The 72,089-nt window shown below is 43.6% G+C and overlaps 1 protein-coding gene across 5 annotated transcripts; it reads left to right on the top strand.

Moving 5' to 3' along the window:
* Window positions 1–37,457: 37,457 nt before the first annotated feature.
* TMEM263 (transmembrane protein 263) lies at window positions 37,458–69,750 on the top strand. 5 transcript variants are annotated; one of them, XM_032772116.2, is made up of 5 exons: window positions 37,458–37,548; window positions 44,192–44,241; window positions 52,395–52,519; window positions 53,614–53,683; window positions 67,091–69,750. In XM_032772116.2, the coding sequence occupies exons 4-5, from the start codon at window positions 53,620–53,622 to the stop codon at window positions 67,375–67,377; spliced, it is 351 nt and encodes a 116-aa protein (XP_032628007.1). In that variant the 5' UTR covers window positions 37,458–37,548; window positions 44,192–44,241; window positions 52,395–52,519; window positions 53,614–53,619; the 3' UTR covers window positions 67,378–69,750. The 5 variants fall into 5 exon arrangements, with proteins under 5 accessions (XP_032628007.1, XP_032628009.1, XP_032628010.1 ...); XM_032772118.2 differs by lacking the exon at window positions 52,395–52,519; XM_032772117.2 differs by lacking the exon at window positions 44,192–44,241 and having other exon boundaries at window positions 37,472–37,548.
* Window positions 69,751–72,089: the final 2,339 nt, after the last annotated feature.

The following is a 72,089-nucleotide window of genomic DNA, read 5'->3' as shown; positions in this document are numbered from 1 at the left end:
AGAAGCTGGGAATGGGCAACAGGGAATAGATCACTTGATTATCTGTTCTGTTCATTCCCTCTGGGGCACCTAGCACTGGCCACTCTCAGAAGACAGTATACTGGGCTAGATGGATCTTTGGTGTGACCTAGTATGGCTATTATGTTTTTATGTTCTAGCTGCTGTACAAACACAGAACATCAAAAAGTGGCCCCTGCCTCAGGGAGCTTACAATCTAAGCATAAAACGAGACAACAGATGGATACAGACAGACAGGAGAGTACAAAGCAACAATGAGACAATATTGGTCAGCATGATAGGCTGAGGTCTCAGGACACAAGCAGTGCATAACAGTGGGATCTACACAGACAAATGCATGAAGAAGAACTGTCTATTTAAAAAGAAAAAAACCGAATGAAACAGCCTCTGACACATTTGTCCATGTAAGGGTGTTTGTTTGCCAGCTTTTTCTGTCTGGTCAATTCACAGAAACGAAGTCAGCTTAAGTGTTCAATAACGTAGCTCCATATGCCAGCTCCCTTAGGTACCTCATCTGTTTTGTCTTCCATGGACTCATGGTTCTGGGAACTTCCCTAGTTGGTCAGCAGCCTCCACTGCTAGCAACCTGAAAATGGCACAAAACCGCAGCACTCTAATTCGTTGGATCCAGTGCATGTTTAACTTGGTGACATGTTAACAACTAGGCACTCAGCACTTAGAAGTCTTTAAAAATAGCACATAATTTGTAGACTGGCACCTACCCATCTGCTCCATCACTTCTTTTACCAGATAGCCACAGCCAGGGAAAATGAGCTATGGGAAGCAACTATACCAGTGCTCTACTCTTCAGGCTATTTAATTAACCAAGAAACTAGCCCTTCTTGGAATGGTTGGAAGCCCCTGTTTCTTCAATCTAGCTATCCATGCAGGCATCCTATAACAGGCCCATCACAGTGGTATTTGCTGGCTGGCTGGAAGATCTTGGCAAAAAGCTCTTATTAAATTGTATAATGTCGAATGAATGTATTAAATATTAATATATTGATTAAATTAATTAAATTTAATTAAATTGATGTGTTTATTAAATAATACAGGTGTGTTGTAAACAAGACACGAGAAGTCATTCTTCCGCTCTACTCTGCGCTGGTTAGGCTTCAGCTGGAGTATTGTGTCCAGTTCTGGGCACCACATTTCAAGAAGGATGTGGAGAAATTGGAGAGGGTCCAGAGAAGAGCAACAAGAATGATTAAAGGTCTTGAGAACATGACCTATGAAGGAAGGCTGAAAGAATTGGGTTTTTTTAGTTTGGAAAAGAGTAGACTGAGAGGGGACATGATAGCATTTTTCAGGTATCTAAAAGGGTGTCATCAGGAGGAGGGAGAAAACTTGTTCACCTTAGCCTCTAATGATAGAACAAGAAGCAATGGGCTTAAACTGCAGCAAGGGAGATTTAGGTTGGACATTAGGAAAAATTTCCTAACTGTCAGGGTAGTTAAACACTGGAATAAATTGCCTAGGGAGGTTGTGGAATCTCCATCTCTGGAGATATTTTAAGAGTAGGTGAGATAAATGTCTATCAGGGATGGTCTAGAGAGTATTTGGTCCTGCCACGAGGGCAGGGGACTGGACTCGATGACCTCTCGAAGTCCCTTCCAGTCCTAGAGTCTATGAATCTATAATATGTATTTACATAAATGCTATTTTATATTGCGCTTTTCATCTAAATCTCAGATCACTTTTAAATGTAGGCAGGCATTATTATTTCCATTTTACAGATGGCAAAACTGAGGCATGGCCAAACTAAATCATTTGTGAATTGTCGTACAGTCAGTCAGTACTACCACCATCAAAGCAGTGCTGAACTGTTTTCTAGCTGCTTTCTTAGGCTCAGTCCCAAAAGCTCATGATCTCGGACAGGCCTGCACTCAAAGAAGCCCAGCTGAAGTCAGTGGAGTCTTTTGGTGTATCTCAATGTGCAGGATTGGGGAAATAATTGTAAAAAATGTACACCTTTTCTGCTCTGCATGGTGTATGTATGTTCTCTGATCATTGCTCCTGCGTACCAATATAGCGTCAGCTCTTAAACCGAGGTTCCAAAGTTGAAAATGGCTATATAGAAATGGCATCTTAAGTGATCTGCTTCCTGTGTATGTTCAGTAACGTCTGTTAACTTTAGTGTTACAAATGTTTTCACTCATTTTTACTCCTGTTTGCACAAGACACTGAGCATGCTTATGGGAGAGTGAGCTGGCTACTATTGCTTCTCACGCACTAACAGAATTGTTGACTAAATTCCACTTGCAAGGCGAAATTCTACCTCAACTCTGAAACCCAGCAACTTAAAAAAATTCAGGTGCACTGGGTGCATATTCCTTAAGACTTGCCTACACAACGCTCTAGTCTTTACCAGAGGGGTGTAAATTCTAGTGTGCACTATCTATAATGTGTTAGGCACAAATTGGCCAGCATGGACCTATGGGCATGCACTAAAGGTTCCCTAGTCCATGTTAACTTAGTGCCATTTAAAACTGAACTACATTAATGTGCAGTTAGAAACTTTTAGGGTGCATCAGCAGGGTCCACAAGGGTCAATTAGTGCGCAACATGCTAGTGTGCACTGGAATTTATACCCCTCTGGTGTGGACTAATGCACTGTATAGACAAGCCCTTGCTTAGGAAGTGTTCTTGCTGCTCTCCCTGAGCATATAAATGATCGGACCAACTGAAACACCATTCAGGATCAAGCATTCTCAGACTTTCCACCTGAGAAGGACAGATCTGAGTCAACCTGAATTTACTAGTCCTCCTCCATTAGGTTTGACACCCTGCAGGAAAAAAAAGCATGGCCAGATTTGGGAATAAAATATATGTCTAGTCTGTGCCATGCTGAGAACAGAATTAGACTGTAGACCTACTCTGTAACACAGCCTGAAAGCCATCATCAGTGGAGCTAAAAATCAGAACCAACTTTTCCAAAAACATAGACCTCGGCTACTTGAGCTAAGGGAAAATATTTATAAGCTGTAACAGTACTAGAATGAATGGCTCAGATCTTCAGGGGTGCCCAACAGTGGCATGCCGTGATGTTTTTAGCAAGGCACGCAACGGTTCAGTTCAAACCTTGAATGGCTCAGGTGGTCCAACCCTTTTAGTGACGTTCCACAAAATGGCATTCTCCGTGTGACGTGACCTTGTACATAGGGTGCATACAAGGTAACACTGTGCGGAGGATGCCATTTTGTTCTCTAAAATAGCATCCTCCGTGTGTGTTTGGGGGCTGGATCTGGCCCATGGGCTACCAGTTGGACCATGTTTTTGAATTCTGGGGCATGGAATACCCCACTAATACCCAAGTTCTACTTGATACACCTGAGAGGAAGGTGGACTTCAAAATTAGGTTAAACTCTCCTTATCCTTGTGGCAACCAGCCAGGGGTGGTTTGTCAGCCTCAAAACTTCTGTAACTTGCTCTGGCTTGTATGGGACTGCTAGGTGCTGTAACATATCTGTGGATGCCCAAGCACAGTGCACACTACCTACCTCAGAAATGCCCTTGCGCTGTGGGGGAGAGGAAGAGGTGTATAGCTGATCCTGCTGGCCTCTCTCTCCCAGTTGAAAATGTCACTATGCAAGGGGAATCTCCAGCTCACCTGTTAAGGCAGCTTTCTGGCTCCAGTGCACTGTTGTTTCAGGGGAGTTTTTACTTTCACCACTGACGTCCATTTGAATCTAAAATTAACAGCAAAGTTCAAGGAGGGCAAACGCAGATGAATTGGAGCAACAGAGAAAGTTCACATCAAGCACTGCAAACAGAACCCACCAAGTCTTGCACATCTCCACTTATATCCTCTGGAAACCAGGCATTAGACAATGAATTCTCAGTGAAACATGGTGCATAAATCATAGCTGATTGCAATAATTTTGTCAAAAGGTTTTGTTGATGAAAAATGACTTTTTGGTCAACGTTTTTCCCCTTTTTTATTCAACCAAATTTATTTTTGGTAAAAATGTTTGGGTTTTGGGCAAATGTTTAAGCGTCTGGTTTTTAAAAATTGGGTTTGTTTTTTTTCCAAAACCCACAGTTTTTTAACCAAAAGCAAGTGTTTTGAAAACTTTGGGGAGTTTCATATTTTTCATTGAAAAACAAAAAACTTCACCAGAACTATTGTAAAAAATGAGGGTTATTTCATAATTTCCTGTGGAAAAATTTGGCATTTTTGACCATACCATTTCAAATCCCTTTGACCATAAGAATAAACAAAAGAAAAAATTCTCGTCTTAATCTTCACAATTTTGCCCCTCCCTACATAGCTGCTTGTGTCCTGTCATGTCATGCTCAGACACTCCCTCTCCCTTCCCTCTCCGCACAACCAATGATGCCAGCCTGCATCGTCCTACTTGTTCGCTTCTCACACAACCATCTGTTTTCTTTCTGACTGCTCTTTTGAACTGCTCTGTAAAGCCACTACCCTCCATTGTCTCCCTCTTTCAGCCCCATTTCTGCCACAAAGCCTACAAGAAATCAGCCAACATTTAATAGCTAGGCTGAGGAGTAGTTGAGAAGAGTCAATATTTATGTAATTGCCAGATTACAAAATATAGCCAATGGATCTGTTTGATTGTCTCCCACAGCTCCAGCCTTCATCTGCCACTCCTCTCTTTGGGCAGTAAGCTCTTCAGGGTAGGAACTCTGTCTCCCTCTGTACAGTGCCTGCCATCCAGTCCTCTGTAATATAAATATTAACTAACAATCAAAACTGCCTTCAAATGAATTGAAAATGAGGTGTTTTCTAAAAGAGTTCGTTCATCTTCTACTGAACTCAGTGGGAGTATCTCCATTGGCTTTAGTAATAATAGCTAGCACTTTTACAGCACTTCTCAGCAGCAGCTCTCAAAGCACTTTACCACGGAGGCCAGTATCGTGATTTCCCCATTTTACAGATGAGGGAAAGTGAGGCACAAAGTAGGGCAGTGATTAGCGCAAGGTCACCCAGCAGTCCATGGCAGAGCTAGGAATTAGAACCCAGGTCTCCCAGATCTGCCTTCAATAGGTGTTAGATCGGGCTTCAAATAAGCAAAACTTGCTAAGTGATCCTCCTCCACTGGAGAGCTCCCGGAAAGAGGTCAAACCAAACCAGGCACAGTGTAAGCAACAATTAGAGATGTTTTCTCAGTAGATAACTACTACCTTTCAACCCCTCTTGCAGGCATTATCATACACAAGAATGAGGTATTCATTTCTATTACTGTCAGCTCATTCCTGGGACTTCCTGTGCATGCAACAGTGGAGTTTTCGAAAGATGAGGCTCTGCTAGGATGACCAGACGTCTCGATTAAAATCGGGACTGTCTCAATTCTAAGGAGTTTGTCCCGCGTCCCGACCAGAGTGTGGATGGGATGCCATTTGTCCCGCTATTTTGTTTCCTGGTCTTCAGCGGCAATTTGACAGAGAGTCCTTCAGTCGCTGACGGTCTTCGGCGGTATTTTGGCGGCGGGTGCTTGTGTCTTTGGCAAGGTTTATTACCCACTGCCGAAATACCATCGAAGACCGTCCACGACTGAAGGGCTCTCAGCCAAATTGCTGCCAAACTCCCGGACGGGTGTACCCCCCCCCCCCCCAGCGGTCCTGATATTTTTCTCCTTAACATCCGGTCACCCTATCTGCACTCAGGCCAGATCATCAGCAGGTGTAAACTGGCACAACTCCGATTGCAATGAAACCATGCTGATTTGCACCAGCTGTGGATCTGCCAGTAACACTCCCTAGGAACAGAGTTGGACTGTTCTAATTCTTCACCCTTGTTCTGCGCAATTTTAGTTCTAAAAATAAAACCACCACCCAAAGGGTACATTCAAAAAATGCTGGAACTATTTATACTTATGCTACTTAATTTTAAGCAAGTTAGACAAGCTCTTTGTAATGAGAGCTTCTGGTATTGGTGGCCCTTTCTTGTACATGCTTAAAACTGACTTGCAAAATCGCCTTGTATTTCTTTGAGATCCCTAGGGAAGTTTTAGAAAGTGCTCAGGCTAACACTCCCCCATTTCATTTTAAAGGTCAGGCTTAGAATTGGCAGTTGTATAGGAGCTGTCTTCTGTAAAGAAAGTCTTAACTAGCCAGGCAGAGCCTTAACCCCACCATCGAAAAACTAACATTGTCACTAGGATATGGAGAAACCATGGCGAAGAACTAGCAACAGCTAGACCACGGCAGAATGAGCAGTCGGCATCTACTCGGTGGGCCTTTATCATGCAGTGCTGTATGTACGATTCAAAATTCACAAAACGATTGTTGAAATGATGTAGACAAATTGACTCAAATTAGTTTAGCATGGGCCATGCAAAGTTTAAGCTTGTTGAGCCCAGACACATAGCAACAGACCACAGCACTTTTGGAAGACGGTATACTGGAAGAGCTAAGAAAAAAAAAATTATTTGGACCCAACTTAGTAGGATTTTTTTTAAATTACTGGCTCTAGAAGACCTTTGCAGAAATTATGATCCTTATTAAAGAATAATTAAATTAGAAAAAATAAATGTTATAGAAATACTTGAGTGCTTTAATGTCATTTTATATTCCCTTCTGCTTTTGACTGTTATTTAATGACAAACAAATCCCCAAAGAACTGCAAAAAGATTAAAAGGATTTTGAGATTGTGTTCTCTGCTTTCAGTCAAACTGTCCCAAATCCTGCCAATACATCCTTAGTGCCCCGTGACACCTACGGACCACCACGAATGAGCTTCGTATTGTATTTACAGTAATCTAATTACACCAGCTCTTCAATTCACAGCCAGCTTTGGTATACAGGCTTTAGTGAGAACTTTACTTTCCGAGCAGATTGCAAACTTTAATCTCTTAAACTAACATACTCATGGAAAAACCTCAAAAAAAAAATAAAAAAAGAAGTATTGAAACTCCTTCTGTAACCTTTGAGTTGTCTTCTTCCTCCCTCAAAATTACTCTGAGAACGTTTGGAGCGCGGTTGGGTTTGGGTTTGGGTTTTGGTTTTGTCCTTCCTAACTACCTTAAGGTAATTTTGGAAATCCGGAGAAAGCGTTTCATGTAAGGTTATAAACTGATGATTAACAACTCATGGCCAATGAAAAATACTTCTGAATGAATAGCTTCACACGAACACTTTTGAATGCGTAGCTTCACTTCTGCCATAGAGGAAATAGAAATGTATTGTGGAAGTAAAGACCAGACTAAATATTTTATTTAAAAATTAAATATGAGAATAGAATTTGCTTTCCTCATACTTAGTGGATGCCAAGCTTCAAACTGGGGAACTTCTCATGCAATAAGAACTACATAACAAACACAGATGGATCGCTATATACATATCAGTACTGTACACAGACAGGCAAAACTGAAAATATGGCACGCTAAAAAGAAAATGTCCCATTTTTAATGTATGTAAGAAAAATATAAATCAAAAGCAGAACCATCAATAAATTAACAAATCTAGACATTCTCAGTGTGTCATTACTGCCATCTAGCGGCAGGAAGTGGTATTAGACTGTTCCCATTTCATTTTCCACTTCGGTTTTGCCATTTGAGCCTTCTCAAATTGCACTGTTTACCAGTACAATTCTTGTGCTAGATTAAGAAAGAAATTCTCTTATCCAAGTTGAACTATGACTATTAAAGGATAAATACTGCTAGGCTTCAATGCTTGAAAATCCCAGTGTCATCAGCAGAGGTCTGCTCACAAATGGCCTGATCTAAAATACATTGAAATCAGTGGGATTTTATCCCAGAACATCAGGGTTGATAAATTTGGATCTAGCATTACTATAAATATGTAATACATATCCCTCCATCACTGCACCTTTTATAGCTGTGCACCAATCAGATATAAATAGTTATAAACTCATATTTCACGTGATAGCACTAAACATCCATATGTGGACTTTTAATACTGCATATGATTCACAAATCGTTTTGTATTTTAAATAGAAACACTTGTCTGCCATGTTAAAAATCAGTCAATATTTTTTGCCATTGAGATTTATAGCTATGTAAAATTAGATAGCCAAATCTCATGCTTCATAGTATCAGCTGACAGCCTGGAAAAATCTGGAAATATTCCTCAGAGCTCCTGTCTCACATTTAACCTTGAACCATTCGTTAGGATGCATCTTATATTGTTTTCCTCCAAACAAACCATCCATCCGACTGGATTAATGATCTGATTCAATGTGTTAAATTTTATGTTCCTGTGCAATAGCCTGTGCTATGCAGGAGGTCAGACTAGATGAGCACAGTGGTTGCTTCATTATCCCTGAAGCTATGTGTATGCTGTATTCAGCATGAAATTTTGCAGCATATTAAAATGCCTTCTAAAAGGACATACAAAAAAGTTCCATTGCCGCCTATAAAAAGACTACATTTAATGTTTTAAAATTCAAGTGAGAGCTCACAGAACTAATCTCCGGGGAATTAATTTTAATCCTCAAAGTTAAATCACTTACAGTTTGGTACATCATACTGGAAATATTCCTACTTTTAAAAAAACCACGGCCTACTTTTCTGGAACATGGTCATTTGCAGAGATAGTCAGTCTCAACTAATAAAATGAAAATGTGACTAGGTCCCTGTAAAACATATTAATTGTTTGTCTAGTGAAGGCTAAAGGGTAAGAATGCCATCTGCTGGTTTGTTAAAAATATAACCTCTTAGCAAATATCCCTGCTGTCATTCAGCATGAAGTCAGAGGGCCCAATTCTGATTTTACACACTAATACAAGACAATTAAGTTATTCCAGCTATACACTAGTATTTGGCTAGCTGTGTGAATGATACCTGTGTTTTACTTGTACAACATTCATATTTATATATAAAATAGCTTAGTTTACTTGTTGTTTTATGCCAGCGGGACTCACTTGGTTGCTTCCAGTTTTGCCCTCAAAATGAGAAAAGACAAGGTGAGAGAAAAAGGATTTGCACTTTGAAGTTTGAAAGACTGCTTTTCCTGAATAGTCTCTATATTTGTGTTGGTACCAATGTGGGTCTGTACCCCTTAGTCTATTTGTAGTTGAGACATGCAATGCTATGTAACAATAGCTCTTACTGTTAAATATGCCAATACTACCAGTATAAAGTTTTATATTTTAAAGTGACCCCCTTAAACAAGGAGTGGCTAAGAGTGCCTAAATTATGTGCAGCATTTTTTTTAAACATTACTAGTTTGGAATGTATGTTACCAGATGTGAGGGACCATAAACCCCCCCCTTCCCCGCCCCCGGTCTTGTTACACGAAGCTTTGCAACCATCCATATAGAGCCTTGTCTAGCCACCACTGCCTTTAAGAGTTTGCTGTCACTGTCACGGATACTGCAGTGGGACCCTGTTTGAAATAGTAATCAAATCAGTCCCTGCTGCAGAGCCCTGACATCGATATAAGCCTCTGTGATTTTAACATATAATATTGTAACAATTAAATGCTTTTAGCTTTATTGTTTCACAGGCCCATATATCCAGGCCTCAGGCTTTAGCTGAAATTAATGCAAGCTAAATAATGTAAAATAAAAGCCATGGGTTTATTTCTCAAATAAACTTGTTTATCAGTAACCCAGGCACTGGCTGGGGAGGAACTAGATACAAAGAAATAGGGTATAGAACACTGACAAAAGAGGAACTCACGGGGGACAAAAGGGTCACTTGAGTGCCAAGCCCAGCTTTAAGCAAAATATAGCATGATAATTACTGCTTGTTTAACGGGTAACTGCAAGGTGGGGTTATCAAATAACCAGCTTCAATCACTGCCAGAATGCGTGAATATATGCAATATTCAATAGCTTTGGCAATATGTATTCGCAATCAAGGGGTCATAAGACAGTCAGTATAATTGCAAAAGAAACAATAACTGGAAATAGCCCAAACTGAACTTACAGTAAATAACCTGCTGATTTGCAAAATTGCATTACCAAAAATGGCAAATAACTTGTGTAATCTATATGACGTTTTGCGGTTTTAACCTTTATAAGCTTGGTAAAATTTGTAAGGGACAGAGCAGCTTATCCCTTGCATGGGATTTTCACTGTCTCTCCCTGTGTGCACATTTGTATTTCTTGTTATAACAATAAAGGTGCCTCGGGCCGTCTGATCCAAAATCAACTGGGTGGTGGTCTTTTCCCCCACAATTTGGTGCCGTGACTCGGATTCCATGGATGACCCCCCTGGACTGAAGGACCGCGGGCGGTTTCCTCCCACACCCCGGGCCCACCTAAGAGGTAAGAGACCTTTTGAAATCTCTACTGGGGTCTGGAGAGGGGACCGGCTCATAGGCTCCGGCTAGGGGTAAGTCACAAGCTGGAATTGAATTTTTAATCTTCAGACAGGCCTGACGCCCTTTTCTGAGATTTCTTTCCAAGGTTCCTAAGGTCTTAAAGTATCTTAAAGTCTTTGAGGTTTCTGAAGGTTTCCAAGATTCCTAAGGTCTTAAAGTATCTTAAAGTATCTTATAAGGTTGCCGGCAACCCACGGACCGCGCTTCTTTCGGTCCAGAGAGACCTGATCCGCTCTTGGGCTGATCCGCCCTGGGAGTTGATCGGGGGTCCCTTTCCTACCAGGACTGATAGGGACCCAGGTTTGAGGTTTCTTGCCTTGACAACTATGTCAAGAACGTGCCTGTATGTGTGAGGGCCAAGCGGCCAGTTTGAGTGACAGCTGTGGGAAGACGCCTCGAGCCTCCTGCAAAGCGAAACTTGTGACCGGGAGTGTCTCGAAAGCAAGCCCCACAGCTGAGCTTGGAGAGATTGTGAAGCTTCCCAGCTGGCAGGCCTTGGTAAGTGGCTAGCCAGCTGAGGTGCATGCATGCTTCCCCGTCCTTTTCCCCTTCCTCTTCCCCTTCCCCTTCCATGACCTATGACCCTGTGACCGCTTTTCGAGTACTGTCTTGTAAAGGACCACAGGGTCCCTATTCTTGCCCTCTGGAGCCATAAGCTCCCTCCCCTTCTTGGAGAAGGAGAGCCCCAGGAAACCGCACCGCTGACTCATTAGCTCAAGAGGCACCGTTGGCTTGAAGGCTGGTGCTCTGGGCAAGGGAGCAGGCGTGCGGGGACCACGGATTTTTTTATAGGTCCGCCCCCCTCTTACCGCTTTCCCTTGTAGGTCTCCAGCTGTGGTTCCGGCCCACAGAAACCTACCCCCTTTCCCTTGCCAAGGGCAGGAACGAGGCCATTGGTGTTAGAACCGTGGCAATCCTATTGCATTCCTTGTGCATGTGGCTGGTGTGAACGTGGGCTGAAACAAGAATGGGGGATGGGGGATCCAAAGGCATCCCAGTTCTGCCTAAAGGCATGCCTGCTGCTTACATGTATGTACATTATACTCCGTCGACGTGTAAATATTTAAAAAAATGAAATTGGTATACTAGGAATGATCCAAAATTCAATTCCCCTTAGAAGGAAGTTTCGACCTTGACTGGATTGTGTACCTGCGGGGTGCACTTCTTGTCAATGCCGTACAGCAAGATCAATTTGAGGCATATTTTGAATGGCATAATGAGATGGGAAAGCGAGATCAAGAATCGCAAGTAAGGGGTCTTAAGGACACTCAGGAGAAGTTAAAAATTCAATTAAAGGAGAGACAGGAAAAATTGGGGCTGGCTCAAAACATGTTAAACCGACCTGAAGCTAGCCCAATTCCACTTCGTCCCTCGAGGCCATGCCCAGCGGCTCCGGCCCCGAAACCTGTGCCTTTGGCTCCCTTTACTAACTTAATTGACTTGTTTGTGGAATGTAGACAATAGCCTACCCCTCCCCCGTATATCCAGCCCGAGAATAACCCGCGGCTGTCCCGAGAACCCTCCCCTGAACATCATACGGGGACCACTGGTCAGTCCCTGTCACAGTCTCACACCCCCACACCAGAAACCTCCCTGGACTTATCCTCAACCCCTGAGTCGTCCAAAATCTCGGACTTAACACCCGAGCAAATAAAAAAAAGAAATTGCTAACCTATCCCTGGAGATAGACAAACTAATATGTGAGGTTACAGGACAGAAAAGCAGTTTAAATACAAGCCCAGAAAAGGAGGAGTCAGAGCTGCGGCGCCTAACCTGCAGGCTGTCCGATTTGAAAGGCATCATAACGTCAACTCCCAAGACAATGATTGATTCGCCTCCTGCCCACCGTACCTGCCTTCAGACTCTCGCAAGGCAAGCACAAGACTTAAGTACAAAACTTGGCTTACCAAATCCCGGGTTATTTCCTTTGCGGGAGTTGCCGGGGCCCCAGGGGTTGGTAACCGTACACGCCCTCTGGTCACCGGCAGACATATATAATTTAGTCGATAAATTCCCAAAAATTAGGGAGGACCCAGTTAAATTTCAAAAACAGTTAAGCATGTTTATTCGGTGTTATAACCCTAACTGGGCTGATACGGATCAGCTCCTGAGGGCGGTGCTGCCCAAGGAAACGCTTAATCGCCTTTTCCAAAAGGCCGACTGGCCAAACACCGAGGCAGGTCTTGCCCCTCTCGGACTACAGCAGCACAGGGAAAATTTGGTCAGGGAAGTCCTTTCGATCTGCCCCAAGAAAACTGATTGGACAAAAATCAATGCTTGTAAACAAGCTAAGGGAGAAAACCCAGCAGATTATATGGAACAGCTAAAGCAAGTGTTTGAACGGTATTCGGGGATAGACGATGCTGAGGCACTGCCAGACAAGTTGTGGTGGCTGCTTTTGTGCAGGGCGTTCTGCCTAAGGTTAGCGAGCAACTAAAAGTTACCCTTGTTAATTGGGAGGGAAAGGACTTAAAAGGTATCCTAGCTGCGGCACAACACTTTCACAAACAATTGGAAAGAAAAAAAAGATGAAACAGAGTCTAAGCTCATGGTCCTGCAAATTCAGACTATGCAGGACACTAGTAAAAGGTTTCCCAAACATAACCTGGTACCAGGGACGGCAGAAGGGAGGCCCCTGCCTGAGATAAGCCCCCCCCAAACCTGGTGCCTGCTTTTCGTGTGGCCAAGAAGGGCACTGGAAGACCGACTGCCCTCATAGGAAGAGCTGCGCCTACTGCAAACAGGAAGGCCACCATGTAAAGAACTGTCCTACACGCCCTCCTAAGCGCTTTCCGCGTCCTGGAGGAGTTCCAACCCAAGCCCCTATCCTTAGCTGTCAGTCAAACCCCAACCCACCCCCGCCTCCATTTGACAACTGACTGAGCCAGGAGACTGCTAACGTCATCGCCCTACTCCTGTCAGTCAATCAAACCGGCCCTACGGTCTCATGCTTAATAAATGGTATTGCTACCCCATGCTTAATAGATACTGAAGCCTCACGTTCCACCCTAAGGGCTCAGGAATTTCTGTCTGTACCCCTCTCTTCGGAGGTTGTAGTTGCGATAGGTGTGGGTAATACCCCTATTCCCCACCCTGTCTTGTCCCCACCTTTTGTCTCTGTTGGTCCCCTTTAGGCTCATTATGAGTTTCTCCTTAGTCCATGTTCTCCTGTCAACCCATCGGGAAAGGATTTGCTGTGTGAATTAAACTGTACCATTTTCTGCTCCCCTGATGCGGTGTTTTTGGATGTGCCTGATCCCGCTCACAGTAAGGTCCTGGCAGTTTTTCAGAAGAACACTCTAAAGAAGAAGACCGACCCCAGTCCTTCCTCGTTGCAACAGGAACTGCCGGTTAAGGTCTCTCCCTCCCTGTGGGCATTGTGAGCCAATCATGCTGACCAGGTTGGACACATTGGGTCTGCCCAGCTGGCTAAAATTGCCTGAACCCAGCAAGACCACTTCCCAAAATATAGTGAAACCCTCTCTCAAACTATACCAAGAAAGAAATTTTATTGTGCTGTGTATGCTGTTCTCCCTATTTTCTTTGTTGTTTGTAGCCCTGTTTTTATTATCTTATAATGCACCAGTGCTAAAGGGTTGTTATTGTAATGTGTGTATGTAAATAGCTGTGTATAAATAGATAAAAGGGGATTTAGTCAAAAGTCCACCCTCCTTGCCAAATTGGTAGTAAAAACAATGCCTGTGTCCAAAAAAAAAAAAAAAAAAAATACAGCAAGAATAAGGATCAGGCCCAACAAACGGCAGCTGCGGTTTAAGGAAGTAAAAGTTAAGTTAACTCTATAGTTATTGGAGGAAATTAAGCAGTAAAACTAAGTACAAATGTTGCAAAGGAGGTGTTATAAAAGTAAAAATAAGTCTGTAAATAAATCGGCACTCTTGGTGTATATAATTTTTTTGTTTTATAATAACTGGTTTGCCAAAACACAAAATTAAACAAAAAATCAATCCAAAGTTGTGGCTGCAACAGGGCAGTCAAGGGAAAAAAAAAATTTTTTTTCGATCATGGCTCAACAATATTGTAATTCTTGCCCCATTTGTCTGGTACACAACAGTAAAAAGCAAGTCCGAACTAAACCGGCAGCTCACCCCACTCTATGGAGACCCTGTGTAAATATTCAGATTGACTTTATAAACATACCAAAATGCTGCTCTTATAAATATGTGTTAGTTTTAGTAATGTATTTCCTTATAAAAAGGCAAAGGCCAAAACTGTTGTAAAACTTTGACACACCTGTGAGTAGCAACAATGAATGTAAACCCAATTTTTCTGGACAATTTATAACTAAGTCATGTGCAGCTTCACAAATCCAGTATGGCCAAATGCCCTTTAAAGGTCACTTCCAATTGAAAAACTGCACTCAACCCTCATAAAATTTCTGCCAGGGCACCCAATGTGACTACCAACAGTGCCCTGCTGGCTTTGACTCAGATGGACATTCATTTAATAAACGACACAGTGCTTAATTATTGCCAGGCACTAACAAAATGTGTTAGGTCTTTTATATACAGTAGGTCTGCCACTCACTGAAACCAGAAGACTGGGTCTAAAGTAAAGGGGTAACTAACGCAATGCTGTTGGGTCAAGCAAGTTGCAATTTCTAACCAAAAGACTGTGCCCAGGTTATGACGACTAGTCCCAAACCAAAAGCATTAAAGGTAAAGGAGGAGCCAAAAAAGAATGCCCCAGTGCTAAGTGACGATAAACTCGTGTCAATGCCCATCTGGGAGCTAAGCCAGCACCTGAGAGGTCTCACAAAAGAAGAGGTCATCCGCCTAAGGCAGCGGAGGCACACGCTCAAGAACCGGGGCTATGCTGCCAGCTGCCACATCAAGCGGGTTGAGCTACAGAAGGAGGTGGAAAGGCTGGCCTGAAAAAACAGCAGCATAAAGCTAAAGCTGGATGCCCTGCGCTCCAAGTACCAGGCATTGCAGACCTTTGCTCGTACCGTTGCACGGGAGCCTATTACCCCAACCAAAGTTGCCACCACTAGTGTCAACACCATTGTAAAATCAGTTAAAATCTACCCAGCAAGCAAGGTGATTGTGCTAGTAACCTTTCCCTTGCTGCCTCACTGCTGGACAGCTAAGTGAATTAAGACTACGAAATCTCAAAGAATAGCTTGCGGAGGCTAGCCAAAACTAACTGAAAATAAAACTTTTAATGTTCCTTAAACCTCTCCTCCTTCATGAACTTGGGGTGGGGATGGGAAAGTAATATTTTTCTAAATCTTAGCTATCAGTAGCCTCACTAGTAAACAACCAAACATATACCCACCGAACTTGCCCGGCCACAGGAATATCTTTCTGCTTAGAGGCTATTCCAGTAACCAACAACATAGCCTGTATCCTGTTTTAGTATTCCCTCTCCCATGTAATGAACCTAAAAGCCTCCCGAAAAAGTATCCAAGTGTACAACCAACAGTTATGGTATGGTTCTTCTAGAAAAGAAAACCCTGGGAGGTTCAGATGGACCAAATTTAATGCCAAACTAGGAACTACCAAATTTATTCTGCCTTTATCCCACTTCCAAATCACTGCTACCTGCCTAATTGCTCCCAAGGGGCTGCCCTTGGGTTAGTACGGCAGCAAACTTGGGGTGCATCCTCCCGCCAAAAAAGGGTCTTAGCTGGCTCCTTATGGGATGGAAAAATAGTGCCGCCTCTGTTTAAAATACTTACAAAAATCAGTAGCATAATAAAATTGGGCCAAATAAAATAGGCCATAGGGCTTATTTCCAGGGCACAGGTAAGCGGTGTCCGGGCTGGTGGGTGAATTGCGTGTTGTCTCCTCTCTTCGGGCCTTTACCCAAGATTTGCTAAAAATTAATCTTAAGTATCGCTGAGGCTGGAAAGGTATTGCAGTGGGACCACGCTTGCTCTGAGATACAGAAATCTCCTTAATGTTCAGCTAGCCTCCATTCAAAAGACCTCAAGCACCAAACCTGGCCCACTGCCCTTACAAATGCCTCAGGCATACCACCTGAGTTATAGCCCTGGAGACCCACTTGGAGATTTTCTGGATAAAAATGCTGGTGCTCACAGTGCTCCTTCCAGGCCTATGGGCCTGTGAAAGGGGTGTGGGCTTCCGCATACTGAATCCTCCCAGATCCTTGGGGAGGTTGTATGTGGGACTGGGTCATCCACCGGGATGTACGGGAAGTAAGACCGCCCAATGACCCTAACCATTTCTTGATTGGTGCCCCAGAAATAACACCTGATATTTGGATAGGATTAGGATAACCTGTGAACTGTTTGACCCCTAGGACCCCCTCAGCTCCAGTGCATTCAACAGCTTATTCCATCAGTTCCTGTTACAAGTAAAGCCATAACCCTTCCACATTTAATACAAACCACTAAAAATACTGAGTTCTAGGGTAGACTAGTTTCTTCAGACTAACTATTTTTCAGAGGCTTTTGTGGCATGTCCAGTTAAACCCTAGGTACAGCTTTTAAAATGGACCTGTGGCTGTAACCTAAAGAACCCCCTTCTTTAAGCTGCGAAACATGTCTCTTACACAGGCTAGCCGATCTCTCTTGCTGTTCAGAGTTTCAGTTTTGTCTCGCACCAGCTGAAATCAGTTATAATGTAGGGGTAAAAGCAACACTAATAAAAACTCAGTTTTTCCCTTCTCCACAAGCACCTATAGTCACATCATGGGGGTTCCAAAATGCTGTCAGCAAAAGTATCACCTTGCTCTGTACATATGTGTATTAATGTAATATTTGTGGTTGTATTCTGTTAAACTGGTAAAAAGAGCTTCAGTGAAGGGTCCTGTGTTTTGGTTCAGTATTTTAAACTTTTTAATAGACATCTGCACCTCCTTGTCCACTGAATAGAAAAAAATCTGATCTACCTTCTTAAAAACTTAAACTGTTTGCAAAATGTTTGTCTTTCAAATCTGAAAAATCGACTTTAATTTAGTTTTTCTTTAAATCAAGCTGGTATTGGCCTCTGGCTCAGGTGCACGCATGTAAAATAGTGCCAGATCGCTTTCATACGTTGTTGTCTCTTTTACCAGAAGTCCAATGAATCTCCCAGTTACAAGGGCAGTTCAACATTCTTGAAAACATGTATCAGGTCGAGCTAAATGCCTTCCAAACTGCCCATAGACTCACTACTCTCTGTGTGGATATAGATGTCCTCTGCCAAAATTACAAAGGTCCTCCAGCCATCCCTTGCTCATAAACATCTTGTATGGGGCCTAATGGGGGGAGGACTATTGTTATCTATTTGTATTTGTTCCTGTTGCTATAAAAGATATTGCCCCAGCCCAATATCTACTCCACACACCTCACCACAATCGTTAGCCCTAGTTTTGCCAATTTACAGAAATAATAACAACCCCTCTTATTTCGAAGCTCAAGACTTGAACACGGAAGTTCTCAACTTACTAAATACCCAGGTTTAAAAGTTTGATGCCATAAAAGGCATCAAAAGGAGGGAATGTGAGGGACCATAAACCCCTCCCCGGTCTTGTTAGATGAAGCTTTGCAACCATCCATATAGAGCCTTGTCTAGCCACCACTGCCTTTGAGAGTTTGCTGTCACTGTCACGGATACTGCAGCGGGACCCTGATTGAAATAGTAATCAAATCAGTCCCTGCTGCAGAGCCCTGACATTGATATAAGCCTCTGTGATTTTAACATATAATATTGTAACAATTAAATGCTTTTAGCTTTATTGTTTCACAGGCCCATATATCCAGGCCTCAGGCTTTAGCTGAAATTAATGCAAGCTAAATAATGTAAAATAAAAGCCATGGGTTTATTTCTCAAATAAACTTGTTTATCAGTACACCAGGCACTGGGTGGGGAGGAAACTAGATACGAAGAAATAGGGTATAGAACACTGACAAAAGAGGAACTAGGAGGGGAACAAGGGATCACCCTGCCCCTCCCCCCCGGCTTGTTAGATATAGCTTTGCCATTATTTTATAGTTAGATAAGCTTTGTAATTGTTTTTACAGGCCCTATGTTCGGACTTTGGGCTCTAACAGACCAGGTGTTAAATAAAACATTTTGTTTATTGGAAACCGAGGACTGCGCATGAAATTATCAGCATATTAAGCACTAGGGCATAAAAAGAACTGGGCTGTAATGAAAACTAGGTATAAAGAAATGAAGTATGAAGCACTACCAAAAGGGGAACTCGGCGGGGGACAAAGGGTCACTTGAGTGCCAGCCCAGCTTTAAGCAAAATATAGCATGATAATTACTGCTCGCTTACGGTAACTGCAAGGTGGGGTTATCAAATAACCAGCTCAATCACGGCCAGAATGCGTGATATATGCAATATTCCAATAGCCTTTGCAATATGTATTTGCAATCAAGGGGTCATAAGACAGTCAGTATAATTGCAAAAGAAACAATAACTGGAAATACCCCAAACTGAACTTAAGTAAATAACCTGCTGATTTGCAAAATTGCATTACCAAAAATGGCAAATAACTTGTGTAATCTATATGACGTTTTGCGGTTTTAACCTTTATAAGCTTGGTAAAATTTGCAAGGGACAGAGCAGCTTATCGCTTGCATGGGATTTTCGCTGTCTCTCCCTGTATGCACATTTGTATTTCTTGTTATAACAATAAAGGTGCCTCGGGCCATCTGATCCAAAATCAACTGGGTGGTGGTCTTTTCCCCCACACAGATGTCACCAGTTTCACATGTGACAATGTTTGTGGACAGGAGTGGGGTCTGATGTTTCAGCTTGAGAGCCAAAAGCATTATTTCAAAAGGGCCGGGGGGGTTACAATCAATACACTGGGGCAGATTCTCTGCTCTCTTCCACACCCTTTGCACAGAGCTGGTGCATATTGGTGCGTCCCCTAGGCTGCTCTAACCTGCTCCAGGGCTGAGCCAGAGAATCAGGGAACCTTATGGTTCTGGTTGTTGGTTCTTATCTTCTCTTTTTCCCATCTTTTGGGCTGCCCTGGATGGCTGCAATGGGAGGGGAGGCATTCTTTTCTCTTGCTCCCCTGTGGTCAGGCAGAGCCAGCTGAACTCTGATCCTGCTCTCTCTGGGCTTCCTGTGGTCCATCAGGAAAACAGGCAATGGAGCAGTGAGAGCTACTTCTTCCTTCCTTGTGATGCAGAAGGGGAGAGACAGCAGCCTGGCATGCTCCCACCTCTCATCAGAGCTGCTCCTGGGGAAGCGGAGGGAGGCAGTTGGGGAGACAAGTCCTCTTCTTCAGTATTGATAATCCCAAACATCCAACATCCTGAGATTGGCTTAAAAATCACAAGGTCTTTTTAAAAAATAATGTCTCTGGTTTCTGAGCGTTTAGGGTGCATGCAGGTCACGTTTTTAAACCTTTCTCCACAACCAGGAAGGTTAAAAATTTACTATGTTAATTTCACATAATGACCTGACCCTAGAAACTGATGATTTACCCCCCCCCCCCAAATTGTGTGAGATAAAGTAGTGAGAGTTGATGACACAGTTACCTCACCCTCTAGAGCTGGGACTTATTCAAACATATCAGTTTAAAAATCGCACAGCGTGGTCCAGGGAGCACACTTACAATTCACAGTCAAATACACAGTTTCTTCTTGACACAGGTGACCTTGAGAGATACAATATAGAGCCCAGCAGACCACCAGTTGGGTGCTCCTGATGTAGAGGAATGGTGAAAAAGCAAAATATTACTGTTATCTTCATGGCCAGCAGTGCTCGCCCTAATATGTACCTCACAAAACGTAATTCAGCTGAACACTGTTCAGACCGTTAAAAGGCCTTATTAGTTCTCTTGAACATTTTCTCTTTTATAATATATGGGCCCCCCTCCTGGAAACAGAGAGATGAAGAAACTTGGGGGGAAATGGAGCTGCTAAGGAGGGGAGCCAGAAGCAGAGAAGGGTGGGGGAGATTTGAAGAACACACAAAACAGCCTCCTTTTCACTCCCTAACTGCGATGATGACTTGAGACTCGCTCAGAATCCTCCTTTCCATCGTCCTCCACCAGCTGAACTCCTGTGAGGGATCCTGCAGTGCCAGTGCAGCTGGATAAGCTATCGACAGCAGAGCAAAGTATATTGATTTTCAAAACTCGGGCAGGTGAAAAATAACCAGATAGTTGGTGGAGCTGTTGAGGAAGCTTGGGTAAATTAAAGAAATTGTGCAAATGTCTGAGATGCTTTGTCAGAGTGTCTTGGGAAAACCTAGGGTTGGTAAATGACTATTTAAATCATGTTTGTACTAAACTTGGGCCAAATTCTTTGTTCTTCCTTTTTTGTGTGAAAACGGCTGGCAAAGGCAGCTTTAAAGGGATCTGTCTGCCTCCTGCATTCTGGTCCTGCCCAGTAACAACCGTAAGTAAGCTTTGATGCTGACTAAAGACTAGCTGCAGTGCAGCATTCACACCACCTCTCATCCCCAGTGTGCCTCTACGCCAGGGGCCACAAGCAACAGCTGAGTACGACTAGGGTCACCATATTTCCCTGTGCTGAATACAGGACACCTGGTAAAATTACTCGCATTCATGCGAGTTCAATGGCAATCAATCAGAACTATGAAGTACAAACGTTCAAATTCACTTTTATTAAAAAGAGATACTGCATTGGATTCTTTTATTTTACCTTCTTATCTTTAAGGCTTTAGGATTCACATGGGGAGAGGTGACACACACACTCCTACCCCCTCCCCACACATACACACGAGGAGGGATGACATAGACACGCTCCCATACACCTCTCTCACATGGCGGGGGTGCCCGAACAACTAATCCTCCATGCCCAGCGCTCTCCACCCTCCATGCCTGGCTGGGCCCTCAAGATGAACTCGCCTCTCCCGCTACCTGGCACTGCATTTTCCCAAGGCAACACAGGTGGGCATGCAGGGTCACAGCCACCTCCCCCCCCCCCCAATTTCTGCCAGTTTTCACACCAGAATGTGGCCAGCAGCAGCCTTCTGGCACTGTGCAGGAGGGAAGGGACAGGAGCTGCTTCCAGCTGCGGGGAGAAGGAGAGAGCATGGAGGAGACCTGGCCCATGTCTTTGCAAAGCTCATTTCTTCTCCCCCCCCCCCACCCCAGGCCTGGAAGCAGCTTGTCCCTTCCTGTCCACACAGTGTCGAAAGGCAGCTAACACCTCCAGGCTGCTGCTGGCCACCAACATAACTCAGCTCCCTCTTGTCCCCCTACTCCAAAGCCAGCACACAGTGGGTTCTGCACTGATGGACTGGCAGGGGGAAAAGGCCTGGTCTGGTGTGCTGCAGCATTGTCCCATTACCAGCCTTGCACACCCATCCCCCTTGTGGGCCATTGGACCACCCCTCTCACCGTTGGCGGGTGGGCATCTTGTGAGCAGGGATCCAGCCAGCTGTGTGACCTGCCAGTACTGACTGGGGGTGGAGGGGAGAAAGGCAAAAAATACGGGACAATTTGCCCATTTTAAAGAAAAAGTCAGGACACCTGCAGCAGGGCTTAAATATGGGACTATCCCATTAAAAATGGGATATCTGGTCACCCTATGTATGACTGTTACACTCAGCTTTATGCAAGCAGAGAAATCCCTCCTAGAAGAGACCTGGGGCTAGTTTTGCACTTTCTAAGACCCTTTTATGCTGCCAGAGTGGCATAAAACAGCTGCGTCACAGGGGAGAATCAGAGCCATAAAATGTAGGTGTGACATTTAAAATAAACAGTTCTGCTCCTTTTTAATTTTGCTGAGGGAAAAAAAGGAAATAATGTAGATGCAGGGCCTGCTGACAGCCCAAAGGAAGTGGGGAGATGAGACGGAAGGGAATCGTTGAATAAATGATCAAGCTGGTAGGTGAGAAGGAAGCCTAACAATTGACCACAGCATATGTTTTAGGACTGGATTCTGCAACTGCTTATTCTCATAACTTCCAGAGGACTACACTCACTAGTATTTTCAGGATTAGGCCCAGGATCTGCAACACTGATAGATTCCCTTTACTTTTCTTGCTCTCAGTGTGTGTCAGCTATTAGTAGGAGGGCCTCTGAGAGGCAAGAGCTCCTAGAAAGCCATACAATCTCCTAGCAATGTTAAGGTTAGTTTAATTTACTTTTAACTATTTTCTTCAACCAAGTCCTCAAGTATGTCCTGGATTTAAAAAAAAATATGAATGTTTTTTCTTTTAAACGCAATACTTTATTATTACAGTTGGATGCTCTAGGGTATTGCAACAATGTGTGTGTGTGTGTTGTTGTAATCATGACACGCCTTGGTGGTTCATGGCAGTCAGCCTTTGGTCTTTTGCCTCAGTGAATATATCATTATTACACCATAATACAAAACCTAGAGTGTCTTATTGTCTAATTATATCTATCTGTCTAAGGTACCTATACAGCACTCTTCGCCTTTGTAGCTAAGCACTGCTCTTTAGGTAGCTGTGACAGGATATGGAGGCACCGATCTAGTTTTCCCCAAGCTTCAACCTCTCAAAGGTTGTGTAATGATGAGGCAGGACTAGGGACTGAACAGCCAATCAAGCTGTCGCGAGTGTAGAAGAAGTTGTATAACAGCTGTTTGGTAGTCAAAAGGAGAAAGGCCTTTGAGAAGGGAGGAAAGGAGAGTGACATTGTTACAGGCCTGAGTTTTGCCTTTGGTTGGTTTCACTTATAACCAACAGACTCTCTAACCTCAAAATGTACAGGGACTTCCCATCTCGTATGTCTGCACACACAGGTGCTAAAAGTAATTTCTCTTTATAATAGGCTGGAGCCCTGGTAGAGGTTTAATCATGGTGTGCTATCACAATGCTGAACACTGCTTTTCCTGGCCTACAGAGGTCAGCTAGCCTGACTTTTCACAATCATGTTTGAACACAACAACGTTTTGTACAGTAGACAAGCCCTCAAAGGGAAAACACAGTAAGAAAAGCTAAAGAGTCTGTAACTCAATCGTTAGGGCTCAGTCCAATAGTGAGGGTGAAATGATAGTCTTCCCCTTGGAGTACCTCAGATGATAGCCCTATCATTATTGTCGTCGCTATTTCTATTGTGGTAGCACTTGCGAGCCTCAGTCCTGGATGAAGACTCCATTACTAATCTCAGCTACCATTAGTGGTGCCTATGGACTGTGGGTATAATAGGTCAAGGAACACCTTGCCTTCTCTAGTGCTGCCGCCAGCCCGCTGCCAGACACCTGGGCCATGGTGGCCCCAGCCCTGCCCCAAGACTCCCACTGCCTCCTCCACTCCACACCCAATTCTGCACCCGCTGATCACCACGTCCCTCCTCCTCGGAACGAGGGAGTGAGAAAGGAAATGGAGAGGCAGCAGCTGGCGATCTGAGCAAGCTCGGCTGGGCACTAGGGCTGGCAGCTTGGTGGGGAGGCAGGGCCTTCAGGGGTGGGAGGAGCTGGCACTAGGGGGATGGTGGCTCGGCCTGGCTCAACTTTGCTGGGGAGGCCAGCAACTCAGCCTGGCAGGCACTCGAGGGCCAGGGGAGGAGGGGTGCGAGAGGCTTGGCCTGGTGCTGTGGAGGGCTGGAGGCTCAGCCCAACTCTGCCTTGCGGGGGGGGGAGGGGCATCTGGGAGAGGGGGCTGGTGGCTCAACCTGGTGCTCAGGGGGCCAGTGGCACCAGCTTGGCCCAATGTGGCTAGGATGGGCGGGCTCGGGCTCCTCCGGTCATGGGGGCCCCTCAGGGTCAGGGCTTCTCCTTTCATAAGATAGGAGGGAGGTTTTGGAGTTCCAGCATGTGGGGCGGCAGGGTCTTGGGCAGAAGGAGTGGGGCCAGCAGGCTTGCCTCCCCATATTGGGGTTCACCCACTGCCCATGGTGGTGCCCCTTGAGGTCCTCCAAACCTCTTTTGGAGAGCAAATATGTCTTTGAGCCTAATATTTCAACAAAGGGTCACACCTTTTAGGGGAGGGAAATTAGAGCCAAAATTGGGGGCCACATTTTCAATATTTAGGTGCTAGGGGTTAAGTGCCTAGGCACTTCTGAAAATCCTACCAGGTGCCTAAATGCCTTTGGTTACTACTGTGTGAAAAATATGCAAATTAGTCATGAAGGTTATTTGTATATTTGCATATACAATTGAGGATAGGTCCATCAATGGCTATTAGCCAAGCTGGGCAAGGATGCAACCCCCATGCTCTGAGTGTCCCTAACCTCTGTTTGCCAGAAGCTGTGAGTGGATGACTGGAGATGGGTAACTCAGTGATTGCCTGTTCTGTTCATTCCCTCGGAAGCAACTGGCATTGGTCACCGTTGGAAGACCGAATACTGGGCTAGATGGGCCATTGATCAGTGTGTCCATTCTTATGTTCTAATAATCAAACTTCAGTTTTTAGAAAGATTGTGCGAAGGCATCTGCTCGACAGCCCCGGTGAACTAAGTCCTCTGATCACAAGCTGGACAAGCGTCAGTCCTGAACCTGAGGCGCATCCTGCAGAAGCAATAGAGTAGTTCATGCTTTGTGGTCTGTGCAGTTCTTGGGCTCCCTGCATAGTCTGCCACTTAATTCAAAGCATAGTAGTGTGTTTGTGATGAGGGAGCTGGAACTGAGGCCACCCCTACTCCCGAAACTTTCATTCAATAGGAAGAGTCCCCAGCTTGATTCAAAGTAGTGACATACAGGTGAAAAACTCTGTTGTCCATTAGCAACCTCCTGAGGCAGCCAGTCCCCCAGTAAGTGCTAATTTAGAGGAGGTCAGATATATATAATAACATACAGAAAGACTACCTTAAGGTTGGAAAGTCAAGTATTCCTACATTAAGAGATGTCAGAATTAATGTTACCCATGCAACCTCACTTTGTCACAGTAATGCTCCTTGTATGTGTGCATTATGATACAGTCTTTGATTAATTACATGAGCACGTACTCATTTTTCTCCTTCACAATTTTAACCCCGGATCTTCAATGTGTCAGTTGCTGTTTTTAGTTTTCAGTCATTTTTGTACGTCTGTTCTTGTGCCAGTAATGTTTTTCAGAAGCTAGAGGCTATGTAAGGGAGCAAAACTAGATCCAGACTTTGAGCTTAGTCAATTTTCTGCCTTAAAAAACCCCAGCAACAAACTAAAAAATAAAACAATTTCATTCCAGTAGACAGTCAGAGAATGGCAGAAATAAGTGCTCAGATAGGACAACAGGAAACCACAACAGCTGCTATATTTTTATGCAGCACACCATACCTTGAAAATTAAACAACATTATCATTCCTCGGTATTTACGAGGAAGGAATCTAATCCTGCAGCTCTTACTTATGTCAGCAGCCCTGGCTCTTTTTAGTCGGCCCGTTGACCACTCACATTAATAACGGTTGTGGGTTTGGGATGCAGAGTGATTGGGTAGCTATCATTTACAAAGGTTGCAATATGTGGTGCAATAATGTCTCCTACTATCATGTCAGTCTATTTTCTCTTAAAGAAGTGAATTTATACTTTACTTCGCTTATTTTGAACATCTTTCTACTGAAGGTCGTAAAAGGGCGAGCCTGTCTTCTAGCACTTCCTGCTGGTCAAGTGTGACTCTGTCTCAGTCTCCCCTTCTCTCAGGGCTCTTAGGAATTCCACGCAGGTTAAAAGGTATCAGACAAAAATCCCCTGCTGGGGTTCTACTTTATGAAGTCCAAATAAACTTGAAATAAAGTGTGTTGCACCCAGACGCAAAATAAAGTCTCCCTGGCCGGTCGTATTTCCCCTCAGGTTCAGACGGTTGCACAGCCCTTCTTCCTGGGACTGTATTTCTGGGCTCTCAGCAGCTCCTCCAGCAGCTTCCCTAAAGCTGCTTTCTTCAGGAACCTTTCCAGAAGCTCTCTATAGAGTTCCTGGGAGTTATCTTCCTGGACTGAGGTTTACGGGTAGGAGAGCAGCAGAGGGAGTAGCCTGATTACTTCTAAGCTGAAGGACCAGCGCTGAGGGCCAGAGAGGTCTGGAGGTGGGGGAGTAGCAGAGGGGTGTACTCCGGTGACAGCTCCATGCTGGAGAGCTGGAGCCAGAGGGCTGGAGAGGGATGAGGGCCAAGGGAACAGTGAAGGGGCCTATCTGATGGTCTGTCTGAGGTAAAAGAGGTTAATGGAACAGGGGAAGTGATGGATGCTCCCCTGATGATGATGAACTTCCAGCACAGAGGCTGGGGCAGTTTCCATTGGGAAGAGGTTGCACACCACTGGAAGGGCTAGAGTGGCTGACCTGGCAGAAGGATAGGAGAGGACTGACAGAGTCCAGGTGTGGTGAAAGACACTGGGGTATGGTATGTGAGGTGTCGAGGGACTAGATGTTGTGGGATTTTAAGAAATACATGCACTAGGGGTGTTTGGGGACTTTTGGTATGGACTATTTACACTGGTTTTTGTACAAAACCGGCTCAAGAGGGAGAATTATTGAAGCAAGAGAGCCTGATGTGGAGTTACTGGAGTCTCTGAAAGAGGAAAATCGAGGCAGGTGTGACTGTTCAACTGCAGCCTGCCATGAGAGGGTACTCTAAGTGAGGTCACCCTATCCCAAAGGTATACTTTGGAACACACAAAATAGCAAAAAACTACTTTTACAAACCAAATAGTATGGGTCTTTTGAGATCTTTCCCACCAATCTTCCCTGATTAGGCTAATTAGGAAATTAATAGTCTTATGAAATAGTATTGTTGAACTCCATTTGTTCCAAACTTACTGCCATTGATTTCCGTGGGAGCTCAGCAGCTAAATACCTTTGAGGACAATGGTGCTGGAACTAGGCGTGCTGGGGGTGCTGCTGCACTCCTCCCTACCAACACCCCCTGTTTGAGATAATAATAACAAACACTAAATACATGGTTTCCATCAGCAGCATCCCCACTATAAAAATTGTCCCAGCACCCTTGTTTGAGGATATGTTTGCTGTGTTGGTGTAGCCGTGTTGGTCCCAGGATATGAGAGAGACAAGGTGGCTGAGTTAATATCTTTTATTGGACCAACTTCTGTTGGTGAGAGAGACAAGCTTTTGAGCCACACAGAGCTCTTCTTCAGGGCCTACGTGTATGGGCAAAAGAAAAGACAGTCCCTGCCCCAAAGAACTTACAATGTAAGTGAGAGTTAAAATCTACTCTCACTACCTTTTGATTTAGACCACAGTAATTCTAAAGTCATTGATTGTGTCAGGAGAATTAGGCCGACCTTATTTCTGGCCTCCAACACAGCAGCAGTACCTCATTGTTCTACCTGTTACTTTGTGCACCATCTTTGGAAATCCTACATAACCTGTCTATCTCCCTTCCCAATGTCCCAACGCAATTTGAAATGATCTCCCAATTCTTATTCCAGCATACGGATAGCTATGTTTGGTATCAATTTCTGTGAAACAAGTTGGATCTGAAGGTAGGAGAGAGGAATAGGATACATATTTCCTTTCATGTGCAGCAAATCAAGATGTTCTGGACATCTGAGTAGCTCTCACCCAGTCTTTCACGCCCAGCTGTTCTCCAGGCTTCTCACTCCAGTGCCTTTTCACTTCTTATTAAAATATTGTTGACCAGTGGTGTCATTAACTAAATTCTTGTAAAAATTGGAAATAAATTTAGCTCTCATCTTCTTGCAGTAAAATATTGGAATATCTGTCCAGGGAACCAACCTCTAGACCCCAAGTGGATGTACATTTTTAACTTGCAAATAGTAATATGAAAATATAGAGTCTAGTCTAATCGTTTTGCAAGTTCCTCAGAGATGTGTATCTACAATGGGACTTTATTCATATTTTGGTGTACTTTATTCACTTAAAGATTTCACTCCATCACAGCCAGAGGTGACTATGGCGATTTATGCAACTGTAACCTCCAGGGTTGATCATGCAAGTGATGTCTAGACATGAAGACGTATGCTCTGAAAAAGCTCCAAGAGTTACAAAACATAGAAGCTAGTCCACTTAATACAGGATTGAGCACATCCCCTCAGTACGTTTCACTGCTCTGATTTCCTGTTCAACAGAGAGTCCAATCAAAGTTATCTGTCCTGACTAATGAACTCCTCTGGGCCTGTCAGCACCAACAAGGTACACCTGCAAGCCTTGCTCTGCCTTGGGGGTGGGGAGGACATAAAATGGAAAACCTGCTGCAGGCAGGGGTGGTGATTTGGAAGAAGGTTGCCCTGCCTCAGACAGCTGGAACAGGCTCATGGAGAGGGAGACAGCGACAAGCCTCATCACCCCCGAAGGTGCAAAACCCAGCCTCAGAGGAGTATGTCTCATGATGAGGGGTTGGAAGTGGACCCCATTTAGGTCCACCCAAAGGGCTGACCCTGGGTTCCACATCACCCTTACCTCTCTCTGTTTTCCCATGGACTCCCTGTGACGCTCTGTACCTCGGGGGAACACCCAAGACCCCCCATGTTCATCTTTATAAAATGACTGAGCAGTATCCAATGCAAAGTTTGTCATGTTGGGTGTCTTCGGAAGGCTCATAATGCACTGAGCATGGTTTTTATAGTGATGTTATTGTAATTGTTACAGCAGTGTTATAGTAAGGTTATAGGTTATAATTTCATGTATATAGTTATGAGACTGAAAATGTATCCTCTTGGCTTAAAGCAAACCCATGCAAAAACTCTCCAAGAACAGAGAGGCAGTTCGTACCTCATCGGGGCACGGATGGGACAAACCCAGCCCAGCCTCACAGGAACAATGGACACTGGCTTAGGCAGCAACAAAAGAATCTGTTAGACCCTCGAGGGAGTCACCCTCTTCCTTTGGACAGTTTGGGACTACGAAGAGGTAATGCTCACCTGACTCTTAAGGGCGGAGCAGGGGGCAAAGCCAGGAGGAAAGAAAGGACATAATAAAAGGGAGAGACATTTTGCCATGCTTTCTCTCATCCAGCTACATCTACAGACACTACTGCCGCCAAGCAACGGAACCACTGATCAAAAGGGAGTGCCTGGCTAAAGAGCCAGCCTGTGGTGAGAAGCATCTAAGTTTGTAAGGGCACTGAAAGTGTTAAGATCAGCTTAGAATGTGTTTTGCTTTTATTTCCTTTGACCAAATCCGACTTATGATTTGACTTATAATCACTTAAAATCAATCTTTATAGTTAATAAATCTGTTTGTTTATTCTACCTGAAGCAGTGCGTTTGGTTTGCAGTGTGTCAGAGGCTCCTCTTGGGATAACAAGCCTGGTACATATCAATTTATTTGATCAATTGATGAACTTATATAAGCTTGCAGTGTCCAGTTTTGTCTGGGACTGGAGATATTAGTCATTTGCTGCAAGTAGCTGGGAGCAGCTTACATGCCAGAGGCTGTGTGTGAACAGCCCAGGAGTAAGGGTTCTCACAGCAGAGCAGGGTAAGGCTGGCTCCCAGAGTCAAGGATTGGAGTGGCCTAGCAGATCACTGGTCCAGACAACACTAGAGGGGAACGTCACACTTCCCTCTCCCAGAAGGGAAAAAAGAAGGACGAGAACTTTTGTTTTGTTTGCTCCGAGAACCCCGTGGGTGTCTGCCAGGAGGTTGGGGTGGGGAGAGAGAAAGACAGACAGGGTAAGGATCTGAAGTGTGGTCTGGAGTGAACCTCTGCCCCCCACAACAGCTACTTTCCACTGGAAAAATGAAACTGTCAGCCAGAAGGGGAAGGCTCGGAGGTCCAAGAGAGGAACTTTCATTGTTGAACTCCATTTATGTAAGGAGAGAAGAATGACCATATTTAGCATAGGCACTGTCTGTTACTCAGTGTTTGTACTGCACCCAGTGCAATGAAGCCCTGATCCTGACTGAAAAGCCTGGAGTGGTACTGTAATATAATTTTTTTTAAAAAAATCACAGAATGTGCTGCTTACAGAACTAATACAAAACTTCTTTCTTTGACTTGGCTTTCCTTCAGTTATTTCTTCACACACAGACTCAAATGACCTCTAAATTAGTCACACTGTACCTCCTACATGCTTAGAAGGGGAAGAGAAAGAGTGTTTCTATTTTTAAATACTTGGCAAGGTGCTCGTATACTACTACAGTGATGGAAGGTCATGCAATAAGCACACAGATTAGATAAATCTTTACTGAAAGGTTTCATCATGGAAGAAGTATGTTTTAAGGAGGCACTTGAAGGTTGGGAGGGAAGCAGAATAGTGCATGAGAAAAAGGAGCTGATTACAATGAGAGAAAATAAGAATCAACTTGCATGTTCACCCAAATTGAAACTTTTTGATGTGCAAAAAAAGTTTGACTACCATTTTAATCCTTCCCCCCCTTTAAAAGTGCTGCATAGAAAGGTTAAAGGGACACTGTCAATTTGTAATCTAGTCAATTTGTAAATGCAGTTACAGTTACTACACCTGTTCCTGAGGCCTACCTGCCAACTTTTGTGGTTTTACAAGCACTTTCCCCCCCCTTTTTGCTGTGTGAAAAAAGAACACAACCATGGGACTCTGACAGTAAGTTTCTTTTTTACAGTGAAACCAGATGTTTAAAAATAACTGAAAAAAAGTGATTTTTTTCCTGTATTGATTTAAATTTATAAAAGCAGCAAAGAGTCCTGTGGCACCTTATAGACTAACAGACGTATTGGAGCATGGGCTTTCATGGATGAATACCCACTTCTTCGGATGCATGTAGTGGAAATTTCTAGGGCAGGTGTGTGTGTCTGTATATATATATATATATATATATATATATATATATATATATATATATATATGCAAGCAAGAATCTTAAAGTGTTATATGTAACAATAGTAGGCAAAACATTTGTAGACAGCCCTTATCCTAAAGCCTATCGACAATTAAAGGCTTCAAGTGGAACACGCTTCTTTTGGCAGCAGCCTGATCATTTGAAGACACAACTCTCTCAGAGCCTCAGGCTTACCTATCCCAGAGAGGCTGAGCAATGTATCTAAAGAATCCATTATATTCACCTCAGTCTAAAGGCTCAGAATGGACAGAAAAAAATTATTTATCTCAAACTGAAAAGGAATTCATCAATAAAGGATGCAGCGGAGCAGTTGAAAAGCAGATTCCTGAAGAGCTGGAGCAGCAATGGATGCAGCCCAGCACACAGTTCTTGGGGGGCACTCCTTCACTGACTCTGGTCAGAGAGGGACTGATGGAGAAGGCTGTAGACTGAGGGAGCTGTAGCAGTTGGAATGGGATACGGGAAGGGGCTTTCTCCCAGTTGCCAACACATGCTAACAACCAGGAGAGTTCCTGACCTGTCTCGCTATAGGGAGGTGAGACTTCAGATTGGGACTCCTGTGTGTTTGGCATCTTTAAAGAATAATAATAGTTTGCAGTCAATGCAGCACAAGTGTAGACACAGAGTTACTCATGTTAACCCTAACAGTTCTCCAGCAACTGTCCCACAATGCCTAACACTGATTGCTCTGGTCACAATTGTGTACAATACTGCATAGGGTTCACAGAGATCAGAAGGCCTCCTTACCCCTTTAAAGCTCCACACATTTGAAATGCTTTTTCCTGATTATCCACCTTGGCAAGCACACCTAGCAGCTCTCCATGTTGTGCACAACTGTCTAGCAGACCATGCCAGCAACATGCTCCAGACATGCTCCAGCTTGGAGTAGTCAGGAGATATTAGATCTTCTGGGCTTGTGAAGAGGAGAGGCTGTGCAGGCAGCACTGGACCAGCCACAGAAACGTGGACGTCTACAAGCAGATTGCAGGGGGGGATGCAGGAGCAGGGATACAACAGGGATCACCAGTTCTGCCACATGAAAATGAAGGAACTGCATCAGGCACACAGAAGGCCAGAGAGGCAAACAACTGATCCTGTGCAGGGCTGCAGAGCAGCTTTTACAAAGAACTGCATGCCATAGAGCTGCAAAGAGTGACATGCACTTCTCCACCACCCTGCACACCACTGTGGATACCTGACTCACAGGCCCTTGCCATGAACAGCAAGAACGTGGAGGAAGAAGATGGGGACATGCAGCCAGCTATGCCACAAGGAGGGACCTGTTTGAGACTCCACCGCAGTCTCAGCTGTCAAGCTCAGGAGAGCGTGATGCAGAGAAAGGAACTCCAGGTAAGTGTGTAATTGTATTTCCCACTACAATAATGCACTGATTGGCACCCCCAACTTAACAGGACACAGCTATTGACTTTTAATTTATTTACTTAGAAGATGTAATGGTACAACAGAGAGAGATAGAGTTGGTAATGTCTTTTCATTCCCCTGTAGAGTCAGGCAGGTTGGGCTATGCAGAGCAGGTTGCATGTGTATTCAGTGGTGTCCCTTGAATCCTTCTGAGAGATCACAATGAAACTTTCATGGAGCTACTCTGCAACTCTCTTGTGAAGGTTTCTAGGATGGCAGCCTTGTTTCTTTCTCCACGGTAGGACACTTTTCCAAGCCAGTCAGCAGTAACTTCAGCAGGCACCATTGCAATACACAGGCTAGTAGCATATGGGCCAGGAAAACTTCAGACACCAGCAGCAGCTGTGCTCTGTGTTTTTGCTACCATCATGAGTGAAATAACAGCTAAAATCACCACTATCAGTGGAAAATGGTGCCCATGTTCAGTGCCGTTGCCTTATACTCAAAGCTTCATGCAACTGAGGAATTCCCTCCTCATCACCTTCCCCCCGGAAGACCATACTCACCATGCCTGGGGCTGTGAGTGGTGCCGTGCACGAGCACTCCAAAACAGAAGTGTCAATGAGTGTGTCTTGTTTAAAACTTTAGGGGGTGCAAGGGAAGAGAGTTCTGAATCTTAACGTTCTCTTTCCATTGTGTCTATACTGACAATGCTTATCTCTGTGTGTTTTATCTGTAGCTGTTGCTGTGCAGCCTTGAGGGGTCTGCGGTCCACATCCATTGAACACCTGAGCCAGGTCAAGAGGAGAAAGAAGAGAACTTGGAATGACAAGTTCAGTGAGATCCTGCAAGCGAGTGCTGCTTCAGGCCTTGAGCAAGGGGCCTGGAGGGTGAAAATTACAAACAGTCTGGAAAAGGAAAGAGAAGACAGGAGTAAGGCCCAAGAGTCCCCACAGGAAAAGGAGAGGGAGCTTCACCAGGACATAATGGGGCTTCTTTGGCAAAAAATGTAGACGGTGCAAACTCTTGTGAACCTACAGGTTCAACAATCATGGGTTCACCTCCCTATGCAGTGCATAGAGAACTCCAGTACAGCAGCTCCCTATATCTCTCCTCAACATTCCATGTGGCATCAGGGGCTGCATGCCTACCCCTACCTCCACCTCCATACTGGGGGACAATAAGGACAACCACAGCTTTGCATACACTGACCTGTGACAGCCATGGTTGCCCTATGTGCAAGTAAAAGGGACATGAATGTTCTTTCTCCTTGCTAAATTCTGTTCCATTAATTTATTAATGTATTTGCTTTTAAATTACACAGATTTTTCTTTGCACTAGTTTTGTTACTGAATAAAATTCTATTATTTGGAAATAATTCATCTTTAATAATTCACAATATATGCTGCAGAACACCTAGCAGCTCTGAGAGCACTCACTTACTTGTTATTGTACAGTGTGTCACAACTCATAGGATCAGTGACACAATGTAATAATTACAACTGTACATTATGCACCACAAAATTAATAGGTGCACTGACAGTGCTATATTCACTGGTGGGCACCAAGCACTACAGATTTCCTAACAGGCCCCAAAACAGCAGGGCCAGATAAAGCACAGTACACCGCAATGCATTACTGTGGGTCACTGTTAAAGTGCTCTTTCAAACCTTCCCTGAGCCGGATAGCTCTGCACTGAGCTCTTCTAATTACCATGTGTTGTGTTGTTCAAATGCAACAAACAGCTGCTTCAGCGCTGCACTCCACCTCATCGGCAACTTTTTTACCCTTTGCTTCACAGATATTTTGCAGGACACAGCAGGCAACTATAATCATTGAGATTTTTTTTTCACTGAGATCCAGTCTTGTGAGTAAACAACACCAGCATCTACTAAAAGCACATCCAACTGTCATTCTGCACCTGCTGAGCCTGTAGCTGGATCTTTTCTTGATGCTGTCAAGGTGGCCAGTGTACAGCTTCATGAGCCAGAGGAGTAAGCGGCATTTCAACATCACCAATGGTAATCCACTGGTTGGGAAAGAAAGACCTTGCTTGCAGATTTCTGAACAACTCTGGGTTCTTAAAGATGTGAGCGTCATGTACCTTCCCTGATCAATCCACACTATTGTCAGCTAAGTGTCCTGGGTGATCCACAATGCTTGCATAGAAAAATTTCTCTTTCTATTCATGTACTTTGTGGCAAAGAGGGTCTGGTGCCAAAATAGGGATATGTGTCCTGTCTATTGCTCCACCACAGTTCAGGAAGCTCACTGCTTCAAATCCGTCCATTATGTCCTGCACATTGCTGAGAGTCACAGTCCTGGGTAACAGGAGACAGTAAAGGACCTGCACATTTGCATGACAACAGCCTCTGCAGTGGATTTTCCAACTCAAAAATGATTTCTCACTAACCAGTAGCAATCCAGCATTGCAAGTTTCCACAGTGTGATTGCCACTCACTTCTTCATTTTCATTACAGCTCTTCTTCTGGTGTCCCTGTGCTGGACTGAGCAAGCTCAGAACACAGATCCAGGAACAACAAAGAGGAATCCTTGTGGCACCTTAGAGACTAACAACTAAACCAGCACTCCACCATCTGCAACTACTCTGTGAATGCCACCTACAGCCTTGAATTTGTTCTCGCTATGTCCCCAGCAATCTGTCCTCCAAGAAATTGTCACGTTCAATGCTGATTTGATTCTTCTTGTGACTTTGCAAATACTGAAGGATAGTGTGTCTTGTGCTTCCAACATTCATGACAATAGTGCAGGGCTGTACAGAGCCATACTTCTGTCAGAAATGGCAGACAGCGAGAAGGACCATGCAGGTTCATGGGATTTTTTAAAAAAGGTGCAAAAATTATGGGATATAGATGATATTATGGAATGGAGATAATTGCACGCTGGAAGTTGACCTCTTGCTACCAGTCACCCTTGCGTAAATTGTTTCTCCCCCACCATGCAGTGCCAAAAGTTCCCATAAGACAGGGTGCTGGACGGTCACAGGTTGCACACTGGAATATCTGCCCATTAACCCATGGTGCACCACACCAGGCATTGACACAAGTATTCCTAGTGAGTATGTGCAGCACCAATGCAAGAAGCCAAGTGTGCACATGCACAAACAATATACTAAGGGCTTGTCTTCATGTAGAGCGCTATAGCACGGCAGCTATGCCACTGTAGTGCTTTAGTAAAGATGCTGCTACTCTGATGAAAGACTTCTCCCATCGACATAGCTGCTGCCTCTCAGGGAGTGGATTAACTATGTCAATGGGAGGCGCTGCCTACACAGGGGATTAGGTCAGTATAACTATGTCACTCAGGGTATGAGAGTTTTTGTACTGCAAGCAGGGCTGGCTCCAGGCACCAGCGGAGGAAGCACGTGCCTGGGGCGGCACATGCTAAGGGGCGGCATTTGGTCTATTCTTGGGGTGGCACAGTCTGAACAGCTTTTTTTGTTTGTTTGTTTCAGCAGTTCGGATGGCAGTCTGAGCTGCTTTTTTTTTTTTTTTTTTTCTGGCTTGGGGTGGCAAAAATGGTAGAGCTGGCCCTGACTGTAAGTTTCACCAGTGAAAGTAAAGTGCTGGTTTACTCACTTCATTCCTCTGGTGTCAGAGAGTGTTTACATTAGCAGCACTTCCATCACAGATGAGAGCAGTGCTCTAGGGCAGCTATCCCCATAGTGCAGCTCTCTCCAGTTTGACCATGGGTCTTGTGGAGGGTGGTGATTGCAGGACATCCTAGGCCCCTGCACAGCCTTCTCTCCCCAAACGCTGACAAGCTCCAGTAGCTCAGCATTGCTCGAAGCAGGGGATCATTGGCTCCATGGAGCAGGCATTGTCACCTGGCCAAATAAGTGAGCATTTGCCAAGAAAACAGGAAGGGGAGTTTCAAAGTTCCCAGGTTTTACAGGGAAAGGGGTGCATATCTGTTTAACTGGCATCAGAGCAGCAGAGCTGCTGGCCAGAGTGGTCACCTAGGCACTGTGAGATATCCTCCAGAGGCTACAACCTGTGTAGACAGGAACAATGTGTTTTCACTTGCACATCACCGTAAAAGCATCACTGGTAAGAGCTGTATGCCGCTCGTGGTGGTGGTTTTCTTTTTGCGGTGAAACTTTCTGAGTTTCACTGCAGAAAGTCATTGGCAAGTGTAAATGCTCCCATGGTTTTTGCGCAAAAAGGGGACTTTTTCCACTTTAAATGGCAAGTGTAGACATGCCCTCAAGGGTGTGGATTTTTCACACCTCTGAGCAACATAGTTATACCGATATAGATCTGGAGCATAGACCTACCCTAACTGTGGTGTCTTTGTGCCAATGTAACTTGCATTGGCAAAAGTTTGTAGTGTACTCATGGCTTATGTCTACACAGTGACATGGCTGAAGTGCTGCAGCTATGCCCTTGCAGTGGGGACACTTACTACAGCAATGGAAGGGGGTTTTCTTTTTCATAAATCTGTGCCATCATGAGGTGGTAGGTAGCATGGTCGACAGAAAAGTTCTTCTGTTCATCGAGCTCTGTCTAGAGTGGGGATTAGGTTGATCTAATTACCTCAGGCAGGGAGTGAAATTCTTAGCAGCCCTGAGTGATGTAGCTAGGGGCACCTACATTTTAAGCTATGTCTATGCTAGAAATGCAACAGCTGCAGCTGTGCCACTGGAACATAGACACCGACTACAGCGGTGGGAGGTGCTCTTTCATCATTCATTACAGTAAATCCACCTCTCCCACAGGAGGTAGCTAGGTGGAGGGAAGAATTCTCCTGTCAACCTAATGCGCTGTTGGACACTGGGGCTTTTCGGTCGACTTAACTCCACCATCAGGGGCATGAAATTTTTCACAGCCCTGAATGCTGTAATTCAGCCTAGAGCAGAGCCCAGCAATCAGGTGTAGCCAGGCCTCAGAAAGTTACTTAGATGGCCACAGGGTGGGGGATTGTGCTGCTTAACCACACCACAGCACTCTAAGAGCAGGAGTTTGGGGGAGGGACGTAGGGAGAGGGGAACAGTCCACCCCCCCGACCTTTCCCCCAGCAGGGCCACGTGAGGCGGGGCTAGGCCCCATAGCCCTGCACAACCAGTCAGCCCCTGAAGGGTGAGGCCCTGAGGGCCGTACCCCAGCCCGGCCCCGGCCGACACACTGAGACTGGGGTGGGAGCCAGCGCCTGCGCGCCCCTCCGGGAGGTGGAGGCCGGGCTAGGGCGGGGTCTGCGGAGCGGACGGGGCGGGCAGCGTAGGGCGCCACGTCGGCAGCGGTAGCAGCAGCAGCAGAGCCTCGGCGCAGGAGAGTAAAGTCTGCGCCGGGCAAGGAGCGGGCTGCAGCCGGCGGGTGAGTAGCGCGGGGCCGGAGCAGCCGGGGAGCGGTGGCGGGGGCTGGGGGTCCCGTTCTCGCGTGGCGCGAGAGGAGCTGGATTCCCATTCGCCCGAGGGGGCTGTGTCGCGACAGCGGGGACGGGTGTCTCTGCTGGACCCTTCCGGGCCCTGCTTGGTGGGAGGGAGCCTGCCGGGGGCAGAGCCGCCAGCCCGGGCGGGGGGTGGGAGAGGGCACAAAGGAAAGTCCTGCCCGGGGCCCCTTCCCTGCGTAACCTGCCCCGGGGCTCCACTTGCTCTGTCTCTCTCTTCCTCGGGCCTTAGGGGGTGACTCTGCTGCCCTCCGTGCTGCAGAAGGGAAGCGGTGGGTGTGATGTGTCTAGCTGTAGTACACGCACATCGCTCTTAACACCCCCCCCCCCGCGAAGTTAGCATCAGCTGCTTTGGGGGCGTTAGTTGCAGCTCGCCCCCCGCCGCTCCCCCAAGTAGAGGCTTGGCCAAGTGTAGCTGAGAGCAGAATTCGGCCTTGTGTGCAAGCTGGCAGGGGAGGGAGGTGTTCACACTTTGTGTCAGGAGCCGGAGGTTGTGTACAACGTGGAAGAGCAGAAGGGGGTGGGGGCAAAGAAGGAGTCCAGGCAGCCTGTCGCAGAGACTCCAGGTTAAATCACTGCCTTTCCTGCCACGTCATTCCTGCTGTCCAAAAAAAGTTCTGGCTCTGGCTTCAGGGTCCCCATTGAAAGGAACTGCAGCCAGGGGTTATCATGTCACTCAAGTGTGTTTCCAGGGCGCACCTGACAGCTGGCTACATTGGGCCAGAAGTGCCCAGAGCTTACTCAAAATAGAGAGGAAATGATAAACTGTCTCCTCACAACTTATGTGGAAATTTGCTTGTATGTTCTTTGTCCTAAAATCTGATTTAGGAGATTTCCAAATATAAAATGGAGGAGGAAAAACACCAGGGGATGGAGCAGAATTTTGCTTCAAAGCAGTACTCCTTGGTTCATTGGAGAGTCTGTTACATTTTAATGTATGAATGAATGTCACAGTGATGTTACCCGTGTTTGCAAGTTGAAAGAAATTGGACTGCATTACAGCCTTGGATTCCTCTACGTCTCAGTTAACTTCAGGATCCAGCTCAAAAGTGCCTGGGTTCTTAATTTCTTGATGGACTTCAGGCTAGCTCAAGGATCTGGCTGGTGCTGACCCTTGCTTCACTCTTTCATAGAATCTTATTTATTGCAACAGTTGGTGTGAAAGCGTTCTCTGCAGCTATTACTCTATTCCTTTAGCTGTCTGCTTCAGCTATTCTCTCACAATTTCATCTGAAAATCTTTTCTTGATCATTTCTCTTTGTTTCTTTCATTCTTTGTTTGCGCTATCCTTTATCAATTCAGAATTGTTTTGGGGTACAGTAGTAATGTAAAATATTAAGCACTTGTCATGGTTTTTACCAGCTGGGAAGTGTCTGAAGTGGAAATGCTGAAGTTTGGGATGTGCTTCCTATGCTAGGGGAAGTATGTAACCAACACACCATCTGGGTGTGGTGGTCTGTCCCATCTTGTGGCACCGAGACCACTTAAAGAGAGAGAGAAAATGAGTTTTTACCAGTGTTCCCCATAGTAAGTTGCATTGTCTCCTAAACAGGCTGTTATGGCAAAATATATGTGAATAAGTTTCTACAAATTGTATGCAAATAATTCTTTACTTAAAGTTGGTCATTATTGACTTAATGCAGCTCCCTGTGTGGTGTAGCCTGAAAATAAACTCATTATTTTATAACCACACCACTAGCTGTGATGGTTGCACTAAGCTAATAGACAATCTCTGTGCAAATATTGTTGGGCAGGTTCCTGCACTTGTTTGTTGATGCTCTCACTTGCAGCCCTATGAATGAAGATATGGTAGATTTCATATAGAAAACAATTGCAGAATGTGTATAGAATTTTGTAGGTGGGAAGGTAATTTAAATGCACAAATTAACATTAGCTTATATAAACACCAACTTCTAAGGCTACCCAGTAAACACTTGTTTACTTGTCTGTCACAAGAACGAGTTCATATTTAAAAAGCCAAAACCCTTTGTTGCCATTAAGTCAAGGTTGCAGGCACTCAGAGTTCATATTGATATAGCGGTAGAGCCTAGGAACTTGTGTCATCAGCCTAGACTCCATTGTACTAGATGCTGTACAAATTCTTAACAAAAAGAAGGTCCCTGCCCCAAAGAGCCTACAATCTAAGTATAAGACAAGAATAGTCAAGTTTTAATTTTTTAGGTATCCTAGCAAAGAAAATGTAATGAGGAATTTGCAAGAGGACAAGGAACTCATCCCAGGCATAAGAGGCAGCACAAAGGTGCTCATTTGGAAAACTTAGTAGGCAACGAAGGCTGACTTCACTGGCAAAGTGGAGATGGGAGATGTTAGATAGTGGAGGACAGGCCACTTTCCTTGCTATGAGTTTAATTTCCAAAATATGTGGGAAAACAAGCAAATGTAGAGTGAAGGTCCCCTTGTATAACCTTAGCTCTGCCCCATTTAATTCAGTACTTTGCACCTATCTAAACCTTTTCCTGCAGTGTGATCTCTGTCTACCAGCAGCAAATACTCTCCAGAGCAGTGATGCTGTCTGTAGCATATTGAGGGTCAATTGGAGTACATAAGTAAGTAGTTCTGATTTCAGATTGTTATGGGTGTAGAGAAAATTTCAAGTTCTGTTAGGGTTAGGTATTGCAGTGTTCCCAGTTCTTCTTGGCATTGCTACAGGGGACAGGGTTAAGGTTGGTACTGTGTGAGAGAAATGTTACCTTGACTCTGCACTTTCAGACTTCTGACATGTTTTGTTTTTTTTTAATGTGATAGATTGCTCGCTAACTGTGCTGGCTCCTGCAAACTTCCTCAATGAGCCTGCTTTTAGTTGGTACTGTTCTTTCTTTGGTGGTGGTCTTGTTCGCAACTGGCACCTCCCCACTTCAGCATTGGTCCAGGAATGGCTCATCTCCAGAACCAAAGAATATCCAGTATTTTTCTTGCTATACTTCTAGAGCTTGAGCCTGTTGCTGGATACTAGATCACAGTTCAGGGATAGATATTTTTTGTTTGATTACTCCTTCCTTTCTTCTCTCTCTTTCTGCACCAAAAAAAAGTTTACAAAAAGATTTACAATTTAAAGCTGCTCATATGGAGGAGGGTCAATATCTCAGGTACACTTTGATCAACTGACCTCAAATTTGCCCTGCAAACTACACCCTGGTCCTGGCCCCAGAAATGGTATGTCAGTTCTCAAGCTGATCTTGCTCTGTGTGTAGATTTTAGAGAAGCTTGAAAACTGGGTTTTAAATAGAAGTCCTGTTTCCCATAATAATACTAACACGGGGCACACTGTTGTGTCCTTAATGCATTTCTGGCTAAGTGTATGATGCTGTTGATGCATTGTCTCTTGTTTCAGAAATCCAACAAACTTCAGACCAGTCACTTAAGTTAACTGAAATAGATTTCTTGAAAGGGGCAGCAAAAACAAGACATGCCCCTTTCCTGGAAAGTAGCATGACCCACAGTATGTCTGGGTGGATGCTGAACTGATAAGAACAGATTTAATTTTTTTTATTAAAGCTGATGTTAAAAAATTATATGATAGGTTGAAAAAAGTGTCTGTGCATCTGGGTATAGTGCTTAGATTATCCACAAATACAAAGTTTGTTTTTAAAACTCATATGATACATACTACATAATCAGCAATAACCCAAATTTAGGTGAATCGATTTAACAGTACAGTTTAGGTATTAGAATCCAAATACTCAGGTACATCACTTACAGAAAGTTGTACAGAGATTTGGTTGTGGAAAGCAAAATATATCAATGAGTAGAGATTGTCCCTCAGTAATTGAGAATTAGATAGGTTGTTCCTTTAGAAAATACAATCCATGAGGAAAGTATTTCGGTTACTTTCCTGACTGCCCTTCTCATCGGAACTCCAGCTCATCTCTTCTGGTATTGCTGATGTCGGGTGATGTGTTCTATGTAGATGTCCCTTGACCATCTGATGGCGTCCGACATCGTGAGTTGCTGCATCAGCCAAGTGTAGCATTGACCGATTCTGCATTCTCTTATTATTCCCTCGTTACCGGGGTCTCATGCGCCCAAAGCTCCGACGATCAGTGTGTGTGTGTCTGAACCTGGTAACCCTTAGCTCTCAAGGTTTCGATCAGAGGGGCGTATTTCTCTACCTTTTGAGCTTGGGCATCGTGGAAGGCTGTGGTCCTGTTCTCAAAGGACACTGTGGCATCCACCATGATGATCTTCTTCCGGTCCTTGTTGGTGGTGATGATGTCTGGTTGCAGTTTGTTGTCATTTCTGGGGATGGCGGAGTTTACAGCGGCTGGATAGCTCTGGCCAGGCGATCTTGGATGGCATTGTGTTGCAGCTGCCAGGCTCTGGAATGGGGCTTGCAGCTGCACAGGACGTGGGGTAGCGTCTCGTTAGCGTAGCCACATTTACTGCATCTCTTGTCCCAATTCCCGTGGCGGACGGCTCCGTTCAGCGGGATGCAGTTGCACCAGACCCTGTCGATGGACCTCCAGTCGGCAAATCAGGTGAAGCTGCCCCCTGGGAGAAAGTGGTTGCTGATGTCCCACTTGCACTTCACCTCGAATGCCTTGCCCTGCTCCAGCTTCTGTTTCCAGTTTTCCACATATTGGCAGCAGATGGCATCCTTCAGGGTCTTATCCAGCATGGTTCTAGCTCTCGGAGTAATAATGGTGTGATCTGTATTCTTCACCTGTGGCACCAGGGCTCCTGGCGTTCCTCGCACCACGTCCAGTGGCAGCCGATACCTCAGTCGTCGTGTAGTGTTGCGGGCCTGAGCCCAGAGCGAAGCAGAGTCTCCTCCCTCTCTTCCAAATTCTTCTTCCAGGGAGCCATTCAGGTACGTGGCGACATCTTGGTTGAAGGAGGTCCTTGTGATTCATTTCTTGACGCCATCCTACATAGCACTTCCTGTGATTTTCCTCGTCATGGCGTCTGGGCAAGGCAGAAGGTGTGAGTGATCACCGCAACATCACACGGATGACCCATTCGTGGGACTTTGGCAACGCCGTGCCTGTGTGAGATGTACACCAGTTCATTGCTTGCCCTCTGGGGAAGAAACATCCATTTCTTCACCAGCTATCTGGTGGTGGTGTTTGCTTTGTTAAGAGGTACCTTTGCCACAGCAGATCCCCTCAGGATGAATGAAATACAGGGGATCAGGAAGGTGTTCGAGGCATTGATCTTCTGCCATGGTACCGGTAGGGAGGTGTCGATCCTGACCGCATCTCATAAGATTTCCACAATGGTATCCTCAGTTGTCTGCTAGACATGGAAACCCATGAGCGTGCCGAGGAAGATTGAGCATTTCTAATCATAACACTTAGCACTAAGGTTTAAATTAGGGAATTAGTATCAGGGTAATCAACATAGCTTTTTTTCCAGTCTCCCTTCTTACCCCACACTTTTATGCTGTAGTAGAAAGTGCTAAGATTCTTTCTAAGGTTCCCTGCATCTTGTTTCAGGGCTTCATCTTTTGTATTAGCCTATGGCTAACAAGTGTCTGATACATTTTGAAGTCTCCTATGTTTGCTGGAAAGGAGGAAGAACTCTTTCCTCATGACCTCAGTCTCCAAGCCTTCTGACCAGTGGTGGGCAACCTGCAGCCTGTGGGCCACACACAGCCCATCAGGGTAAGCCGTTGGTGGGCCGCCAGACCGTTTGTTTATATTTGCATGGCTGCCTGCAGCTCCCAGTGGCCCTGGTTCACTGTTCCCGGCCAATAGGAGCTGCGGGAAGTGGTGGTCTGGCCTGCACCACTTCCTGCAGATCCAATTGGCCAGGAATGGCAAACTGCAGCCACTGGGAGCTGCAGGCAGCCATGCAAATGTAAACAAATGGTCTGGTGGACTCCCCAGCAGCTTGCCCACTATTGCTCCTTACTGTTTGGGAACATATAGAGTGATGGTAGTTCTCCACCCCTTCTTAAGCCTGACATGGTAATTGGTTGGTTTGGAGCACTTTTCCTAGGTAAATAGTTCTAGTGCTTGCTGCAGCCCCATCTCATAATCTTTCCAAGCAGCAGTACCAAAGTAAAATTGACCTGCTTCTTGTCAGTTTCACTCCTTCCCACAGGGTTTTGAATAGTATCATTGAAACACCAGTTAGGTAGATTTTACGCTGCTGCTTGGGACATCTAGCTGTGGAAACACTGGGATTTTTTTGCCTGCAAACTCAGAAGGATAGTGGTGCATTAGTTCATGTTTGGAAGGTAATCTAAACCGTAACAACTAGAAACCAAACTCTTTTAAATGAAAGCTAAAATTCTGCACAAATTGCTCATTTAAGACCCCCTCCCCAGGTTGTTAAGGAAAGTTTCCATCTTGACACCTAGTTCCCAAGTTTTGCACATGACGCATGGAGAAGGTGGACATTATTCCCATTGCCCAAGACCACAGACGTTAGAGGTGAAATAAAACTTGTGAAATGTTGGCTCCTTGCTTTAGTACTTATGATATTGTTGTGGGGAAGAGGGTGTATAGTGAGAGGCCCACAAATGCATGGCAGAATGACACAAGTAAGCAAATCACTTTGGAAACACTGCTCTGTAAGATGTAATGGAAAAATGTTACTTTCTCTTAGGTTTGTATAGAATATTACTGTGGAAACTGCCGAATGAAGTAATATATTTGGTAAGTGATAACCTTTGTTTTATTCAGTGCAATAACTGTATTAATGCACATGAAGGTTAATCAACTAATCTTAGGATTTTCTAACACTTTCTGATTTTGTTCAGGTACCTACAGAAGTGTTAAATTTTATCATTTTGTACATCCTGAGTAGACTCTTGTATTTGGCACCTGTAGTAACTCCTGTGCATAAGTTGCCTACCCATATTCATTTTCTGTTCTAAAGAACTTTTTATTTTTTTCAGTAGTTCTGTCAAACTTACATCTTTTGCCTGAAGCTTTCCATATCTATTGTCTGCGAGAATGAGGGTTTTTGAAAGATTAGTCAAAACCTTTTCAGCCATTTTTTTTGAATATGGAAAGTGATAAATACTTCTGCCTGTATGTTAAAGAAGAAAAACTACAATTCATGTTTTGAATGGCTCTAGTACCTCAACAGTTTAGACAGAAACAGACCCTATGTTGGAGATGTGCCTCTTGGTCAAACCAAAATGGATTTTCACTAAGTTGAGGGTTTGAAAACTAGACTTGACATGTGCACTGGGTTTTAACATACAGGAAGCTTTTAACTAATGATCTCCCTATGTTTTATTAGCATTGTGCGCTTGTGAGAGAAAATAGAAAAATACCACATTGCATGTGCAAGTGTATGTGCACACTCACAGAACATATGCAACGGGGCAGTGCTTCACAGAAACTTTGTCTCATTCTGAATGATCTAGTAATGTGAATTAAATGAGGTAGGGCCTTCAAGGGCTCTTGCCTTATTGAGAGTGTATCTTGTGCATTCTCAACTTGTTTTCCATCCAAAAACTACATTCAATCATGTGAATTTCAAGTATGGTAAGGCTGCAGAGTTACACTGAAAAATCAAGTAGTGCCAAAATTCAGGTTCCTCATACAACTTTAACTTTGCTGCTTGTGTATACGCTTTATGATGTGCCTCTTAGTTACATTAACTCATACTGTCTTATGTTTCTGTCTCGCTTAGTATACAGGTTGGATGGTGCAGGGGGAATGAGGCAAAAATTCACAAAACTCTTTATTTTTGGCTGCATCCTCTCTGCAATTATCCACATAAAGCTGGATTTATATTGTAGATGAGAATACATTTTTAACATTTTTCTATGGACATGTTACTCTATGTAATGAATGAGGCCAGGTTTCAGAGCTCTTTAAATGCCTGTGTTGGTTAGCATACAGTGAATGAGACAGATTCACTCATTGAACAGTGAGGACAAAAATAAATATTCAATAGCTGTCTCACTCACTGTATTTTGTCCAACCTGCACAGTCTGATGCAAGAGTCCTATACAAAATCAACAACTTCTAGCAAGCAGTGTCCTTTAAAAACCAGATGGGCCCACCTTGTCCCTCCAACCACCCTCCAGTTTCTTTCACTAACATAGGAATCCTTAATTTGAGACATGGGGTTCCATATGGGCCATCCTCTCCAAGAACCACTGTTTACTGTGGTAAGTAACTCTCCCCCCGCCCCCCCTGGAGAATAGCCCATATGGATTCCCTACTCTTGGTTAATCAAAAGTGCTGAATATCTGCAATGTAGATGAGTTAACATTGATACAGGAATTCTAATTTACATAGTTCCTGTCTTTCCTGAAATATGCAACTCTGTTTCCATATTGTACATTTCTGTACTTTTTTTTCTGTGAAGACATAAAAAGAGTATCAACAACCTCTAGCTGTGACATCTTAAAGCTGTGTAGTTATCTGCTCTGAAAATACCTACATAATAATATAGTTGCATGGCTTTTTTGCATAACTTCATAGCTCTGCAACTTAAAACAGCAGTTTATTTTGTATTTAAGCAAAACCCCACTTTTTGATTCTTAACTACATAATTTATTGTTTTCATCCTACAGCAGGGGATTGGCAACCTTTGGCACACGGCCCATCAGGGAAAGCTGCTGGCGGGCTGGGTGGGTTTCTTTACCTGCAGCGTCTGCAGTTTCGGTCAATCGCAGTTCCCACTGGCTGCAGTTCACTGTCCCAGGCCAATGGGGGCTGCGGGAAGCGGTATGGGCCGAGGGATGTGCTGGTTTCCATTTTCCACGGCCCCCATTGGCTTGGGACGGTGAACCATGGCCAGTGGCAGCTGTGATCGGCCGAACCTGCAGACGCTGCAGGTAAACTGGCCCGGCCCGCCAGTTGCTTTCTCTGATGGAACAAAGGTTGCCGATCCCTGTCCTACAGTATTTCTTATTGAGATCTACCCATCTTTTAAAGTAGCCATGTATAAATATTTGTGTTTTTTTCTGAAAGAAATTTCCTGACCCAACAACTAAAAAATAACTGAATGGATTTTCTACACATTTGCCAGAAAATAAGTCTGTTAAGAAAATTTCAGTCTAATAATATGTTTAGCAAAATTTCAGCCCACCAAAGACAACTTTTTGGAAAAATTGATAGGAAAATGGAGGCTTTCAATATGTAATTTGCTACTTTAATTATGAATGTTAAGTCATATATCAGGATGGATAAAATTGATTGATAAAATTGATTTTTCTTTTTTAAACCAGATTTTTATTTACATGTTACTAATGCTTTACTTCCAATTTTAGTCTTAATTGTTAAATTGGATTTGTAGATTCCAAAGCCAGAAGGGTCCACCGTGATCTACTCTGACCTCCAGTATTACACAGGCCATAGAATTTGTCCAAAATAATTCCTAAAGTCTTAATTTATAAATTGTCAGTGATGGAGAGTCCACCACAGCCCTTCCAGTGGTTAATTACCCTCACTATTAAAATGTATACCTTGTTTCCAATCTGAATTTGTTTAGCCATTGGATTGTGTTAGACCTTTCTCTGCTACAGTGAAGATTCCATTTATCAAGTAGTTGTTCCCCATGTCGATACTTGTAGACTGTAATCAACTCACCCCTTCACCTTCTCTTTGTTAAACTAAACAGATTTAAGAAGCTCAGTCTATTACCACAAGGCATGTTTTCTAATCCTTTTAATTATTCTTGTGGCTCTTCTTTGAACCCTCTCCAATTTATCAACATCCTTCTTGAACTCTGGACACAATATTTCAGCAACAGTTGGACCAGTGGTAAATACAGAGGTAAAATAAACTCTCTGTTCCCTCTCAGTATTCCTCTTTGTATGTACTCAAAGATCACGTTAGCCCTTTTGACCAGTGTGTTGCACTGGGAACTCGCATTCAGCAGATTATCCACCATGACCCCCAAATCTTCCCAGGATAGCGTTCCCCATCCTGTAAACATGGCCTACATTCTTTATTCCTAGAGGTATACATTTACATGTATCAAAACACATATTGCTTGCTTGAGCCCAGCTTACCAAGCAATCCAGATCACTCTGTATCAGTGACCTGTCCTTTCATTTCCCCCATTTTGTGAATCATCTGCAAATTTGTATCAGTGATTGTGTTTTCTTCCAAGTCATTGATAAAAATGTTATAGCATAGGGCCAATAATTGATCCCAGAGGGACCCCACTAGCAACCCACCCACTCAATGATGAGTTTCTCTTTACAGTTGCATTTTGAGATCTATAGCAGCTTTTAATCCACTTAATCCATGTTAATTAATCTTTTTAGGTTTTTAATCAAATGTCATGTGGTACCAAGTCAAATCCCTTACAGAAGGCTAGGTGTATTATCTCAACACTATTACATTTATCAACCAAACTTGTAGTCTCATCAAAAAAAGATGCCAAGTTAGACAGGATCTGCTTTCCATAAACCCATGTCGATTGGTGTTAATTATGTTACGCTCCTTTAATTAAAGTCCTGCATCAACTACTCCATTATCATGCACAGGATTGATGTCAGACCGACAAGCCTATAATTACTTGGATCATCCTTTTTTTACTTGGGTCATACAGTTTAACCTTTTTGAGTACTGGCACAACATTATCTTTCTTCCAGTCTTTTGGAACTTCCCCAGTGTTCTCAGATTTATTGAAAATCAGCGTTAATGGTCCAGCAAGCTTCTTTGCCAGGCCTTTTAAAACTTGAATGCAGATTAGCTGGACCTGCTGACATAAATGTCTAGCTTTAGTAGCAGCTGTTTAACATGCATCTGAGATACTACTGGAATAGAAAGTGTTATCATGATATAACTACATCCTTGTTTTTTCCCAAAATACAGAACAGAGATGATTTATTGAACACATGTGCCTTTGCTGCATTATTATTGATAACTCTACTATTTCCCTCTAGTAATGGACCAATACCATTCTTTTTGTTCTTAATATACTTAAACTCCTCCTTAACTTTGGCCATAGATTTTCCTCTTGTGTCCCTTTGGTTCCTGAATCGATTTTCTGAAATTCCTAGCTTCAGATTTGTATTCATTACTGTCAACTTCCCCTTTCTTTTTTTAATTGCCGCCTAAACCATGTTGGTTTTTTAACCAGTACAGCCTTCCTTGATTTTTGTTGTTTTTTGTTTTGTTTTGTTTTGGGGCATCTAGTAAAGTGGTCTTAAATAATTCATAAGTAGCATTTACATTTTTCTGATTAATTTCTTCCTTCCAGCTGATATAGGAACATAATTGTTTTCAGTTTTGTGAAATTGGCCCTTTTAAAGGCATGGTGGGTGTGCATTATTCTAACAATAAGGATGTGAACGAGATCTTGGACTTGTTTCTCACAGTAGAGTTGAAGTCTTGAAATCATGATTTGAGGACTTCAGTAACTCAGCCAGAGGTTATGGGTCTATTACAGGAGTGGGTGGGGAGGTTCTGTGGCCTGTGATGTGCAGGAGGTCAGACTAGATGATCGTGACGGTACCTTCTGGTCTTTAAGTCTGTGAGTCTGAGTTAAGCTTTTAAGTGTGGAACTTCTTAGTAGATGGAGAAAAAAATCTATGTAATATCCGAAATCCTACCAACAATTAGGGAACAAAAGAACTAAGTGTAAAACATCCTTCTGTGCCTATCTATAATGCTTAGGAAGAAACGGTGCATGATCATGGGGGACTTTAATTTGAATGACACATGCTGGAGGCCTCATTCAGCCAGCATTAAAACATCCTCCACATTTAAAAATACAGATGACAATTTCCTAACTCAAAAAGTGTATCCACTATGGGGCAATTCTATATTATGAAAATAAATAATAGCTTAGGTACCAGTGATCGTGACTTGATCACATTTATAATGTGCAAACAGACTAAAGTCCAGACCAGTAATATTGTATATAAAGTCCAGGGTCTCATTCACATTCTTGTTATGAGAGCGACACACAATTGTGGAGCACATAGCCTGTTCTTTAGTTAACGACCAACATCATCTTCTGATACACTGAAGTTCCTCAAATCAAGAAAGTTGAAACACCTTGACCAGGCTATACTCCATCAGGGTTTGCAGTTTGAAATCAATGGGACTTTGGTTTCGAAGTCATTTAGGAGCTCTTGAAAAATCCCTCTCAAGTGTGTAATTTTAAGGTCCTATTTTTGAGGATTTTGGCCTGTGATTGAAGAAAACAACCAATAACACTTAATTATGTTAATAATATACTGAAAGATTAAACAACTTTTCATTGTTAGAACCACCTAGTCAATTTTGTTTTGAAGCAATAAACATTTTATGCCAATAGGTTCTTAAAGAATGTTTAGCACGAGGCTGCAGGCACTCATGCATACGTTTAAAATTAAGTATATGAGTAATACCATTGAAGTCAGTAGGATTATTCCTATGAATAAAATTATGTACCTACTTAAGTATTTTCAGGATCAGTGCTTTAATTTTCCTTTTGGCTTTTTGTCTGTAATTGTTTCTTAACTTTCAAACAAGCTATCCTACTAATAGTGGCATTTACAAAAACAAAAGCTTGCCAGCATTTTATATTGTAATTCATCCTGAATTTTAATCTCAAACTGAAATGGCACAGATCTTCAAATTAGTGTTACAAAGTCTCAGTCTGATTTAAATCAGTTCTTAAAAATCAAGTGATTTAATGACTTAAAATAATCATTCCATCCTGCTGCGTATGTGCATAGAACCATCCATTTACCTAGCTCAGATAGTCACTTATGAAGTAGAACACAGCTGCTGTTTTATAGAACATAGCAATATTATTTAAGGTATCACAACAAAATAAAACACAAAAGCTTCGGGGTGGTAGTTTTAAACCTTTATTGTATTTATTTTAAAATGCAAATCTTGCTTTCTAGTACACTTTCTTCAGGAATATGAAAGCTTCTGTTGGTTTTTTTTTTTTGTCACCTTCACCTCATGGTGAGTGTCATTTATTAATGTATAAAATAGCTTTCTAAAAAGTACTTGCGTTACAATGGGCTCAGATCAAGTACCCCAGTAATCTAAAGGGAGATGTAGACCAGTCAATAAGAATTGCCATATCAAATCAGACCATTCGTTCATCTAATCCAGTATCCTGTTTGTCAGTATCAGAAGCTTCAGGGGAATTGACAACAAATCTTGAAGTGGACAATTTATGGAATAATCTGTTCACAGCGGAAGCTTCTTCCAATCCACTAATGGGCAGGGATAGTCTTAAACTCTCATACTTTATGGTGTATATATACCACTAAAATAATATTGTTTTACCCCTCTCTAATGTAGCACTAGATACTCATTATCCATAGAAATATCTGACTTTAAAAAAAAATTCCTATTTGGCTCTTTGGTTCAAAGATTTCTGGTGGTGGGGTGTTCCCTAAGTTAACTATGATTTTCCCCCAAAAAAGCTTTTTCCTTGTCAGTTTTATTTGCGGCCGTTCAGTTTCATTGAACATATTTTTGTTTTTTATTATATGAAGGATAATAAAAGCATCTCTTTTTACCTTTCTTATACCTCTTGTTTGATACAGTGCTGTCCTTTCTTTTATGCTTCATCTTTAGGAATTTCTAGTCTGAAATTCATCTCCCAACTTGCTATCTGTTCACCTACCATTGTCGCATCCATTTGAAGTTCTTACAGTTATCTTCTTGTGCTGACTAACCTAAATTTTGTATAGCTGTTCACTTAGTTACCTCTTTGTCCTACTCCCCTCTCCCCCTCCTAGCTGTCTGTTTTGTCCACCTGTTGTTTCCTGTCTGTCATGTATAGTTTGAGCACTCTGGGGCAGACATGATTGTTTTTATTTCAAGTTTGTACCCATGCCTGGTATAACGGGACTCTGATCCTTTTGGGGGGCTGATAGGTGCTACCATAATACAACAGATTATTTGTGAAACTTATTGCCTCACTGGTCACCTCTTTTTTTTTTCTGTTCATTAGTATGTATATTTAAGCAGGTGGTCCTGACATTAAACCTTGTGGCCTTTGCTACTAATCTTTTTGCCATGTTCAGAACTGTCCATTTATTCCTATTCTCCATTTTGTGTCCCTAGCCAGTTTCTAATACCTGGCAGTATGTTGCTTTTTATCCTGCGTGACTCTGTAATTTCTTTACCAGCCTCTTGTGAGGATTTTTTTACAGAAGTTCTTGAAAGGCCAAACTGTTTCAACTGGTTCTCCTTTTAGACACTATTTAGTTGACACATTCAAAGGATTCTGATAGCTTAGAAAGGCATAATTTTTATAGAAGGTAAGCTGATTAGTCTATCGTACGTTCATCTAGTTGGTCTCTAATTCTGATTTTAATTGCACTTCAGTCAGTTTGCCAGGTACTGAAAGGTCTGCTAGTCAGTAGTTCTCAATATCTGCCTAAGCATCTTTTTTTTTTTTTTTTTTTTTTTTAACTATTTTTCAGTTCTCTCAGGGTAACTGCTCCTAAAGATTGCAATTTGTTACAAAACTTTTTCATTAGCAATTCAGTCACCTTGCTCTTACGTTTGTTATACATCCAAGAGTCCTGAACATCTGGGCCTATTAACTTCTCTCTTAGTTTCTGTGGGTTGCAACACCTTCTCTGTGAATGTTTGAGCCTCTTATATTACCTCATCTTTATTACCTGACAAGAGTAGGTCTGAGGTACTTATCCCGTCAACATAGTCTGTAGTGAAGATTCATGCAAAGAAATAACTTCATTTTTCTGCAGCGTCCTTGTGAGCTTCAGTTGCTTCCTACTGGCATAGCATCTCACAAACTGCATTTCTCTGATCTATATACTTCAACTATTGCGCTACAAATCCCTTTTAGCCCTAATTGCAGTTTTACATTTTATCTGCCATGGCTTATGCTCATTTCTATTGTCTTCCAGGTTTGGATTTCCACTTCCTGAAGGATACCTGTTTTGGCTCAGATAATCTCTTGATCCTTGCTGTTTAGCCAACCATACTGGCGGCTTATTTTTTCTTGCCTTCCTAATTCCTTTTCTCTTTAAAGGTATGTATGTATGTATTCTGAGACTTCTGCTTTAGTAGCCTCCATAAGTCTAAGGACTCTAATTTTACTTTCCAGTTTAGGGTCTTTCTTGACTACATATTGCACTTCCGAAATTCAGTACTCATTAGTGGTACACCTCTACCTCGATATAACGCTGTCCTTGGAAGCCAAAAAAATCTTACTGCGTTATAGGTGAAACTGTGTTATATCAAACTTGCTTTGATCTATTGGAGTGCACAGCCCCGTCGCCCCGGAGCACTGTTCTACTGCATTATATCCAAATTTGTGTTGTATCAGGTAGCATTATATCGAGGTAGCGGTGTATGATGTTTGAGAATATCTAACTCGATGTTGTGATTGCTATTAGGAGGCTCAACTGTGGTTGCGACTTGAACGAAATCCTTACTTAAGACCGAGATGAGAGGTGTCTCCTCTTGTGTGCACTAGCTGGTCCAAGAAGCAGTTGTTTAAGGCATAGAGAAGCAACTTGATGGGTCTCTGTGCAGATGCTTAAAATAGCCCATTATTACTGTTGCTGCCTCTCCCTAATCAGGAAACCAGTAATAGAACCCTACTGGTGTATTTTTATGATTTGGAATTTTTACCCATTCAAATTTTGCTGTATGTTCCCTATCACTTAAATTGTCTCTCTTGGTTCTAAAGAATCTCTTGGGTATAGTATGCTCTCCCGCACCTCTACCATTTAGTCTGTTCTTCTATAATTTATAGCCAGATATTGCAGTATCCTATTGGCTGCTTCACCGTCCACTTTTCTCCAACAACTCTAAGGCAATCCCTCCAAGGCAGGGTTGAGACATGCTAGTGAAGCGAGGAAGCTTACACTGTACCTGCTGACCCTGTCCTATGCTTAAATACTTAATTTTCTAGGACTCTTTACCAGTGTTGAAATTGGGGAGATGAATCTGAACCTGCAAACAGCCAGTGATAAAAATAGTAACTAATATGCTGTCTGCTTATCTCATACAGAAAAGAAGGTCCTTTTGAGGGAACTTTCATGTGCATGTGTTTAAATTTTAAAATTGTTTCGGATTTTGCCAGAAATGATATAAAGTAAATGTGAATTTCTTTTTTAGGCAATAATGAATCAAACGGACAAAAATCAACAGGAAGTTCCTTCATATCTTAATGACGAACCACCAGAAGGTAGATACTAAGTTTCTGTAATCTTTTATTTGATAATAAGAAAATGAGCTGAAGTGCAGTTCGTTCCTGAAAAGAATGACTGAGAATAATTTATTCTTGCACACAAGGATCAAGCTAATTTTTATTTAATGACATTCTTTTACTGCTGCTAGCCCCGAAGAGCTAACACATCTAAGGTAGAATAGAATCCAGCTCACTCAATCTGCACAACAACAGAATTGTTTACTAAGTAACAATTTATTGCCCAGTGCAAACCCATTGAAGGCAGTGAGGTTACACAAGTATTGAAAGGCGTAGTTTTAGACTGAGTTTGCATTATTGTAACTGTAAGCACAATTTGCCAGTTGAACCTTTATTACTAGTGTTAATATGTCAGATGGAAAGAGCTCGGTTTGACTTTCAGATCCCGGGCTGGCAGTTTAAACAAAAAGATCTACACCTCTACCCCGATGTAATGCTGTCCTTGGGAGCCAAAAATCTTACCGCATTATAGGTGAAACTGCATTATATTGAACTTGCTTTGATCTGCTGGAGTGTGCAGCCCGGCCCCCCAGAGCACCGCTTTACCGCGTTATATCCAAATTTGTGTTATATCAGGTTGCGTTATATCAGGATAGAGGTGTAGTTAAAATGCATCTGATTCAGGAATCCTTGAGACAAACATTGAACCTGATGACCAGTTTTGGAATGTGTCTTCAGAATAGAACCACGCTTACTTAAAGTTGCTGGATTATATAAAAGCATCTTAGTCATCAGAAATTGAATTTAACCAAAATCAAATCTGTTAAATTTTTCTGATGAGCTTTTTCTTCTATTAGTGCTGCAGAGAAGAAATATGGCTATGGGCGAATGAGCTGATTTTTTTTATCTAGATTGTGCATCAGCAGAGTTATTAACCAAGTTCTGTTTGCAGAATCCTATCTAGCATGTAATCTCCTAAAACAAACACTCTCTTTCAGCAGCCATGTTGTCACTGTTGTGCTGGAGGGATGTGGTTTCTTTTTCCCCCTCTCTCACAAACTGAGTATACTTGCTATGGAGATCACTGAGTGACAAACACCGAACCCAGGATCCCATGTTCTTTAGTCACACTTCCGAATATAATAGTACTGGAAAGCTATATTTGTGTGCAGTCTTTTTGTAGGTTGGTCCTAAGGCTGTAAGAAAATGGAGTGGCCTTGCAGCCTGGTGCAGGAGGTCTCAGTGCCACTTACATTTGGCTCACCCACCCCTCTATCATAAGTCAGTGGCAGAGGGAGACGAGGAGGATGGGGCTGGCCCTGCTTGCTGGCTTGGTTTTGTGCCAAATGCCACTGCTGGCATTAGCCTCACATTTTGCCTAGGTGCAGTTGTGCCTCTGCTAGATGGTGCAAGCGGGGCCCACCAAGCAGCAGTGGTTCTTCTGAGATCTTCAGGACTTTGCCTTTTGTGGCTGCCCAGTCTCCCCAGGGGATGAGATTGGGGAGGCCCCAGTAAGTAAGGCCAGGTAGGAGCTGGAGCTTGTGCTTGCACAGGGCTGGGATAGGGGAGCTCCAGTGATGCCAGTCTCCACCCCCACAGGACCTCCAAGGCTCCCTGAGGTGGGGCTGGCTCTGGGGTACAGGGGCTTGTCCCCCACCCACCCAGCCTGGGGATTGGAGGAATGGAGGGCAGGATATCTAGCCCCTTTTAGGGGGTAAAGGACCCTGCTGCCAACCAACACCTAGGCAGTTACAGAATAATAGTTCAAGTCCTGCATGCATCTCAAACTGCAACTTTAACAAACTGGCCACAACTTCTGGACCAAAAAAGTCAGTTTTCTTACAGCGTTAGTTACAGATTTAAAATGTAATAAGTTGTTTACTACTTAGTAGTGCCTCCTAATTGTAGAGGAAGGGGGTCCAATGGGTTAATATTGTCCTGTTGGTAACAGTAATGAGGGATAATCAGTACAAAATGCAAGGTTGGCGGGGGAAGTAAAGTGAATTGATTCCCTAGCACAGTGGTTCTCAACCTCTTCCATTCTGCAAACCCATGTTACAGCAGCAAAGTCTTCAGACTTTGTTCCTAGCTATAAGGAAAAGGAAGGTGGCCAGGATGCTCTGAGACCTGTTCACAGTCCCCAGGCTGTCAAGCCTATGCTCTAGCATCTTGTACCCAAGTTTTAGTTTTTTAAAGCAGTAAAATACAACCTCAGTTATGAACACCTCGGGGAAAAACATTATGGTGGGTCTTTCAAAAGTTTACAACTGAACATTAACTTAGTACAGCTTTGAAACTTTACTGTGCAAATGAAAAATGCTGCTTTTAGCTATCTTTAATTTAAATGAAACAAGCACAGAAACAGTTTCCTTACCTTGTCCAATCTATATTTTAACTTACCCTGTATTTTTTTAGTAGTTTACTTTTAATACAGTATTATACTGTATTTGAATTTTTTGATGTCATTCACACACACACATCCCATTCCCCGCCCCCAATTTCTGCCTGATTGCGTACTTCCGGTTCCAAATGAGTTGTGTGATAGACGGTCAGTTTGTAACTCTGTTCTACTGTACTGTTATTTTTAAGTCCATAGAGAATGGGTTGTATTTAAATGTCTTGCTCAAACTGTGTACATGGCATAGCTCAAGTTAACTTTCAGTCTTTGTGGAAGACAAATAAGACAACTGTTTTTCTCAGCTTCCTACATTCATTATCTTGAGCAAGTCATACTGATTCCCAATTTAGCAGTGGTATTTTGATCTTTCTCCAAAAATTCTTGAATTACTTAAAGGGATGAAGAGATAAGTTTACCTTATGTCATAAACTGATGTCTCTTAATCTGGCAACACTCGGTTAGAGGACATCATCTGAGTAGAGAGATGGAAGTGGAGGAGGGGAGGGGAAGGGAAGAGAGAGAGAGGAGGAAATTAAGGCACTGCCAAACCTGGATAAGAGTGAAGGGGAAAGAGTAGAAGATGAACTGACAGAACAGAGAGAGAGAGAGAGAGAGAGAAGGGGATAAAAACACTATGGAGGAGCTACTGCTCGTTTGTTAACAAAAAGATGTCTGAGGAGGAGGATTGCGGAGGGGCATGCACTCTCTCTTCCTCCTTCCCCCCCTTCCCCCCCCCCCCAAAAAATAGACTACGAAGGGGAAAGATGTTCAGACTGAATGTAAGTAAGAGAATAAACACTTGAAGGGTGTGGTGGTTTTTTCCTGTTTAACCTTGTATTTGGGTTAAAGAACTGGTCAGAGGGGAGAAAATGTATGAAATAGTAAATAAAAATATTTCAGGTATTTTAGGGAATTAATTTTTTTTACATGTCTGACTTGAAAAAATGTTAATTTCAACTAGCTATAAACACTCCAATTAGTTGAGTAAAATATTTATTACATATTGTTTCCCAATCAAATCAATTCAGTCTTAATCATGAAAGCATGATATTACTTACTCTCTCCTCTATTATTATGAAATTGAAATCCATTGGATTCAGTGGACTTTTGTTTTACGATGTCAAATTCTCATTTGTATCTTAAATCTCAGTGGTCTACGTTCTGTTGTTCTGCGAGTGTTACCATTGACTTCAGTAGGACTGTCTGTGAGGAAAGGAATTTCTTAACCTATGCATGGGTGTTAGAATTGGGCCCTAAACTAGTCTTCACATGGCAGACGTTAATTGGAGTGGGAGCGGAAATGGAATAGAACTCCTAAGGAGGGCAAAAGTTCTGAGGGTGACGTTTCAGTTTCCACTGCAGACTTCATATTTTGTGCTTAGTTATACAACTTCTGTAATTAAATGTTTGTTGTCTTGAAGAACTTTTCCGGCCTTACATGTCATATGGGTCCTTCATATCTGATGCAATTCTAAAAATTAATCACTTTAAAGAGATGGCCAAACATGGATGCGTGCCAATTTCAGTCTTGGCATGAAGATCAGTTCTCCAAGAATTTCTTAGCAGGCTTCTCTTTTGAGGAAAGGCTTAGTTCTAAGTGATGGCATAAAGAGCTTCCAAATTCTACAGAGGTGACACCTGGCTAGTCCCAGGACGTTCAACCAAAAAAAAAAAAACCAAACGCTTACTCACCTTCTCGTAACTGTTGTTCTTTGAGATGTGTTGTTCATGTCCATTCCAATCAGGTGTGCATGCACGCGCATGCATGCACGCACATGCACAATAGCTGGGAGATTTTTCCCCTAGCAGCGTCCATGGGGTCGGTCTGGGCGTTCCCTTGAATCATGCCTTCATGGCTCCCAATAAAGGGCCCAGCCGACCCGCCATCCCCTCAGTTCCTTCTTGCTGGCTACTCTGACGGAGGGGTAGGAGGGTGGGTATTGGAATGGACATGAACAACACATTTCAGAGAACAACAGTTGCAAGAATGTGAGTAACCTTTTTTCTTCTTCAAGTGCTTGTTCATATCAATTCCAGTCAGGTGACTCTCAAGCCCAATTCAGGAGGTGAGGTTGGAGTTGTCCACTGATTGGAGCACTGTTCTTCCAAATGCCGCGTCGTCTCTGACCTGCTGGGTAATCGCATAGTGCTTGGTGAAAGTATGAATGGTGGACCAAGTCATCGCTCTGCAGATTTCCTGAGTGGGAACCTGCGCCAGGAAATCTGTTGATGAAGCCTGTGCACTCCCCCAGGGCGCAGGCTTCAGTGATTGGAGGTGCAGGAACCACCGCCACGTTGTAGCACTCACGAATGCAGGATGTGATCCATGATGAAATGCGTTATGATGACACAGGCAGACGTTTATTCTGTCTGCCACTGCCATGAATAACTGGACCGATTTTCTGAACGGCTTCATTCTCTCAGTGTAGAAGGCTAGCGCCCTACGGACATCCTTGTTAGAATCATAGAATCATAGATTATTAGGGTTGGAAGGGACCTCAGGAGATCATCTAGTCCAACCCCCTGCTCAAAGCAGGACCAATCCCTAAATGGCTCCCTCAAGGATTGAACTCACAACCCTGAGTTTAGCAGGCTAATGCTCAAACCACTGAGCTACATCCAGTGAGTGAGGTCTCTTCTTGCTGTTAGAATGTGGCTTAGGGTCGAATAAGATGTCCTGGTTGATGTAAAACTGTGATACAGCCTTCGGTAGGAAAGCAGGATGAGGTCTGAGCTGAACCTTGTCCTTTTAGAACATGGTGTAGGGAGGCTCTGATGTTAGGGCCTTAAATTCAGACACCCTCCTGGCTGAGGTTATCACTACCAGGAATGCGACCTTGTAAGAGGGGTAGAGCAGGGAGCACAATGCCAAGGGTTCAAAGGGTGGTCTCGTGAGTCTAAAGAGGACCAGGTTGAGATCCCAAGCTGGGACAGGCTGCTCGACATGAAGGTATAGCCTGTCAAGACCTTTTAAAACCGACTGCCCTCCACACCTGGGTGGAAGGCAGAAATGGCCGTCAAGTGAACCCTTACTGATGACATTGAAAGCCCCTGCTGCTTCAGATGGAGCGGGTAGTCCAGAATAAGTGGCACTGAGGCCAGCGTTGGGAACGAATGGCGCTGTGCCAACCAGATTGAAAATCTCTTCCACTTGGCAAGGTAGGTAGCTCTTGTCGAGGGTTTCCTGCTGCCAAGGAGGATTTGTCTAACCTGATCTGAACAGGAAAGCTCCAGTGGGTTCAACCATGGAGCTTCCATGCCATGAGGTGCAGAGACCCGAGGCTCGGATCTTGGAGATGACCATGATCTTGTGTCAGAAGTTCCGGGAAGAGCAGCAGGGTGACTGGAGCTTGCATGGACATGTCTAGGAGAGATGTGTATCAGTGCTGGTGGGGCCAGGCTGGAGCTATCAATATGACCTGAGCTTGTTCCCTCCGGATCTTGAGGAGTACCTTGTGAACGAGCAGTATGGGCAGAAAGGCGCATAGGAGACAACCTCCCCATGGGAGGAGGAACACGTCTGCTCTGGAGCCCGGGTTGTGATTTTTGGAAGGAGCAGAACTGCTGGCACTTCCTGTTGCATTGCATAGCGAATAGGTCTATCTGGGGAAATCCTCACCTTTGGAAGATTTGAATTTGTGATGTCTGGGTGAAGGGACCACTCATGGCTGTGAAAGGACCTGCTGAGGTGGTCTGCCAGCTCGTTCTATACCCCGAGGAGAGGTCTGACACTTGTAGGTGTAGAATGTTCACTACACCTACACAGAAGTCCCACAGCATGAGGGCTTCCTGGCGCAGGGGAGAGGAGCGTACACCTCTCTGTTTGTTGGTAGAACATTGCTGTGGTGTTGTCTATGTCATAACTGATACACATTGTCCTGTTAAGTATGCCCGGAAGGTCTGGCACGCCAGGTGCACCACTTTCAGCTCTCTGACGTTGATGTGGAGAGCCAGATTCGCCTGAGACCAGAGACCCTGAGTCCTGCGGTCTCCTAGATGTGCTCCCAAGTCTGATGCGTCTGTCACTAGCAAAAGAGATGGCTGTGGACTGGCAAAGGGGACTCCTGAGCACACCTCCTGAGGGTTGAGCCACCACAGGAGGGAGTCGAGGACTGGGCGAGGCAGGGTCACAATCATCTCTCAGCTGTCCCGGGTCAGTCAGTACACCGACGATAACCATGACTGGAGCAGTCAGAGCCTGAGTCTGGCATGCTGCACCATGTCCCAGCAGCTTCAGGCAGTTTCTTGCTGTGGTGGTGGGAAATCATCTGAGACCTCGAATGATACTGGCCAGGGTCTTGCACCTCGCTTCCGGCAGGTGTGTCCTGGCTTGGGTCAAGTCCAGAACTGCCCCTGTAAACTCTATTCTCTGAACTGGGGGACAGAGTTGATTTTCTTTCATTTAGGAGACCCATATTGTCAAAAGAGGCCCTGATGAATTTGACTTGAGCTTCCACTTGGTGAAGACTCGAGGTGCTGCTGAACAGAAGGACGGTAAATTGCTATTGGGTATTGTTCATCACAAACCTGAGGTACTTCCTGCAGGGCTGAGTGATCGCAATATGAAACTAAGCATCCTTCTAGTCGAGGGTGGCGTACCAGTCTACTCGATCCCGTGAGGGGATGATGGAGGCCAAAGAAACCATGCGGAGCTTTAGTTTCTTTATGAACATGTTGAGTTGTCGCAGGTCCAGGATGCACCTGAGGCTGCTTTTGGCATTAGGAAATACCGTGAATAAAAGCCCTCGCCCCTGTGGTCCTGAGGAACTTTCTCCACTGCCCCTAAAGATAAGAGTTGACTGCACCTCCTGGATAAAGAGTTGCTTGTGAGAAAGGTGCCTGAAGAGGGACGGGGAAGGGGGAGTGGAAGGGCGGGAGGGCACAGAATTGGACAGAGTATCCCCTGTCTACCATGTGGAGTACCCAGTGGTCTGAGGTAATATGGGCCATGCCCAGTAGAAAGGAGATAGTTGGGACGAGACAGTAAGGTGAGGTGGATCCGGTCTTTGTGGTACACCGTCCTCGACCATGCCTTCAAAAGGCCGGTTTCAGCCCTGAAGATGGCTTGAGTTGTCTCAAGCCCTGGCCAGAGGGTTGACGTGGCCTTCTCCTGCTGGTCTTGTTTCTCCTTCTGGACTTGTCCTGATGGTTCTGGTGACCGAACTGCTGAGGAAGCTGTGGACAGAAGTGTCTCTGCTGCACTGACAGTGACCTGAGGGTGGCTCTGGAGTCTTTTAGGCTGTTTAGCCTCTTGACTGTTTTCTCAGAAAAAAACTGTCTCCTCCTCAAAAGGCAGGCCTTGTATGGTCTGCTGGACCTCAGGGGAGACCAGAAACCTGGAGCCATGAGCCCCTTCTCATCATTACTCCTGTGGCCATAACCCTGGTGTCAGCATCTGCCCCATTAAGTGCCACCGGCAGGGACACCCTGGAGATCGGTCTCCACTCCTTGACCACAGTCGAATATTCGGCATCGAAGTCTGAGGGGAGCAACTCTGTGAATGTAGCCATCGCCGAGCAGGTATTGTAGGAGTACTTGCTGATGATGGCCTGCTGGTTATATATTCAGAGTTATAGTTCCTCCCATTCAGTACACCTTTCTCCCGATTAAATCTAATTTTTAGCGTTCCTATTCTTGGGGGATGGGCCCTGAAAGCCTTGCCTCTCTCACTGGTTAGCAGTGTCTACTACCAGAGAGTCAGGCTGGGGTGGGACTATAGGTGTTCATAACCCCTGGAGGGCACAAAGTACCAGCATTTGTTACACTTGGTAATGGGTGGCAGCGAGGCCGGGGTCTGCCACAGGGTCTTAGTCGTGTCTGTAATTATCTTTTTAAACGGTAAGGCCATACAGGAAGAGTCATAGGGTCTGCACCATATACCACTTCCTCTGCCTTATTGCCCAGACCCTGGGCGACCCAGCACAGCAACTGCTGCAGCACCCTGGAGTCCTCCAGAGCTGAGGCTATGGAAGTGCCCTCCAGCACCTCATCTGGCAAAGAGGAGGGGGCCACCAGAGGAGGTGGTTGCTCTCTACCATCCCCACCTGAGGGATCTTGTGACTCGGGGGGACTGTCAGTTGGCCCGGTGCCGCGAAGGGCCTCGGTATTGGTGCTGATGTTGGGTCCCATGCCAGTGCCAGTGTAGACACCTGGTATAGCATCTGCATCGGGGTCTTCATCGACATCGTCACAGCCAGTGTCAGTGACGATGCCAGTGCTGTCATTGGTGCCGAAGGTGCAGCCAGCACCATAGCAGCAGTCTGAGACACTGGTGCTGAAGGCGTTGTCGAGCGGTGCTGCGGTCAGTGTCGATGATGGTGCTGCGGCCGATGGTGTTGACGCTAGTGGTAATGGCTTGGTTGCTGGTCTTGGCGGAATGAATATTGCGGATGCTACTGATGTAGCTCCTGAGTGGGACCCTTGGCTCTGACCCTGGTCTTGATGGAAAGCCTGCGGAGTCCAAAAGGGCCACTGAGCCAGGTTCTGCCATTGTGAGGGCCACTGCATTGGGCAGGACCCTCTATGGTGCCTTGAGCTCGACCTTCTGCTCCTACTATATTCAGAGCCGTGCGAGTCTGACTCCTATGTTTCAGAATAGGATGACCAGGGCGGCACTGCACCTCTCCTTGTAGAGCGTCGGGAGCCTGGGGACCGACTGCGCTCCCTGGATGGAGGCACTGGCATAGGGGGGTGCTGAGGTGATGGGGATCAGTGTGACATCACCGGCTTTCCCTTTGACTGAACGGGTTGCTGGGATGGAGCCTGCGGTGCTGGTGCATCCTCCTGCCTCATGGATGAGTCTCAGCAGGTGCTGCACCACTTCAAAAGCCTCTGGGGAGGGGTTTGGCGAGTGTGATGGGCCTGGACTCAACTGCCTCCTTTGGGTAGGAATCGATGTAGCCCCATTCTGAGCCTTGGAGCCGTGGCCTGACTGAGGTGACACTGATGGCTGGTCCCTGGATCTTGCTGAGGGGGATCGGCCTGTTTCCATCCTCTTCTTCTGTGCTGGCAGTTGGGACCGGTGCCGAAGGCTGGAGTGCCTGGCAATTGGGACTGGTGCCGAAGGCTGGAGTGCCCCTGAGAAACTCCGTGACAGTGCTGAGCCTCATTGGCAGTGTCTTTCTTGAACGCCAGATCTCTTGAAGATAGCGCAGGAGCGCTCTGCGCTGAAGACGACATACTGAAAGTGGGATCCCCAGTGCCTGGGTCCCACTGAGGTTGAAGAGCTACCTCCATGAGGAGGATTTTAAGCTGCTGCTCCCTCTCTTTAAGCGTTCTCAGTCGGAATTCCCGACAGATCTTGCAGCTGTCTTTTTGGTGACCCTTGTCCAGACACTGTAAACAAGAGGTGTGGGGATCACTCTTAGGCATGCGCTTTGTGCAGTCCTGGCAAGTCTCGAAGCCTAGGGATCGCGGCATGCCCCAGTGACAAATAACGGGGAGAGAGGGGAGGAAATCCCCCGGTAACTGAAACTTATAAGTGAACTCGCTATGCTATACTAACCACCTAGAACTAACTGTCTACAGCAAAATCCAAAAGTACTGCCAAGCCGCTTGCCGAAGCAAGAGCAAGGGGAAGTTCCAGCTGCTGTAATTGGCGGTAAAAAGGAACTGAAGGGGTGGCGAGTTGGCAGGGTCCTTTATTGGGTTCCGTGAAAGCACCATTCAGGAGGTGACCAGGCCGACCCAACAGATGCTGCTAGGGGGAAAAATCTTCCGGCTACTGTGCACATGTGTGCGCACACTTGATTGGAATTGACATGAGCAAGCACTCGAAGAAAGGTTGGTTATGAGATTTCTGGGTAAAAAGTAGTACAGAATTGCAGAGTATTTTTTGTGTAGAGCAGTGTTGGTTCGAATGTGTCTAGTGCTCTCTGCAAACTGGAAAATACAAATACCCTTTGCAGACTGCAGTCATTTTACACCAGTCCTCACTGTAAGCCTTTGTTCCGCAGGCAGCTGATTGTTCCGCATGATTGGTAGAGCCAACATCTTGAACAGGTGTTATGTGCTTATACATTTTCTGCTTAAATAAACAGAACATTCCTAAATTAATTCTTTCTTCACTGTAGTGATCAGAAACAAGAGGCCAGTTAGCAAACAATAAGCTTCCTGGAACAGATCTAGAAAATACCAGGAGCTGCAAGGAATATTAATAGTCCTGGCTGCATATCTAACATACAGCACAGGAAGAAATGAAATAATGTTGTTTCCACTGTTAAAACTACATGGTTGTGCTAACACACTTACTCAAGTGAGATGATCAATAGGCTTTTGACTATAAGGATTTGCTCCTTAAAGCACTTGGAGGAAAGTGGGATACCAACTTCTTTGCTGTTCCTTTTTCTGCAAATATATTTAATGGTATCTTTCTGGGTTGTTGTGACCGGGACTGTTATGGCCCTTCCTTCTAATGTCAATCTCTATTAGAATTATGAGTCAGTAGCAAATTGCTCCTACTCACTCTAAACACATTAATGTTATTGAGAAGGAGAATTAGTCAAGCGACCTTTTTAACTGATCTTGTAACAAGATCTAGAACTCCTCCTGTCATAAGAATCATTTCTGTTACTGTAGGATACCAACAGACTGCAATCAAAATATATTTTTTTTCACCTCACAGAACTAGACAAACTGTTCTTTCAATCTATGAAACTCCAAGTGTCTTGTATATTTTCACACCCTTGAGGACATAAGATTTGCTGACATAAGTGTAATACAAACATGGCCTAATTCTCTGGTTTGATTCTGGCCCAGGTCAGTACTGATCTGAAAGCATTATCATTGACTATTCTGTGCCATACGTGAAATGAGTTGTAGATCTCAGTTCATTTCCTAGTGCATAAATGTCCACATCACAAAACTCATCACTGCAAACTGACTTCTGCTGGCAGTGAGGCCTTGAAAACTGAACTATATTCTAACAACTGTTCCAAGTCAGGGCTGAGTCCTGTTGGTGGAGCAGTCTGAGTGACTGCCTGCCTGGGGAGATAATATTTGAGAAGCTTACTGTTCTTCTTGCCCTATTCCTCATTCACCTGTTTTCCTTCATGTGCTCTCTATTTCCTTGATTGTTTGTTCCCAGTCATTTCTGCCCTACTTACTGTTTATCTCCTCTTTGCATCTTTTCTTTGGTTCCACCCACCACCATTCACTTGCTCACTTCTCCTCTGTGTGTTGCTTATTTCCTGCACAGTTAAACTTCTTTCTTCAGATACTTATTGTCCTAAGAGTTATGTAGCTCCTGAACTACTTCATTACTATGGCACTTTGTTAGTGCCCTGCTGTCTCTGAAACATGTTTCAGAGAAAGAAGAGTAATAGACATGGTGAGGACTGAGCGCTGTGGGAGAGAAATAAACATTGGCACTGTAGAATGCTGCTTTGGAACACTCTTCGTTTTACGGTGGTATTAATGGAGTAAATTCCAGACACTGAAAATACCATGCAAACACATGCTCTCAGTGCCCCTCTGTATGGTGAGACTAGGCTATTTGTCAGGGGTATGTGTGGAAGCTTTTCTAACCCAGCATCTAATAGTGTTGAAAATTGCAAACTGTTTAAAGTACTCTGTTTATAGAAGATAAAATGCTTCTATAGTTAAGGTTGTGTTAGCATTTCTACTATAAGTTTACCCTGTGTGTCTTTCTCGCTTCATCTTGAACCTTATATTTAGAAACTTGGAATACTAAAATGTGGGAGGATAATGAGAATGGATTTCCAATTTTAAGCGTATAGAAAAGCACTCTCGTTTAGGATGTTTTCCTATAACTCTAAAGCTTCCTCTTAGTTTGAGAATATTTCGTCGTAACATACGTATAGAATAGGGGCTTACTATACAACATCTAAAACATGAAAGGAGCTTTATAAAACACATGGTTCTTTGTACAGTGCCTAGAACCAGTGGTGCTGCCACACCCCCTGGTTTGAAGTAGTAACTACAAACACCAAAGAGATGGTTTTGATCATCAGCACCCCCACTATAAAAATTGTTCCAGTACCCCTGACTAGTACAGTGAGGTCCTGGTCCATAACTGGGACTTCTGGCACTACGAAAATACTAACAAAAAAATAACGCTCTCCAGAGCTTTTAATTAAACTTTAAACATAATGCCAGGAAGAAAAAACAAGGGAGGCATAGAGTGACATACAGCAAGACCTTTTGGCTTGAGTTTTTCCCGTGTATTTTAACTGGTAGGTTTTCTGTTGGAAGTCTTTAGTGGCAGTTCTTAGTGCCTTTTGAGCTAGGGGGCACTTCTTAAAATGTCTTTAGGTATGTTGAATTCCCCCAGATTTGGAATAAGGGCCCAGTGTAGGCAAACTGGGTGTGTGTGCATGGTAGTAGGGAGGAGGTGGGTGGAGCAAAGAACTGGCCTGAACGTCTACTCTTCTCCTTCCTTCCTTCCACCACCCAGACAAAACAAAAACAAAATTAGAGAGGAAAAAGAAACCAAACAGCCTTTTTTTCAGGCTGGGATATCCTCCCCGCAACCCCTTCCCAACGTAACCTTAGTTCAGCTTCCCCTAGACCCAGTATATATCACACTCTGGTACTGAATTGAAATTCTGTCACTTGGGGAGACAGCCCTACAGCAAAAAACTGAACTTTTCAGTAGCCAAAGCCCAGCAGAGGGGTACATGGAGGTAGTGAGATCTTCAGGGGCTGAGGTGGAACTGACACCGGTGGAAGGGGATTGGAATTGGGTAGGGAAAGAGATGTGGATTAGCTGAAGGGTTCTGTGAGGAGCCTCAGTTTGGGTACCCTTCGAAGCTGATCTAAACTTGGAAGATTCCCTGTCCGTTAATCCGTGTTGTGAAAAAATGGCATCAAGGCACTTTTAGGCTTCGCTCCATTTATCTCGCCTTTCAATAAGAACTAATCCTGGGAACACTGGTGCTTTCCAGGCAGCCAGCCAAAAGAGTCTGTAAGATACACATCTTACAATATGTCATGCCATTAAAAGGCGCAGTACTTATGAATAAACTGTGTTCTTTTAAAATTCGTAATTGCAATATTACTGACTCAAATGTTTACACTTTGTCCTTCAGGTTCATTGAAAGATCATCCACAGCAGCAGCCCGGCATGCTTTCTCGTGTGACTGGTGGCATCTTCAGTGTAACAAAGGGAGCTGTTGGTGCCACGATCGGTGGCGTAGCCTGGATTGGAGGAAAAAGTTTGGAAGTGACCAAAACAGCTGTTACAGCAGTGCCTTCCATGGGAGTGAGTCTGGTTAAAGGAAGCGTTTCTGCTGTGGCTGGGGGCATTACAGCTGTCGGATCTGCTGTCACAAGTAAAGTGCCTTTAACAGGGAAGAAAAAGGATAAGTCTGACTAAAGGACTGAGACCTAGTTGATTTCCATAATACTACGTCAATGGCATTGGAATCTGCTAAGATTTGGACTACAACAAAGCCACATGTCTTAGACACTTATCTTCTAAAGAGCAGTGGGAAAACTTTTGCTTTCCTCTGAAAGGACAGAAGAAACTGACAGCACAGTGTGTGAAGGTTCACTTATAACCTAGATTCAAGCTTTATATCTGGTGAAATGTTACACTTGATAAATGTAGAACCAAGTACATGTATATGAAGGGATAATACATGTTTAAATATTCATTTACTGTAAATCTTTTGCAGTATGGGACTAAGATGTGAAAGTAAAAAATTAGGTGGCAATCTTTGCAGTACTAGATGTATGATGTGTCAGCTACCATTCTTAGTGATTTCTGCATCCTCTTGATAAGGAATCCTTGAACTATGTAAAGGCATCTTCTGATGTGCCTGATAATTTCATATATTTTTGCTTTTGGAAACTGTATTTTTATACAGATTATAAACTCTGTCGGTGCATTCTGTTAGTGATGGCTGGCAAGAGACAAGTGGAGATGGGGGTCGGGGGAGAAGGATGCTTAAAATGGTTTGTGCTAGAAAGTATCTTAAGTTTTCTATGTTTGCGGTATGCTGATTTTAATGATTCATGCCTTATGGTTGAAAAATTATTTTTCATTTAGTGAAGTTGTGTAAAGAATGTTTTCTAATGTCCATCATTTCAATACAGTTCATAGAACAAGCTTTAGACACTTTTTTGATGTGTTGATATCTGAAACTTAGCCATCTTTTACTAAAGACAATACTGCTAAATCTCAGGTGTATTTTAAAGGTATCACTCTATCACCTGCAAATGAAAGCTTACTACTTGTGACTTTTTAAGCTAGAAAGCAATAGAAGGAAATGGCTTAGTTTCAGTTAGGCTGAGGTTCATGATCCATATGGCAATGGATGGCAACCTGTAGTTATCTTGAGAGAAATTCCTTTGCTGTGAACTTGGAAACCACTGAAGAGTGATCTAATTAAAGAAAAACCGCTATCTAACTGCATGCCATACCAGTTCAGTTTGTTGCTTTAACCATTCACCATCTCCTAGAATCAAGATATAAAGATTTTTCACTACATTTATATCTCAAATACACTTTTACTTAAAACACAGCACTGGACTATTTAAACAAATAAGACTGACAGAATGTTTAAAGCAGGAGAAATGTCATCTCAATGAATTGCATAGGGACAGATTTCCAGCCTTGACACTCCTTTGAATGGCTGCATTCTCATACATCTTCAGAGATGTGCATGGGCAGGATCTAAATGCATAACATGATACAGGCTCAGTTAGTCAAGATCTGCTGACTCTGCAGCTAAAAATAACCTTTTGACAGACTGTAAAAGATAGCATAAGTTTTATGTGAATATTCTGTATGCAGTATTTCCTAAAAACATATGTCCCTGCAGAGAATTTCTAAACATGTGAGCTTACCTTTAAGTGGCTATAGTTGTACAAGGAAGATATAAATGTGTTTGTAGAAATTAAAGGTCAAAAGGTACTACTTGTCTAAAATTTTTATTCCTGTTTAACTGATGTTGATATGGTAAACTGTTTGATATGCGTTAGTCAGCTAGTGTGTCTGAACCATTGGTACTTCAGCTGTGATCTGAAGCAACTTTCATCATTAAACATCATTACTGTTAAACTGTCAGATAAATATATTTTCTAGCTACTCTGTAGAAGTGGAAATGAAATCTTAAAGTATGTAAAAAAATTTTAAAGATTCCAACTAAAGAAATTATTTACTCATCTTGTTTTGAGTAAAGCATCTTTCATTGCTACATTAATCTGTCATATACTATTTTTTGGGATTGAAGAGGACCATGTAGTACCTGTAAGTTTATCATCTGATGGTTCAGAGCCTTTAACACAGAGTGGTATGACAATCAACTATACAAATGTTCACAAATATTACTACAGTCACTGTTGAACAAAACTTTTACTAATAATCTTTATGGAATCTCTGGGGATTTTAGTGTTAAATTTAAAACACAAACTCCTTATCCTTTTTGATAAGCCATTTAAATGTGTTTTTGTTTTTAATAAGACACTATGAAACACGCAGCAAGCTAAGTGTAGTCTGAGAAGTTTTTTGTTATAATCTATACAACCATCTTGCAGCATGTGTTAGGAGAAAAATGTATTCAGTGATTCTGAATTCTTGTAACTAAATGCTTTAAAGTAGTATAGGGTTTCAGTTTAGAGCTTGGTCCTATGCTGTCTGCATATTTTTATTTTCCACTTAATGTATGACTGACCCCTTTTTTCAAAACTGTTCTGATTCTGTCCTGCTTGGAACTTGTGAAACATTAAATTGTTGCAGTTTGAATTCTTCTGACAGCTTCCTTTCTAGATGTCGGAAAGGTAAAACTACAGGGGAGAGATTCTACCTTTGAGCTGAATAACCTGGTGGGGTGGGAGATCTCCATATTACATTCTTGCACCCAAAAGTGTCTGATTAAAATAGTGTTTTAAAGATCCCAGCAAGACTGCAGCTTCATTGTGCTTTCAGGTGTATGTACAGATAGGATGCACCAAGGACATGCTTACTTTTTAGACAAGAAAAATAATGGAAGAAAGAACATATTCCTATTTTAACAGATGGGGGAACTGAAGCATAGAGAGAGAAATGAATTTCCCCAAGGTTCAATGAATAGTAATGCCACAGGAAACAATGCTGATCTCCAGAGTCACAATCCAATGTCATAATCACAAGTCTGTAAACTGTTTGGGACAGAGTCAGAAAATAAGCATGTCTCTGTGACTCTCCATGCATGGAAAATTCTTGAGCTCCGAGACTCTCAGTTCCAAGAGGGAGATGTCCATGGCAGCTAAAATATGGACAGCTCTTTGCTGCTTTGTGGGCAGAGTTCTATGCAGCTTACTCTGTAGCTTTCTGAAAAGATCTTACAGATGGAAAACTCAGATTTTAAGTTATTTGAGGGAAAGGGGGACAAGAAAGAACGAGGGTTACAACAATAGGATTAAGTGGTTCTCAATTCAGATGTGCACATCCTGGTGGTGACTCAGTGTTATGTATTGAAGTCAGAGGAGCAGTAGTAAAGATGGGAGTTTGTTAGATATGGTTGAGGTTTTAGCTGTTGGCACTGTGAGGGAAGGATCATATCCTCAAAACAGAATAAAGAGTAAAGGCAAGATTTGTACACAGACTATTGGGAGGAACTCAAGATGACTACCTGGCTGAGTCTGTGTGACTAGGAATAAGGTGGTGTTTTCAATGGTAACAGAGAGGAGGAAGAGGAAAATGTTGCAGGGAGGGATGTTCGAAACAAGGTGGCTGATGTAAATCTCTTATTGGACCAACCTTCAGTAAGGAGGGGGGCGAGAGAAATTTTGCACCATATCAGCTGAATTTCTTGTGGGATACTTCTGGAAAAGTTGAAAACTAAACTCTAGCAGAAAACAACATGCATAGGTGATTTCTAGGACTACACATTTAGATCGCTTCTCTGCCTTTTGGCTAAGATCAAGTGTAGCTGTGTAGTAAACATTTGAATGCTTATTAACCTGTGTGACTTCTTACATGATCATTTTTACATAACCTGAATTTCTGTCTGGGTGAAGGAATGTTTCATTTGAGGACCAATCAGACCTTTGATCTGAAAATAGAAACAAAGTGGAAGGGGACTGGAGGACCAGAGAGTAAATTTGTATAGCCCATTTAACAATTATGTTTTGCTACACAGGATTAATTTAATAACTATCAGCATGCTTGGCCCTTGTTCAAAACACACAGTCCTTGCCTGCAGATCTTTCCTGCAGTGTGAAAAATGAAGACAAATGCGGAGACACAAAAAATGGAAACCAATTTAAATTTTTTTTATATTTGGGAAAGTGAAAGCATAATAGCACAATAGATTAACATAGGTGAGCCTATTAAATGAGGTTTCAAGAAGGATAAGAATGAGAATTATGTAAGTTTTTTTAGAGGTGATCCTTATAAAATGGCTAAAATGTTCATAAAGACCTGAAACTTAAAAAAAAAAAAAAAAAAAAAAAAAAAATCCCCCCCAACACTTTTCTCCTGGATCTTGCACATTAGTGGTGAAAGAAACAGGCTGGTTGTTGCAGATGCCAATGTACAGAGCAGTGAACAGTCCAATTGCTGGATTATTTCATGCTCTTGCTGAAGGATTTTTTTTTAAGAACCACTCAGATTTGTATTAAACTATAGTTTCTTCATGCTAAGGTCCAGAGATTTGTTATACTGGCTACTTCAACATGCTTGCAGTTTGGGGGCAGAATGAGACATGACAGCTGGGAAATGCCCCACCCCTGAAGTTTTCTCCAGTTTTTTCCTGTCTCCACAGTGGCAGGTAGCTTTATCAAACCTCCCTGCTGCAAAGATTTTTCTGAGAAATTCCAAACTCAGATCTGCTAATAGACTATTGGGTGTCCTTGGGCAAGTCACTTCATTTCTCTGTGCCTCATTTTACCCAATCTACAAAGTCATTATCCTTATACCTCTTTTACAAAGTGTTTTGAGCTCTACTGATGAAAAGTGCTATAAGAGCTAAAATACTTATTTCAAATATTTAAACTAACAATTTGGGGGCTTTGGTCCTTGAGATCAGATGCTCAGCTATCCCAGTGATAAAATAAAACTTTATGAAAAGCTGAGGCTATTCAGAGTCATCAAAAAATCTA

The sequence above is a fragment of the Chelonoidis abingdonii genome, chromosome 1, assembly GCF_003597395.2.
Source record: "Chelonoidis abingdonii isolate Lonesome George chromosome 1, CheloAbing_2.0, whole genome shotgun sequence".
In the NCBI taxonomy this organism is placed as follows: domain Eukaryota; kingdom Metazoa; phylum Chordata; order Testudines; family Testudinidae; genus Chelonoidis; species Chelonoidis abingdonii.
The sequence above is the reverse complement of the archived record's forward strand: the minus strand, read 5'-3'. Positions and strand labels throughout refer to the sequence as shown.

What these genes read in the sequence shown, in the direction of transcription:
- TMEM263 (XM_032772118.2), top strand. Translation starts at nt 53,620, where the DNA reads ATGAATCAAACGGACAAAAATCAACAGGAAGTTCCTTCATATCTTAAT. An exon ending in TAATGACGAACCACCAGAAG is followed by an intron (nt 53,684 to 67,090) that starts GTAGATACTAAG and finishes TTTGTCCTTCAG; the next exon opens with GTTCATTGAAAGATCATCCA.